General features: G+C 37.7%; 1 long non-coding RNA gene across 1 annotated transcript; it reads right to left on the bottom strand.

Annotated features, from left to right (window-relative positions):
- Nucleotides 1–35,264: 35,264 nt before the first annotated feature.
- Nucleotides 35,265–47,650, bottom strand: LOC132013401 (uncharacterized). Its single transcript, XR_009402999.1, has 3 exons — nucleotides 47,536–47,650; nucleotides 44,894–45,010; nucleotides 35,265–35,351 (listed from the first exon to the last, which is right to left on the bottom strand). It is a non-coding gene; the product is annotated as an uncharacterized LOC132013401 (long non-coding RNA).
- Nucleotides 47,651–72,089: the final 24,439 nt, after the last annotated feature.

Genomic DNA, 72,089 nt, shown 5'->3' with positions numbered 1-72,089 from the left:
GGGATCGTGACCTGAGCTGAAAGCAGAGGCTTAACCCACTGAGCCACCCAGGCACCCCAAGAAAGAGCATCTTAAACTGCCTCCAAAGAGGGCTCAATCTCACCACCCTTAGATCATGACCTGAGCTGGAATCAAGAGTCAGAAGCTTAACCAACTGAGCCACCCAGGTGCCCCTCAAATTTATTATTTAAATGGCATTATTTACCATGTGCTCTTTCCCAAAGCACTTTTTAAATGTTTTCTTTTTTAATTCAAATAAAATGAGGATTGGATGATTTGAGGTGTCAATGAAGTCTAGAATATTTTCCAATTGTGGCCAAATTTAGAAAATAAACCTACATCACAGGTACACCTCAGGGCTGGCACCCTTTCAGCTTACCCACTAGTTTGTCTGTTTAGTCACTGTTATCTGGATATGTACTAAGCCAGGGCTTTACTTTAATATGAAAGCTATTTGTCCTTTCCATTTATAAAGAATTCTGCATTCCTTCTAGCAAAATACTGAGGTTACACTAAAAATAATCCTGTTCACCAGTTTTAGATTAAGACCATCACAAGCAGCATTGTGGAGAATTACTGTAAATGTGTGTGTAATGATTGCTCCAAGTCATACCAGTAAATTACCATGGACATAATTTGAAGTATTATAGTTAAATGAAAAAACGAGTTTCTTTTGGATGCAAAAACAACAGCATCTACTTCCAAAAAAAAAAAAAAAAAAAAAAGAGAGAAAATTGAGGAAATCATCTGGGTGATTTACAACTAAATTTCCAAATAATCAAGGCTAGAGCAAATCAGATTGTTCTATCTCCTTCCCCAGTTCCCAAAGCATGTATGGAACCAAGCGAAATGGATTTTAAAGTTTATGCATTTCCTGAGTCATGGCATTTCACAAGTGATAATACAAAATGAGAATGCTTCCTGTTCCAGTGGCATAAAGTGTTCAACGGAGCTTAATCCCATCCATAAAAATCTCTATTAAAACAAAACGTATTGCTTATGAATGACATTTATTGCTGTCTGATGTTTCTTACAGGTGGCAACTTCACAGATGGAAGATGACTAATGCACAGTACCCAAAATAAATTATATCTTCTCCATACCCATTTCCCCCACACACTTGTTTTAAGTGAATGGAAAGAAAGCCAAAACAATCTGGACTGCCAAATTCCATTGTGCACATAGTAGTCATTTTCATCCTAGGGTGACATTCCAACCTCCTTCCCCTTGTCCCTTGCTAATGCCCCTGTCCTTTTAATTACAGAAAACATTCTTCTTGGACTTCTGCCCCAAAGAACTCAGTAGCACTTTTAAGTAGTCTTTTCATTACCACCATTTTCTGGCTGGGGATTATTGAAAGATAACACACACGTAAGGATGTTTCCATGTACTTGAGTACTCTCTACACATAAAGATTAAACAACTCTCATCATGTAGAGCTGAGAAGGATGTAGGAGACCATGTAGTTCACACTTGCTGTGTCAGAGTCCAGGAAAGAGGTGTAGACAAGCCAGTAATTTCTCATACCATGTGCTAGCTCTAGCTAACTCTTAATCTAATGTCATTTCCATTCTGCCAATCTACAAAGTTGTTAACATAGCACAGAACCAGAATCAGAGAAGGTGCCCAAACCCACGTAGTTCTTTAGACCTCAAGCTAAATTTTTTTGAAAATTTTATTCATTTATTTGACACAGAGAGACACAGCAAGAGAGGGAACACAAGCAGGGGAAGTGGGAGAGGAAGAAGCAGGCTTCCTGCTGAGCAGGGACACTGATGCAGAACTCAATCCCAGGACCCTGAGTTCATGTCCTGAGATGAAGGCAGACACTTAACAACTGAACTATCCATATGCCCCTCAAGTTAAATATTTTAAGCAAGAAGAACCAAGTACTGATTAAAATTGAGGTTATTTTTAAATTTATTTTTTATTTATTTTCGGCATAACAGTATTCATTATTTTTTTAAGGAATCAGGTAAACAAAAATACAGGGAAAAATAAACTTGAATTTTATTTCTTCTTATGTAATTCTTATTTCCTTTCCAGGAGATACTCATAGAAATGGGGGAATAAAGAGGTTGAAAGGACAAACAAAGACCCTAATCACTCAAAACAAAACAAAACACCAGATTGTATAAATCATAGACTGTATCAACCCCAGTGTTGCCTGCTAACATTAATAAACATGACTCTCTCAGCCACTTCATAGCACCAATTTTTTTGAAAATTGTATTAAATAATTATGAAGGATAAAATAAAATCAGACTAAGATCTCCAGTGTATTTATTTGAAGAGGACTCTTGTCAGGTGGAATAAGATTCATTTCATTAAATCAAATAGTTTATATGTTCCTCCTTGCTTTATGGGTTAGGAAGCCCAGAACCAACTTCTTTACATCTCTGTAACAGCAATATAGTTCCCATTGCATGTATTTTTTATACTAATCTTAACTCTGCCACCACCTTATTTTTCTCTTTTCACCTTCTCTTACTGGTACATTAATTCAAATCCTTTCTGGAATGAATGAGCTATATTTTAAACCAATCATATAATTATAAACCATACATATTCTCCATTTTTCTTGACTAATGGATAAAATATATGTAGGCATCGACTGAAAAGAAACATTCACAGTAAAATACATTCTGTGTAGTGGTGAGAAAGTTGCTCATAAAGCTTAACCAAGAAACAAGATTTTCCTTTATTCTCTGTCTATAAATAACTCCATTAGGACCTGATATAAGTTACAAGAAAGTATGCAAAAATAGAATGGACTACCCACAAGGGAGCAGAATTTGGCAAATCAAAATATGTTTCCTCCTCCAAGCTCAAAATTGGTTTCCAAGTGATAGCATATTAAAACGAACATCAAGCACAGCTTTTCAGGTAAGGGACATGTTTTAGGAAATGGTCACAGAATTTTTATCTGAGAAGACTGGGGCAAGAAACATGTGTGCACGCATATACACAGTCTTCTCATAGGTATTACCAAATCCTTCTCATCCAGCAGTTGGACTCCATAGAGCCAGAGGACAAAACCCTGAGGATTATAGACTTTATGTATACGATATTACTCTGGTCAAACAGTATTGCAATAAAAGTCCCTTGTTGTCTTTAAAATGGTAATAAAACAGACGTAACATAAAATTTAACATCTTGATTATTTTTGAGTATACAGCTTAGTGGCATTCAGTACATTAACATTGTTAATCAACCAAACCTACATTCCATCTCCAGAATTCTTTGCATCATGCATTTAAGATACCACTCTTCATTCTCCCTTCTTTGCCAGCTCTGGCAACCACTCTTCTACTTTCTGTCTTTAGGAATTTGACTACTCTAGACCCTTCATGTAAATCAAATCATACAGTATTTCTTTGTGGCTGGTTTATCTCACTTAGCATCTTAGCCTCAGGGCTCATCCATGGTGCATAATGTTTCAGAATTCCCTTCCTGTTCAAGGTTGCATAATATTCCAATGGAAAATATATACTACAATTTGTTCATTAGTCTGTCAATTGGCACTTGAGTTGTTTCCACTTTATGGCTACTATGAATAATGTTTCTATGAACAAAAGTGTACCAATATATCTTCAAGTCCCTGCTTTCATGTCTTTGAGAAATACATCCAAAATTGGAATTATTGGATTATACAGTAATTCTATTTTAAAATTTCCGAGGAACTGTTGTACTGTTTTCCATAACAACTGCACCATTTTGCATCCCAGCAAACAGTACACAAGGGGTCCAATCTCTCTACATCTTTTCTGACCCTTGTTATCTGTTTTTGTAAAGTAGCCATCTTAACATGTGTGAGGTAAGGTCCCAGAGTAGTTCCATTAGTTTTTGAAATAGAATTTCCAGAAAACTACTCTGTATTTCAGCCAGTACATTTAAGAAGACAACAAAGAATTCAATCAAAGGTGAGTAGATTTACTAATTGTTCATTAGAGACAAACCAGATCCTTACCAGGTAGTCTGATTTGAACTCTTTTTTTTTTTTTTTTAATGATTTATTTATTTGAGAGAGAGAGAGAGAATGAAAGAGAGAGAGCATGAGAGGGGAGAAGTCATAGGGTGAAGCAGATCCCCCACTGAGCAGAGAGCCAGATGTGGGGCTCGATTGTGGGACTCCACGATCATCACCTGAGCAGAGGGCATTTGCTTAACCAGCTGAGCCAAGCAGGAGCCCCTTGAACTCTGTTAATAACAGGAACACAAGACATATTCTTTCTCAAGCCTCAATTGACAACTATGTAATAGTGTAAATTATCAGGCCTGGCTGGTTGTGTTTGGTCATGTCTGTTGAATTTCTTCTGGAACAACAATAGGTGGCAGTAAATATTGTAAATGGGTCTATTTAAAGACAAGGCAAAGGTTCCAATTTATTCTTTTTGCTCCTTCCCCCCCACCAAACATTTGCATTTGATAAAACCCAAAACACATTTAGCCCTGAGCAGCAACTGCCCCCTCTTTAAACACATGTGTGTCTCAAGAGAATGAATCCATATGTTTCTGATTCATTTACAATTAATTCATCAAAATGTTGTTTTGATCCAAGAAGCTTTACTGAAGCTCTCTCATGAGTCTTTTTTCTTAGAAACAGGAAATTATGCCTTGCCAAGAGCCAAACTCAAAACACACCAAAGGGTTTTGAGCTAAGTTTGAAACACTGGGACTTCAACATCTAAGTGACTGCCAAAGTTGGGACAAGAACATCTCTTCATCTCTACATGCATGCCAAACCCAGATTTAATGTCAGATTAATCTCTGGCTCTTGAGATGCCCAGCATGACTTGAGCCTTTTTGTACAAGCACTACAAGATTCCAGGTGAGCAGCAAAGCAATAAGAAGATGAGAAAGAAGATCAACAGATTTTTTTTTTTTAATTTACACTAGCAAGACACAGTGAGTTTATAAAAATGCCTGCAGATAGCATATCCACTGATAACCTCCTGAATAGTCTCCTTTCATCCACTCTGCCTCGTTTCCTGTTTGTAAGGATAGCTTAATACTAGGTGATCTTAAACACCACAGAGTTCAGGCTGTTCTTTACCCACATGCTCTCCCACATACAAAACGTAAACTTTTACAAAGATAAATGCCATTCAGTCTTCAGTGCTCCAAGTATTAATTCTTTTTTTTTTTAAGATTTTATTTATTTATTTGACAGAGATCACAAGTAGGCAGAGAGGCAGGCAGAGAGGCAGGCAGAGAGAGAGGAGGAAGCAGGCTCCCTGCTGAGCAGAGAGCTCGATGTGGGACTCGATCCCAGGACTCCGAGATCATGACCCTAGCCGAAGGCAGCGGCTTAACCCACTGAGCCACCCAGGCGCCCCTCCAAGTATTAATTCTTTAACCATCTCGAGGATTCTGTTCCTTTTCCACTGGAACTCTTATAGGTTTCTATCTTATGTGAATCTTTCTCAGATGTTCCACTCTAGCCAAATAGGTCAGCTTTCTCCAGATCTTAATGCTCTCAGATCTTTAGGTTTGCTCACACAGCTCAAAATTGCTGCCTCTCTAAATGTAACCATCCTTCCTGCTTGCATCTCACTACTCTCTAAGGCCAGATATCAACCTCAGCCTAATATCATCTCACCTCCACCTGAATAGACATTCACTTTTAGCACTTATTTTCAGCGCACATGATCATTACCATACATTCCTCTGTAAAAAATCTATACTATTTTACTATAAATATCTATACTATCTATAGTATAATATAGTAAATATCTATACTATCAATCTATACTATATACTACTAATATAGTAAAATATCTATATTACCTTACTATAATTAGATATACATTAAAAGGTGAACTACTCTGAATGTTTCAAATATTTTTCAATATATTTTTCAGATATCTTGCTTCATAACTAGTAGCTACCTTTGTGCACTAGGGATGAGAATAGTGGATGAGAATTTTTGAAATGACATAAAACTGCACTTAAAGAATCCCATATGTGATAAAATATACAGAAAAATGGTTTAGTTTATGTATGACTTTAGTTTTGTAAGTATAGAAGATATAGATGATGATGACATAGGAATTTCTAGAATGAAATTTAATATTGATATAATGAATATGGAGAGGAGAGATCAACTTTAGAAATAATTCTGCTAAAATTAGATATATCAGGTTTATTGCTGAGTTGCCTTAAAGTTAACTGTAGTTATCAGAAAGAAAAGGAAACAAAAAATAAAATACTTCTTTCACTTTAGATCAGATCAATAAGAATAGCTGGTCAATGATATGAGAATGTATTATCTAGGGTTTTCCAACAGAAACACAGAACCAACGTCACATATATGAGAAGATTTATTATAGGAATTGACTCACGTGATTAAGGAGGCTAAGCAGTCCCACAGTCTGCTCCCCAAAAGAGAGGGTGAAGTACTTGAATGATGTTTATTACTCTCCTTGTATCCTGTGACTTAAATAGTAAGATGTAAAATTAACAATACTTAAATACTGATATAAAGTTAGTATACCTTATAAAAAGAAAAGAAAAAAAGATATTTACCAAGAAATTTACAGAGATAATCTTAGAAACAAGTACTTCACAGGTAACATGTCAATAAATTAATTTTCAATAATTACTTGAAAATTACTTTCAATAATTACTCTCAATGTGAATGACCTAAACATTCCCATAAAATGCCACAGGGTTGCAGATTGGATATAACAACAGGACCCATCCATATGCCATCTACAAGAGAACTATTTGGAACCTAAAGATACATCCAGACTGAAAGTGAAGGCATGAAGAAGAATCTTTCATGCCAATGAGCCTCAAAAGAAAGCTGGAGTGGCAATTCTTATATCAAATAAATTAGAATTTCAACTAAAGACTGCAGTCAGAGATAAAGAAGGACACTACATCATTCTTAAAGTGTTTATCCAACAAGAAGATCTAACAATTGTAAATATTCATGCAGAAGCAGCCAACTAAATAAGACAACTGTTAATCAAGATAAAGAGTTATATTGATATGAATACATTAATAGTAGAGGATCTTAATATGCCACTCTCATAATAGATCATTGAAACAGAAAATCAATAAAGACACAAGAGCATTGAATGACACATTGGACCATATGGACCTCATAGATATATACAGAACATTCCACCCTAAAATAACAGAATACTCATTCTTCTCAAGTGCACATGGAACTTTCTCCAGAATAGACCCACATACTTGGTCACAAATCAGAACTCAACCGATACCAAATGATTGAGATTATTCCCTGCATATTCTCAGACTGCAATGCTTTGAAACTGGAACTCAACCACAAGAAAAATTATGGAAGAATTCAAACACTTGGAAGCTAAAGACCACCCTACTTAAGAATGCTCGGATCAACCAGGAAACCAAAGAAAAATTTAAACAATTCATGGAAACCAATGAGAATGAAGACACTTTGGTCCAAAACCTATGGGATACTGGAAAAGGGGTTTTAAGGGGGAAATACATAGCCATCTAAGCCTCACTCAAAAAAAAATTTTTTTTTGAAAAATCCAGAATACACCAGCTCTCTTTACATCTTAAATAACTGGAGAATCAACAACAAATTAAGCCAACCCCACACACAAGAAAGAAAATAATCAAGATTAGAGCAGAGATCAATGAAATAGAAACTAGAGATACAGTAGAACATATTAACAAAACTAGAAGCTGATTTTTTGAAAGAATCAATAAGATTGATAAACCACTGCCAAATTAATAAATTTATGAATGAAAAGGGAGAGATCACGACCAACACCAAGGAAATTGAAACTATTATCAACAGTTATATGCCAATAAGTTAAGCAACCTAGATGAAATGGATGCATTCCTGGAAATGTATAAACTTCCAAAGCTGAACCAGGAAGAAACTGACAACCTCAATAGACCAATATCTAGTAACGAGAGTGAAGCAGTTATCAAAACCTCCCAAAAAACAAGAGCTCAGGACCTGATGGATTCCTTGGAGAATTCTATAAAGCATTCAAAGAAGAAATAATACCTATTCTCCTGAAGCTGTTTCAAAAAATAGAAACAGAAGGAAAACTTCCAGACTCTTTTTATGAAGCCAGCATTACCCTGATCCCCAAACCAGGCAAAGACCCCACCAAAAAGGAGAATTTCAGACCAATATCCCTGATGAATATGGATGCCATGATTCTCAACAAGATCATAGCTAATCGGATCCAACAGTACAGTAAGATTATCCACCATGACCAGGTGAGATTTATCCATGGGATACAAGGATGGGTCAAAATTCTCAAATCAATCAATGTGATAGAACAAATCAGTAAGAGAAGAGAGTAGAATCACATGGTCCTCTCAATTGATGCAGAAAAAGCATCTGACAAGATACAGCATCTGTTCCTGATTAAAACCCCTCAGAGTATAGGGATAGAGGGAACATTCCTCAACTTCATAAAATCTGTCTATGAAAAACCCACAAGGAATATCATCCTCAATAGGAAAAAGCTTACTGCCTTAACTTTGAGATCAGGAACATGACAAGGATGTTCATTCTCACCACTGTTGTTCAACATAGTACCAGAAGTCTTAGCAACAGTAATCAGACAACAAAAAGAAATAGCAGGTATTCAAATTGGCAAAGAAGAAGTCAAAATCTCTCTTCACAGTTGACATGACACTTTATGTGGAAAACCCAAAAGATTCACCCTCAAACTATAGAACTCATACAGTTATTCAGTAATGTGGCAGGATACAAAGTCAGTGTACAGAAATCAGTTTCTTTCTTATATACAAACAATGAAAATATAGAAAGGGAAATTAGAGAATCAATTCCATTTACTATAGCACCAAGAACCATAAGATACTGAAAATAAACCTAACCAAAGAGGTAAAAGTTCTGTACTCGAGGAAATACAGAGTACTCATGAAAGAATTGAAGACACAAAAAGATGGAAGAGCATTCCATGCTCATGGATCAGAAGAAAAAACATTGTTAAAATGTCTATACTGTCTAGAACTGTCTATACTTTCAATGCCATCTCAATCAAAATTCCACTGGTATTTTTCAAAGAGCTGGAACAAACAATCCTAAAATTTGTTTGGAACCAGAAGAGACCCTGAATTGCTAAAGAAATGTTGAAAAAGAAAAACAAAATTGGGGCATCATGTTGCCTGGTTTCAAGCTTTACTACAATGCTATGATCACCAATATAGCATGGTACTGGCACAAAAACAGACACATAGATGAGTGCAACAGAGTAGAGAGTCCAGATATGGACCCTCAGCTCTATGATCAAATAATCTTTGACAAAGTAGGAAAAAAATATACAGCGGAAAAAAGACAGTCTCTTTAATAAGTGGTGCTGCAAAATAACTATGTGTAGAAGAATGAAACTCAACCATTCTTTTACACCATACACAAAGATAAACTCAAAATGGATAAAAGACCTCAATGTGAGGCAGGAATATATCAAAATCCTAGAGGAGAACATAGGCAGTAACCTCTTAGACATCGGCCACAGCAAATTCTTTCAAGACATGTCTCCAAAGGCAAAGGAAATAAAAGTGAAAATGAACTTTGGGGACTTCATTAAGATCAAAAGCTTCTGCACAGCAAATGAAACAGTCAACAAAACAGAGGCAACCCACATAATGGGAGAAGATATTCGCAAATGACACTACAGAAAAAGGGCTGATATCCAAAATCTATAAAGAACTCCTCAAACTCAACACACACAAAACAGATAATCATGTCAAAAAATGGGCAGAAGACATGAACAGACACTTCTCCAAAGAAGGCATAAAAATGCCTAACAGACACATGAAAAAATATTCATCATCACTAGCCATCAGGGAGATTCAAATCAAAACCACATGGAGATATCACCTTACACCAGTTAGAATGGGCAAAATTAACAAGACAGGAAACAACAAGTGTTGGAGGGGATGTGGAGAAAGGGAAGCCTCTTCCACTGTTGGTGGGAATGCAAGTTGGTGCAGCCACTTTGGAAAATAGTGTGGAGATTCCTTAAGAAATTAAAAATAGAGCTATGCTATGACCCTGCAACTGCACTATTGGGTATTTACCCCAAAGATATAGATGTAGTGAAAAGAAGGGTCATCTGTACCCCAATGTTCATAGCAGCAATGGCCACAATTGCCAAACTGTGGAAAGAACCAAGATGCACTTCAACAGACAAATGGGTAAAGAAGATACCATCCATATATACAATGGAGTGTTGTGTCTCCATCAGAGAGGATGAATACCCAACTTTTGTATCAATGTGGATGGGACTGGAGGAGATTACATTGAGTGAAATAAGTCAAGCAGAGAGAGTCAATTATTATATGGTTTCACTTACTTGTGGAGCATAAGGAATAACATGGAGGACATTGGGAGATGGAGAGGAGAAGTGAGTTGGGGGAAATTGGAGGGGGAGACAAACCATGAGAGACTGTGGATTCTGGGAAACAAACTGAGGGTTTTGGAGCAGATGGGGGATGGGAGGTTGGGTGAGCCTGGTGGTGGCTATTAAGGAGGGCACATATTGCATGGAGCACTGGGGGTGGTGCACAAACAATGAATTTTGGAACACACATACACAAAATTAAATTAAGTTTTAAAAAGACATTGACACAACATATGTATGTACATACACAGTCACACCAAAATATGGAGGAAATACAACTACAGTCCTCCTTTCTATCATTGATCACATAGCTATTCTTTCTACCTACTTTTTTTAACTACCTATTCTATATTCCCTTTGCCTTTAGCAATCACCTTTGTGGTTTATTATTCTTTAGCTGGTAGGGTCACCCAAGCCTTCATTCCTGAAGGGCCTGGGGCATTATTAGTTCTGCCTAGATTGAGTTATAGTTTTTCATTGACCTTAATCACAGGGTTTTATAATACTGAGAGATTCCCTAAGGGATCTCCTGTATTCCAGTCATACTGCTCCTTACTTCCATTATATAGTAGAAATCCAATTTTCTCCTTGTGTTTAGGATTAATCACCCCAGCCAGCACCAGAACTCTTTGCTTTGCCTTTTGATTCAAAGGACGAGAAGCCCAAAATGGCCTGTTGACAATCTTAAAGTTTAATAAAATTATTGTGTCTCCTGGTAAAAACACCCCTCCCTCTGGAACTAGGACTTCTAGGTCAGCAAAGCATAAAGTCATGCAAACAGGAAACATAAGTTTTGCTTGCTGGTCATTACAGTAATAAAGAGGGGTGCCACTCCCATATCCACCTTTTGATCTCTGGACCCAAGAATCCCAGCAATGGAAGAAATGGTATCATATTTTGAATGCTGACCCAGAACATGTACAGCCTTCTCAAGAACCTTTTTCCTGCCTTGCAAAGTATTGTCACCTACCCAGCACAGTAACTAAGTTTTCCAAAGGCCATTCCATTGCTCTATCTCAAAGCCAGCTGCTTTGGGATACTGGGCAACATGGTAAGACCAGTGAATTCCATCAGCCACACTTGCTCACCTTCTTTTGCTATGAAGTTCCTTGATCAGAAACATTATTTTGTGGAGTAGTGTGACAGCAGATAAGGCATCCTGTAACTCCAAAGATGGCCATTTTGGCAGAAGCATTGTGTGTAAGGAAGGCCTCTATTATAGGAAGGACAAATTATGCCTCTTCTTTGTTGGAAGTAGTCCAGTATAATCAACTTTCCACCAGGTAGTTGTCAGTTCACCCCAGAAATGGTGCCATAAAGGAAGCTGAGTTTTGGTCTCTCCTACTTATAAATTGGGTGCTCAACCATGGCCACAGCTAGATCAACCTTGATGAGTGGAAGTCACTGTTTCTAAGTCTATGCATGACCTCTATTCTTGACACCATGACCACTATCTTCAAGAGCCCAGTGGATGAGGACAGGGATGCTGAAGAAACAGGATGACTGGAGCCCACAGAGTGGGTATCCTCTTAATTATTAAAATACTTGTCTGGGGACACCTGGGTGGCTCAGTTGAATAAGCACCTGCCTTTGGCTCTGGTCATGATCCCAGAGTCTTGGGATTAAGTCCCACATCAGGCTCTTTACTCAGTGAGGAGCCTGCTTCTCCCTCTGCGCCCCCAACCACTGCATTCACAGTCTCACTCACTCTCTCTCTCTCTCTGAAAAAATAAATAAATAAATAAATAAATAAAATCTTTAAAAAAACATCCAGGGGAGGAGAAATATGGTGGAGGAGTAAAAGACCTAATTATCATTGGGTCCCAAGAGTTCACCTAGATAGTTATCAAACCATTCTGAACACCTACAAACTCAAAAAGAGAGCAAAGAGACCAAGAGCAGCAATTCTAAGATTCTCTCAAAAAAGAGAAAAGTGACCACCTTCTGGAAGGTAGGACATGTGAAGAAGTGCATCTGAGGTAATATATGGAAAGAGAGACCACCAGGGAGGGGCCAGCTCCTGCCAAGTGGTAGAGCAGTGGAGCACGAAATCAGAAATTTTAGAATCTGCTATACTGAGGGACATCACTCCAGAGGCTAAGCAGGAAGTAGAGACCTCGCAGGGACAGTGTGGTCTCAGGATTCACAGGGGTCACAAAAAGACCAGGGGTGTCTGAGTGTGGCAGAGATCACAGGTATTGGAGCAGGGAAGCTGGCTGCAGAAATGGAGCCGAGGAGCAGATTCTAAGCTAAGGGTTATCTTAAACCCTGGTCTGAGACACAGGCAGGCCACTGCTCTTTGAGCAGGGGAACCACAACTGAAAGTTCTGGGGAGATTCTCACTTTCCCCTTCCAGGAGGCATGGCACACGAGCACACTACAGGAATCTGCTGGGCTTGGAGACTCCAAATGGGGCCATGTACCAGAGATAGAAATTGTCAGCCACGGGCTGGGTGAGCACAGAGTGTAACAGGAGACCAGGGAGATGGGCGTGATTCACTGCTTTTCCCTGAGGGTGCACTGAGGGGTAGGGCCCTCAGCTCTTGGCTCCTCAGGGACTGGAGATTGGGAGGCCACCATTTTCATTCCTGTCCCCCAAAACTCTATGGAAAGCACTCAGGGAACAAAATCCAGCAAGAGCAAACCCGAGCAGATCACTTAGCCTGGCCCCTGGCAACAGCAGTGCAATTCTGCTTCAGGCAAAGACATTTGAGAATTACTGCAACAGGCCCAGAAGATCAACAAGAACATCCAGCCAAGACCACGTTAACCAGTCAATGAGAACTGCAGAATTTCAGGGCTATGGGAATACAACACACAGACTTCATGGCTTTTTCCCCAAGATTCTTTAGTCTTTCAAAGTTAATTTAAAAGAAATTTTTTTTCTTATTCTATTTTTTTCTTATTCTATTTTTAAAATTTTTCCTCTTTCCTATTTTAACATTTTAAAACTATTTTATCAATACTTTTTAAAAATCTGTTTTAATTTTCATTGTTATAGTCATGTTCTATCCCATCATTGTATTTGCCTTATTTTTTGTATACATAGAGGTTTTTCTTTCTTTAAAATTTTGGGATACAATTTCATCTAACAGATCAAAATATACCCTAAATCTAGTGCATGGCTTTATTCTAGACAACAGCTTGATCACATTCTTTTTTCACTTTTTTTCCTTTTTTCAACCAACTTCTTATCTTATCAATTCCTTTTTTAGAATCCTTTTTAAATTTTTATCTTCACAGTCATATTCCATCCCTTCACTGTGTTTAATTTACCTTTTTTTGGGGGGGGGAGATATATATACATATATATATTTTTTTCTTCCTTTAAAATTTTGGGAGGCAGTTTCTTCTAACAGATCAAAATACACCCAAAACCAAGTATGTTGCTCTGTTCTAGTCACTATATATTTACATATATGTACATATACTTTTTTCCCCTTTCTTCTCCCCCTGGTTTCTGGTCTCTTCCAATTTGGTTAGTGTATATTTTTCTGGGGTCATTGTTACCCTTTTAGTATTTTGGCTCTCATTCATCTATTCTTATCTAGATAAAATAACAAGGTGGAAAAATTCACCTCAAAAACAACAATAACAAAAACAAAACAAACAAACAACAACAACAACAAACAAGAGACAGTACTTGTGGCTAGGGACCTAATCAATATGGACAGCAGTAAAATGTCAGAAATACAGTTCAGAATAAGGATTATCAAGGTGCTAGCTGGGCTTGAAAAAAGCATGGAAGATACTAGAGAAACCCTTCCCAGAGAAATGAAATCTTTCTGGATAAATAAAAGAATTAAAATCTAGCCAAGTTGAAATCAAAAAAGTTATTAATGAGGTGCAATTAAAAATGGAGGCTCTTACTTCTAGGATAAATGAGGCAGAAAAGAGAATTAGTGATATAGAAGACCAAATGATGGAGAATAAAGAAGCTGAGAAAAAGTGAGATAAAGAACTACTAGACCATGAGGGGAGAATTCGAGAGATAGGTGATACCATAAGATGAAACAGTATTGGAATAATTGGGATTCTGAAAGAAGAAAAAAGATGCAGAGGGGCAGTAGGTATATTGGAGCAAATTATAGCAGAGAATATCCCTAATTTGGCAAAGTGAACAAGCATAAAAATCCAGGAGGCACAGAAGAACCCCCCTCAAAATCAATAAAAATAGGTCAACTCCTCATCATCTAAGAATAAAACCTAAAAGTATTAGTGACAAAGAGAAAATCCTGAAAGCAGCTTGGGACAAGAAGTCTGTAACATACAATGGTAGAAATATTAGATTGGCAGCATGCTTATCCACAGAAATTTGGCAGGCCAGAAAGAACTGGCATATTATATTCAGAGCACTAAATGAGAAAAACATGCAGCCAAGAATACTATATCCAGCTCGGCTGTCATTGAAAATAGAAGGAGAGATAAAAAGCTTCCAGGACAAATAAAACTTAAAAGAATTTGTGAACAAACCAGCCCTACAGGAAATATTGAAAGGGGCCCTCTAAGCAAAGAAAGAGCCTAAAAGTATCAGACCAGACAGGAACAGACAATATACAGTAACAATCACTTTACAGATAATACAATAGCATGAACATCATATATGAATAGTTACCCTGAATGTAAGTGGGCTAAATGTCCCAATCAAAAGATACTGGGTATTGAAATGGAGTTAAAAAAAGAAAGACCCATCAATATGCTGTCTGCAAGAAACTCATTTTAGACACAAAGACACCTCCAGATTTAAAGTGAGGGGGATTTACCATGCTAATGGACATCAAAAGAAAGCTGGGGTGGCAATCTTAATATCAGATCAATTAGATTTTAAGCCAAAGACTATAATAAGAGATGAGGAAGGACACTATATCATACTTAAAGATTCGTCAAACAGAAAGATCTAACAATTTTAAATATCTATGCCCCTAACATGGGAGCAGCCAACTATATAAACCAATTAATAACAAAATCAAAGAAACACAATGACAGTTATACAATAGTAGGGGGTTTTAACACTGCCTTTACTGAAATGGACAGATCATCTAATCAAAAGATCAACAAGGAAATAAAGGCTTTAAATGACAAACTGGACCAGATGAACATCACAGATATATTCAGAATATTCCATAGCAAAACAACAGAGTACACACTCTTCTCTAGTGCACATGGAGCATCCTCCAGAGTAGATCACATCCTGGGTCACAAATCAGATCTCAACTTGTATCAAAAGATTGGAATCATTCCCTGCATATTTTCAGACCACAATGCTCTGAAGCTAGAACTCAACCACAAGAGGAAAGTTAGAAAGAACTCAAATACATGGAGGCTAAATAGCATCTTATTCAAGAATGAATGGGTCAACCAGGAAATTAAAGAAAAATTTTTAAAAATCATGGAAATAAATAAAAATGAAAAAACAACTGTTCAAAATCTTTGGGGCACAGCAAAGGCAGTCCGGAGAAGGAAGTCTATAGTGACACAAGCCTTTCTCAAGAAACAAGAGAGGTCTCAAGTACACAGTCTAAGCCTACACCTAAAGGAGCTGAAGAAAGAAGAACAAAGAAAGCCTAAACCCAGCAGGAGAAGAGAAATCATAAAGAGCAGAGCAGAAATCAGTGAAATAGAAACCAAAATAGCAGTAGAACAAATCAACAAAACTAGGAGCTTTTTCTTTGAAAGAATTAATAAGATTGATAAACCCTTGGCCAGACTTATCTAAAAGAAAAGAGAAAGAAATTAATAAATTAATAAAATCATGATGAAAGAAGAGAGATCACAACCACCACAAAAAAAATGCAATTATAAGAAAATATTATGAGTAACTATACATTAGCAAATTTGACAATCTGCAAGAGATGGATGCATTCCTAGAGATGATAAATGACCAAAACTGAACCAGGAGGAAATAGAAAACCTGAACAGACCCATAACCAGTAAAGAGCTTGAAACAGTCATCAAAAATCTCCCAAAAAAGAAGAGCCCAGGGCCAGACAGCTTCCCAGGAGAATTCTACCAAATATTTAAAGAAGAATTAATACCTATTCTCCTGAAACTGTTCCAAAAAAGAAATGGAAGGAAAACTTCCAAAGTCATTTTATGAGGCCAGCATTACCTTGATCTCAAAACCAGATAAAGACCCCATCAAAAAGGAGAATTATAGACCAATATCCTTGGTGAACATGGATGCAAAAATTGTCATCAAAATACTAGCCAATAAGATCCAACATTATATTAAAAGGATTATTTACAATGACTAAGTGAGATTTATTCCTGGACTTCATGGTTGTTTCAACATCCACAGATCAATCAATGTGATACAATACATTAATGAAAGAAAGAACAAGAACCATATGATACTCAATAGATGCTGAAAAAGCATTTAACAAAGTACAGTACTCTTTCTTTTTTTTTTTTTTAATTTTTTATTTTTTATAAACATATATTTTTATCCCCAGGGGTACATGTCTGTGAATCACCAGGTTTACACACTTCACAGCACTCACCATACAGTACTCTTTCTTGATCAAAACTCCACGCCAGGGGAAGGGGGTTAGGGAGAGGGTGGTTTGGTTATGGACACTGGGAAAGGTAAGTGCTATGGTGAGTGCTGAGGTGTGTAAACCTGGCAACTCACAGACCTGTACCCCTGGAGCTAATAATACATTATATGTTAATAAAAAAATTAAAAATTAAAAAAAAACTTCACAGTGTAGGTATAGAGGGTACATACTTCAATATCATCTATGAAAAACCCACAGCAAATATCATTCTCAATGGGGAAAAACTGAGAGCTTTTCTGCTAAGATCAGGAACACGGCAGGGATGTCCACTATCACCACTGCTATTAAAACATAGTACTAGAAGTCCTAGCCTCAGCAATCAGAAAACAAAAAGAAATTAAAGGCATCCAAATTGGCAAAGAACTCTCACTTTTTGCAGATGATATGATACTTTATGTGGAAAACCCAAAAGACTCCACTCCAAAACTGCTAGAACTCATCAGGAATTCAGTAAAGTGTCAGGAGTATAAAATCAATGCACAGAAATCAGTTGCATTTCTACACACCAACAGCAACACAGAAGAAAGAGAAATTAAGGAGTCAATTCCATTTACAATTTCACTGAAAACTATAAGATACCTAGGAATAAACCTAACCAAAGAGGTAAAGAATCTGTACTCAGAAAACTATAATGTATTCATGAAAGAAATTGAGGAAGGCACAAAGAAATGGGAAAAAATTCCATGCTCATGGATTGGAGGAACAAATATTGTGAAAATCTCTATGCTACCTAGAACAATCTACATGTTTAATGCAATCCGTATCAAAATACCATCAATTTTATTCTAAGAAATGGAGCAAATAATCCTAGAATTTGTAAGGAACCAGAAAAGACCCCAAATAGCCAGAGGAATGTTGAGAAAGAAAACTGAAGTTGGCAGCATTACAATTCCAGACTTTATTTATTTATTTATTTATTTTTATTTATCAGAGAGAGAGAGGTGGAGAGAGCAAGCACAGGCAGACAGAATGGCAGGCAGAGGCAGAGGGAGAAGCAGGCTCCCTGCTGAGCAAGGAGCCCGATGTGGGACTCGATCCCAGGACGCTGGGATCATGACCTGAGCCGAAGGCAGCTGCTTAACCAACTGAGCCACCCAGGCGTCCCCAATTCCAGACTTTAAACGCTATTGCAAAGCTGTCCTCATCAAGATAGTATGGTACTAGCACAAAAACAGACACATAGATCAATGGAACAGAATAGAGAGCCCAGAAATGGACCTACAAGTCTATGGTCAACTAATCTTGACAAAGCAGAAAAGAATGTCCAACAGAAAAAAGACAGTCTCTTCAACAAATGGTGTTGAGAAAATTAGATAGCCACATGCAGAAGAATGAAACTGGACCATTTTCTTAACACCACACACAAAAATAGACTCAAAATGGATGAAAGAACCCAATGTGAGACAGGAACCCATCAAAATCCTTGAGGAGAGCACAGACAGCAACCTCTCCAACCTCAGCCACAGCTAGTTCTTCTTAGAAATATTGCCAAAGGCAAGGGAAGCAAGGGCAAAAATGAACTATTGGGACTTCATCAAGATCAAAAGCTTTTGCACAGCAAAGGAAACAGTCAACAAAACCAAAAGACAACTGACAGAATGGGAGAAGATACTTGCAAATGACATATAAGATAAAGGGCTAGTATCCAAAATCTGTAAAGAACTTATCAAACTCAACATCCAAATAACAAATACTTCAATCAGGATGGGCAGAAGACATCAACAGACATTTCTGCAAAGAAGACCTCCAGACAGCCAACAGACACATGAAAAAGTACTCAACATCCCTTAGCATCAGGGAAATACAAATCAAAACCACAGTGAGATACCACCTCATACCAGTCAGAATGGCTAAAATTAACAGGTCAGGAATTGACAGATGTTGGCAAGGATGCAACCTACACTATATTCCTACCTACACTGTTGGTAGGAATGCAAACTGGTGCAGCCACTCTGGAAAACAGTATGGAGGTTTCTCAGGATGTTGAAAATAGAACTACCCTACGACCCAGAAATCACACTACTGGGTATTTACCCTAAAGATACAAATGTAGTGATCTGAAGGGGCATGTGCCCCTGAATGTTTTTAGCAGTAATGTTCACAACAGCCAAACTGTGGAAAGAACCTAGATGTCCATCAACAGATGAGTGTGGATATAGAAGAAGTGGTGTGTGTGTGTGTGTGTGTGTGTGTGTGTGTGTGTATACATATACTATGCCGCCATCAAAAAACCCAAAATCTTGGCATTTTCAATTATGTGGATGGAAGTAGAGGGTATTATGCTAAGCAAAATAAATCAATCAGAGAAAGACAATTATCATATGATCTCTCTGATATGAAGAATTTGAGAGGCAGGCAATGGCTCAGTGGGCAATGTGGGTTAGGGAGAGAAAAAAATGGAACAAGATGGGACTGGGGAGAAATACAAATCTTAAGAGACTCTTAATATCAGGAAACAAGCAGAGGGTTGCTGGGGGGTGGGGGGGATGGGTAGGGTGGCTGGGTTATGGACCCTGGGAAGGGTATGTGTTATGGTGAGTAATGTGAATTGTGTAAGACTGATGATTCACAGACCTGTACCCCTGAAGCAAATAACACACTATATGTTAATTCAAAAAACCCTTGTCTGCTGAGGTTACTCTTTGTTTTGTTTTGTTTCTTTCTAATATAAATGCATAGAAAGCACATATTAACATTTTATTTAACTTCTAGTTAAGAACCCACTAGTAGGGGCACCTGGGTGGTTCAGTGGGTTAAAGCCTCTGCCTTCAGTTCAGGTCATGATCCCAGGGTCCTGGGATTGAGCCCCACATCGGGCTCTCTGCTCAGCAGGGGGCTTGCTTCCTCCTTTCTCTCTGCCTGCCTCTCTGCCTACTTGTGATCTCTCTCTGTCAAATAAATAAATAAAATCTTAAAAAAAAAAAAAAAGAACCCACTAGTATGACAAAGTTGGTTTGAAAGAGAATATGAAAGTTGAAAATTGTAGTCAATGGATAGAGAGTAATTCTGAAATAAAATTGTTAATTTTGGTACAAAACTGGCTAATTGCCTACAAGGTAAAAATATTTTTGAGATTTTCTTCTTTCAGGCAGATGAAATAATCACCTCCATTGTCAGTTTTAGAGAGTTGTAAAATGTCAGGGCTTTAATCACCTGCAAAGTTACATTCCCCAGAAAGAGTTTTTGCTAAAATTAACAATGCTAAAATACTCTTTTATATTCATTTTTTTGTGAGCATACCTTAAATGTTATTTCCTAGAAGTGAAATTTCTGACTGTATTAATTCACTATATTAATTTTTACTTTTGAGAGAGGTTACTAAATTGCCCCTTATAGAAATTGCACTAATTAATCTTAGTGTGAATAACATGTGAATGGCTATTTCTTCATATATGATCTTTTTTTCCCCCCAAAAATCCAAAGAGGGCCTTTAAATGTACACTTATCTTGGTTGTAAGAGGGGTCAGATGCAATGACTTGTCCTTCACCTTAGAAGGGGGATGTCTTTACATGTTCCACACCACTGGACTCTAGAAATTTCACTGACATATTAAAACCCCTAAATTTTAGTCCAATTCATTTCCCACTCTCTGACAAGCAAACATCTTATCAACAAGTCTTAAGTAGTTGCCACTTCTCACTCACTGAGTTCAATCAACATAATGTTATCTATGCAGTGGACCCATATAACATCTTATAAAAGAGAAAGGTGACCGAGATCCCTGCAAACTAAATTCTGACATAGGTCAGAGTTGGTATATTCCTGAGGTAGGACAGTGAAGGTGCATTTGTGGCCTTTCCAGCAAACTGCTTCTGTTGGATGTCATGGACAGATGCAGAAAAAAAGACACTTGTCAGATCAATAGCTACACATCAGGTACCGGAGGACATACTGATTTACTAAAGAAAGAAGAACACATCTGGTACAGAGACTGCAATTGTAGACACCACCTGATGTAGCTTACAATAATCCACTCTCATTCTCCAACACCCATCTGTCTTCTTCACAGGCCAAATAATATGGTCAAATGGGGATGTACTGGGAATCAGGACAGCTTGCATCTTTCAAGTCCTTCATGGTGGCACTAATTTGTGTAATCGCTCCATGACATATTGTTTTTTATTAAGTATTTCCCTAGGTAAAGGCATTTCTAGTGGCTTCTACTTGGCTTTTCCCACCATGATATTCACCACTTCACAGACTAGGAAACCAATGTGGAGATTCTTCCACGTATCTTATGCATTCTGGAACTGGGGAAATAACCACAGAATAGGTTCAGGGACCCCACTTATGAACCCTTACTTTGACCAGAGGACCATGGTGACAATTTGACTCTCCTAGAATCAGTGTCAGTTCAGAACAAGTCTCCAGTTGGTCTGATTATTTCCTCTTCCCCAATGTACAGTGTAACTTGATAAAGGATCATGGGCCCTTTGGGGAAAGCTGAGAGAATGATTAACAGTATAAATTTTTGCATTATACCAGTGTTTTTTCTCAAGGGGACCTGACCTGCCCTTCATTCAAGGAGTTCTGGGAATTGACTAAAGAGCAATGACTGTTTTTATAATTCAGGTTAGACTTTTGCTCACTGATCTATAACTTTTCTGCTTACACAGAAAAGTAAGAATTTAGTAGACTTCCCATCTATTTCATTTCTAGGAAAGCTGTGATTAACTAATCAGAGTCATAGGTCTGTGCATATCTGACTATTCCAATTGTTCTTTGACTCTGCTGTCCATTACTATAACTATACCCACCTTGCCTTTAGTGGTTGAGTGCCCCAACTTCACCTCTGCCAACATAAACCTGGATTCATCTACTCCTATTGCATTTAGGTTTTCTAATCGAATGGCTGTTGTTACCACTGGAAGATCTGGCATGCAGAGAAGAGTGATCATAAAACTTATCAAGGATGCTGCTATTCCCCTCACAAATTTATTTCTCAAAGTATTAGTGAAACACATGTCTTCTGAACCATCTCAGGGGTAGTATGTCTTAAATGATAAATACACTCCAACATTCCAATCCCTTTAAGCTTCTGAATCCCTTACTATGCATTAAACCAGGGGAGGCTAGGCATTTCCAACTTCCTCAAAGGGTCTGTTGGTTCAACCAATAAATGAAAGTGTTAGAATCCTTTCTAATTCCCTGAGCTGTAATATTAAATGCAGAAACTTGGTTCTGAGTCCATATCAGTAAATTATGCGTGATCCAACTTCTTATCCCTTTCCACCATTACACATGCCTTAGGCTCCAAGCAAAAATGAGACTCACTTTCCTTTCCTTTCTGAATCTGCTGGATGCTCTGTCTGTATCTACACTCTCTCTATGTCTTTAGTAAACTCCCCTATCACTTCCTCTTAGCTCGTATTTGATTTCTTTCTTTCACAAAGCCAAATACCCTCTTAAGTGGACCTGTAGGAACCCCTTTAAAGCTCTCAGACCCAGCCTTCCTGCAACACTGTGATCTAACATCAGCAAGCTGGAGAATCAGGCAAAACAGTGGAGTAATTCAGTCAAAATCAAAGGCCTGAGGGTCACAGAGGATCTATGGTGAAAATCCCAGTCAGTATCTGGAGGCCTGAAAACCAGGACTGGTGGTCTGAGGGCAGGAAAGATGGATGTTCAAGGCTCAGGAAAAGAGACAATTCTCCCTTGCTTGGCCTTTTTGTTCTATTCAGGCTCTCAGCCAATTAAATGGTGCCCACCTACATTGGTGAGGAGATTTCTTTATGCATTCTATTGATTTAAGTGCTAATCTCTTCTAAAAACACCTTCACAGATACATCAAGAAATAATGTTTTACCAGTTTTCTAGACATCCTTTAGTGCAGTCAAACTGACACATAAAATTAACCTCACAGAGGGTAAACAAATAATTTATGCTTAATTCCATAAACAATTCATTTCAATTTGAGTTGGGTGAGGACAACATATCTGAGAAAATCTCTGACAACAATTGTTTGAAAGAGTGGCACATAGTCAGTTTCCATCCCTTAATTGTGAGTAGAATTATAAATTTGTGACCCTAAAAAATGGGTATTTGGTATTTAGATGCATTATAGAGAGAATGTGACTGATTGGTCTTAAGATTCCAAATTTATACTACATAACTTAAAAACTGATATTTTAAGTTTTAAAATCTTATAAAGTTAATATGCAGTTATAAGTTGAGATCTTTAGAGAAAATTAATTTATTAAATTAGAAATTTTTCTCAAGAATTTGGGAATTGTCCTAAAATTAAGGTACTTAAAACATATTAAAATCATCAAAGTAGTTTAGAATATTTTTTAAAACTTTAAACAAGTTTATATATGGTACCAAATATTAATCAAATGTTTCTTAAAAAGTGATTCCTAAAATTTGCTAAACTTGTAAAAAGCAAAAGAAGAGGTGATATTACCTACTGGAATGGAAGCCCCAGATCCTCCTTCCCCCAAGAAGACACCAACTGAACAACAATACCTGGACCAGTTCCCTTTTTGAGAAATGCAAAAACAAGTTAAGAGGCAGGTGAGTGTGAAACCAGTCACATAAAAACTGGAAGGAAAATCCATGGCATTTGCTCATCACAGTCCCTCCCACCAGCACATTGCAAAGAGGTTGAGAGGAAACTCCCAGCTCCTGGCTTCTGCTGAGGAGGAAAAAAGAATGCTTGTCTGTATATCCAAAGTTCACATATTTTGAAGGGCTGCCTCAGAGACTGACTTCGATCTTCCTGAATCTCAGTGCTGAAAGGAGAGGGTTCCAGGTTGGGAGCCACTGAAAACAAATGTGGCTTTCTGGACTAGTACATACTCACTCTCACCATAGTACCTCCTCCTAATTCAATTCAGAATATGCAAGAGAAAACCCCTAACTCCCAACTTCTTTCTGGAGTGGGAAAAAGTTGAAGCATATGTCCAACACTCTGGCTTTTCAAAGGGATCCCTGAGGAATTAGTTTCTGCCCCACAAATTTGGAACAATGACAGAAACACAAATTACTGAAGCCTTGGGGCTGCTAAGAGAAAAAGAGCAGGGAGGTTTTCGGCAGCTCCACAGAACCTGCGGTACCACAGACAGATATGAGAAGGAGGAAAAGATTACAAGTTCCTGAAACAAGGACCCAGCAAATTCTTTAAACTGGCAATTTACACAGACACACATACACACAAATCCAAAGGTGCAGCCACAGAAAAGTTTCAAGAGGTCCCATAATCTCTAGCCAAGCTGTTTGGTGAAGGTCTTTCCCTATATGAAGCCAGTCCACAGGTTGAGAGGTGGTATTTTTTTCAAATATGCTGATCCCAACACAGTTACAAGACACATGAGAAAACAGGAAAACGTGGTGCATATATATAATATGTATATGTATATTATATATATATATAATATTCAAAATTTAATTCTAAAAAACTGAAGTATATGAATAATCTGACAGATAATTCAAAATAACTTTCGTAAAGATGCTCAATAAGCTCAGGAAAAAGCTGCATAAACAAAATAAGAATATAAGCAAAGAGGTAATATAATAAAGATCAAACAAAAAGCAACTCGTCATACAAAGGACTTATCATAAGATATCAGCAGATTTCTCAGCAAAAATCTTGCAGGCCAGAAGGGAGTAAGAGGATGTATTTAAAATGTTGAGAGAAAAAAAAGCTGCCAACCAAGATTACAATACCTGACAAAACCATCATTCAGAGATGAAGGAGAAATAAAATCTTTCATGGATAAAATAAAACTAAGGAAATACAATACTACTGGACCTGCTTTTTAAAAATGGTGCTGGGGAAACTGGATATTCACATTCAAAAAATGAAACTGGACCCTTAACTTACACAAACAGGCAAATCAACACAAAACTGATTTAAAACTTAAATGCAAAAACTGAATTCATAAAACTCCTATAGTAAGACATAGATGAAAAGGTATTTCTTTTTTTAATTTATTTATTTGAGAGAAAGAGAGAGACAGAGAAAACACAGAAAGAGGGAAGAATAGGGGGGAAAACAGACTCCCTGTGGAGCAGGGAGCCCAATGAGGGACTCAATTCCAGGACCCTGGGCTCTGATTAATCACCCTGTGATCATGACCCAAATCAAAGGCAGATGCTTAACTGAGTGAGCCAACCGAGAACCCAGATTAGTCTGCCAAGACAGGCCTCAACAAGGTAAACAATGGCCTCAGTGTCACTGAATCTAAAGGACATTGCTCAGTACTCATCTTCCTGGACACCTCAGCATTATTTACCATGGTTAACCACACCCTCCTTTTTGGAAGAACTCATGTTTCTTCACTGGCTTCTTCTTCCTTCCTTTTTACGATCATCTTTCTTTATAGGGCCACTGAATGTTGTGGTCTCTGAGCCTCCATTCTAGACTTCCTTGTATCTTATTCTCTCCTTAGAGATCCTACTAGAACCAGTGGCTTCATTTACCTCTTTGCCTATTTATCTCACAAATTCTATCTCCAATTAACTGTATTTCCTGCAGCCCAGGCATATACATCCAAAGTCCTCTTGATACCTCTGCTTAGAGGTTTCAAGCACACTTAAGATTCAGCATAATAATCTCAGTATTTTGATATCGGTTGAGTCCTGATTTGTGACCCAGTATGTGGTCTATTCTGGAGAAAGTTCCATGTGCACTTGAGAAGAATGAGTATTCTGTTGTTTTAGGGTGGAATGTTCTGTATATATCTATGAGGTCCATCTGGTCCAATGTGTCATTCAATGCTCTTGTTTCTTTATTGATTTTCTGCTTCGATGATCTGTCTATTTCTGAGAGAGGCGTGTTCCGAGACCAAAAGACTGAGATTATTCCCTGCACATTCTCAGATCACAATGCTTTGAAACTGGAGCTCAATCACAAGGAAAAGTTCCAAAGGAACTCAAACACCTGGAAGCTAAAGACCACCTTGCTTAAGAATGCTTGGATCAACTAGGAGATCAAGGAAGAACTGAAACAATAAATGGAAACCAATGACAATGAAGACACTTCGATCAAAAACCTATGGGATACAGCAAAGGCAGTCCTAAGGGGGAAATACATAGCCATCCAAGCCTCCCTCAAAAAAATTGAAAAATCCAGAACACACCAGCTGTCTCTACACCTTAAAGAACTGGAGAATCAACAACAAATCAAACCAACTCCACACATAACAAGGGAAATCATCAAGATTAGAGCTGAGATCAATGAGGTAGAAACCAGAGATACAGTAGAACGTATCAATGAAACTAAAAGCTGTTTTTTTAAAAGAATCAATAAGATCGATAAACCATTGGCCACACTAGTCCAAAAGAAAAGAGACTCAAGTACATAAAACTATGAATGAAAAGGGAGAGATCACAATGAACACCAAGGAAGTAGAAACAATCATCAGACATTATTATCAACAGTTATATGCCAATAAACTAAGCAACCTACATGAAATGGATGCATTCCTGGAAAACTATAAACTCCCAAAATTGAACCAGGAGGAAATTGACAACCTGAATAGACCAATATCTAGTAACGAGATTGAAGCAGTGATCAAAAGCCTCCCAAAAAACAAGAGCCCAGGACCTGATGGATTCCCCAGAGAATTCTACCAAACTTTCAAAGAAGAAATAATTCCTATTCTTCTGAAGCTGTTTCAACAAATTGAAGCAGAAGGAAAACTTCCAGACTCTTTCTATGAAGCCAGCATTACCCTGATCCCCAAACCAAGCAAAGAACCTACCAAAAAGGAGAACTTTAGACCAATATCACTGATGAATATGGATGCTAAGATTCTCAACAAGATCCTAGCCAACAGGATCCAACAGCACATTAAAAAGATTATCCACCATGACCAGGTGGGATTCATCCCTGGGCTACAAGGATGGATCAACATTCACAAATCAATCAATGTGATACAACAAATTAATAAGAGAAGAGAGAAGAACCACATGGTCCTCTCAATTGATGCAGAAAAAGCATTTGACAAAATCCAGCATCCGTTCCTGATTAAAACACTTCAAAGTATAGGGGTAGAGGAAACATTCCTGAACTTCATCAAATCTATCTATGAAAGACCCACAGCAAATATCATCCTCAATGGGAAAAAGCTTGCAGCCTTCCCGTTTTGAGATCAGGAACAAGACAAGGATGCCCACTCTCACCACTCTTGTTCAACATAGTATTAGAAGTCCTAGCAACAGCAATCAGACAACAAAGGGAAATAAAAGGTATCCAAATTGGTAATGAAGAAGTCAAACTCTCTCTCTTTGCAGATGACATGATTCTTTATATGGAAAACCCAAAAGACTCCACCCCCAAACTACTAGAACTCATACAGCAATTCAGCAATGTGGCAGGATACAAAGTCAATGTGCAGAAATCAGTGGCTTTCTTATACACTAACAATGAAAATACAGAAAGGGAAATTAGAGAATCGATTCCATTTACTATAGCACCAAGAACCATAAGATACCTGGGAATAAACCTAACCAAAGAGGTAAAGGATCTGTACTCGAGGAACTACAGAACACTCATGAAAGAAATAGAAGAAGACACAAAAAGATGGAAGACCATTCCATGCTCTTGGATGGGAAGAAAAAACATTGTTAAAATGTCTATACTGCCTAGAGCAATATATACTTTTAATGCCATTCTGATCAAAATTCCACCGGTATTCTTCAATGAGCTGGAGCAAATAATCCTAAAATTTGTATGGAATCAGAAGAGACCACAAATCGCTAAGGAAATGTTGAAAAGCAAAAATAAAGCTGGGGGCATCACATTACCTGATTTCAAGCTTTACTAGAAAGTTGTGATCACCAAGACAGCATGGTAGTGGTATAAAAACAGACACATGGACCAGTAGAACAGAGTAGAGAGCCCAGATATGGACCCTCAACTCTATGGTCAATAAATCTTCGACTAAACAGGAAAAATATACAGTGGAAAAAAGACAGTCTCTTCAATAAATGGTGCTGGGAAAGAAAACTGGACAGCTATATGTAGAAGAATGAAACTCGACCATTCTCTTACACCGTACACAAAGATATACTCAAAATGGATAAAAGACCTTAACATTAGGCAGGAATCCATCAGAATCCTAGAGGAGAACATAGGCAGTAATCTCTTCGATATCAGCCACAGCAACTTCTTTCAAAATATGTCTCCAAAGGCAAATGAAACAAAAGTGAAAATAAACTTTTGGGACTTCATCAAAATCAAAAGCTTCTGCACAGCAAAAGAAACAGTCAAGAAAACAAAGAGGCAACACACGGAATGGGAGAAGAAATTTGCAAATGACAGTACAGAGAAAAGGTTGATATCCAGGATCTATAATGAACTCCTCAAACTCAACACACACAAAACAGAAAAACATATCAAAAAATGGGCAGAAGATATGGACACTTCTCCAATAAAGACATACAAATGGCTATCAGACACATGAAAAAATGTTCATCATCACTAGCCATCAGGGAGATTCAAATTAAAACCCAATTGAGAGGGGCGCCTGGGTGGCTCAGTGGGTTAAGCCGCTGCCTTCAGCTCAGGTCATGATCTCAGGGTCCTGGGATCGAGTCCCGCATCGGGCTCTCTCTGCTCAGCAGGTAGCCTGCTTCCTCCTCTCTCTCTCTCTCTGCCTGCCTCTCTGCTACTTGTGATCTCTCTCTGTCAAATAAATAAATGAAATCTTAAAAAAAAAAAAAAAACTACATTGAGATATCACCTTATACCAGTTAGAATGGCCAAAATTAGCAAGACAGGAAACAACATGTGTTGGAGAGGATGTGGAGAAAGGGGAACCCTCTTACACTATTGGTGGGAATGCAAGTTGGTGCAGCCTCTTTGGAGAACAGTGTGGAGATTCCTCAAGAAATTAAAAATAGATCTTCCCTATGACCCTGCAATTGCACTCCTGGGTATTTACCCCAAGGATACAGATGTTGTGAAAAGAAGGGCCATCTGTACCGCAATGTTTATAGCCACAATGGCCATGGTCACCAAACTATGGAAAGAACCAAGATGCCCTTCAACGTATGAATGGATAAGGAAGATATGGTCCATATACACTATGGAGTATTATGCCTCCATCAGAAAGGATGAATACCCAACTTTTGTAGCAACATGGATGGGACTGGAAGAGATTATGCTGAGTGAAATCAGTCCAGCAGAGAGAGTCAATTATCATATCATTTCACTTATTTGAGTTCCTTCTAAACTTTTCCTTGTGATTGAGTTCCAGTTTCAAATCATTGTGATCTGAGAATATGCAGGGAATAATCTCAGTCTTTTGGTATCAGTTGAGTCCTGATTTTTGACCCAGTATGTGGTCTATTCTGGAGAAGGTTCCGCGTGCACTTGAGAAGAATGAGTATTCTGTTGTTTTAGGGTGGAATGTTCTGTATATCTATGAGGTCCATCTGGTCCAATGTGTCATTCAATGCTCTTGTTTCTTTATTGATTTTCTGCTTCTATGATCTGTCTAATTCTGAGAGAACCATGTTAAGATCTCCTACGATTAGTGTATTCATATCAATATGACTCTTTATCTTGATTAACAGTTTTCTTAAGTAATTGGCTGCCCCCATATTGGGAGCATAGATATTTACAATTGTTAGGTCATCTTGGTGGATAGTCCCTTTAAAGATTATGTAGTGTCCTTCTGTATCTCTGACTACAGTCTTTAGTTTGAAGTCTAATTTATCTGATATGAGAATCGCTACCCCAGCCTTCTTTTAAGGCCCATTGGCATGAAAGATGCTTCTCCATCCCTTCACTTTCAGTCTGCATGTATCTTTAGGTTCAAAATGGGTCTCTTGTAGACAACATATGGATGGGTCCTGTCGTTTTATCCAATCTGCAACCCTGTGCCGTTTTATGGGTGCATTTGGGCCATTCACATTGAGAGTGATTATTGATACATACGTTTTTATTGACATCGAGTTACCTTTGAAGTCTTTCTTTCTGTAGACTGTCTCTATATTTCTGTTCAATGCTATCCTGGGATTTTTCCTCTTTTATAGAACTCCCCTTAATATTTCCTGCAGTGTCGGCTTGGTGGTTGCATAGTCTTTTAAGCCTGGCCGGTCTTGGAAACTCTTTATCTCTCCATCCATTTTGAATGTCAGTCTTGCTGGGTAAAGTATTCTTGGCTGCATTTTCTTCTCATTAAGTGCCCTGAATATATCTTGCCAGCCTCTTCTGGCTTGCCAGGTCTCTGTGGACAGGTCTGACATTATTCTGATGGGCTTCCCTCTGTAAGTCAGGAGCCTCTTTACCCTGGCGGCTTTCAAGAGATTATACCTACAATTATAATTCCTCAATTTGACTATCAGGTGTCGTGATGTTTTTTTGGAATGTATAATCTTGGGTGGAGAGCATTCAGCCTCTAGTACCTGAACACTGGTTCCATTCGCGAGATTGGGAAAATTTTCATGAAGGACTTGTTCCACTATATCTTCTAGACTTCTTTCTTTCTCCTCCCCTTCAGGGATTCCAATAATTCTGACATTGGAACTCTTCATGGCATCATTTATTTCCCTGATTCTGTTTTTGTGGTTTCTAAGCTGTTTGGTCCAGGCTTCCTCCTGATCCTTTCTCTCTGTTTGTCTTCCAGATCACTAATTCTTTCTTCTGTCTCAGTTACCCTAGCTTTGAGAGAGTTTAGATTAGATTGGAACTCATTGAGAGCACTGTGAACCTCCTCCCTGGTAGCTTTAAGCTCCTCCCTAACATTGTGAACATCCTGTCTGGTCGCTTTCAGTTCGGCCCTAATCAATTCTGTTTGGTCATCCATGGCCTTCTCCAACCTAGCCATTGCCTGGATAATTGTTAGCCTGAATTCTCTTTCCGACATATTGTCTACGTTGATAGCCGTTGGCTCTGTTGCAGAAGGTCCATCCTCTGTATTTTTCTTCTGTTGGGCATTCCTCCTCCTAGTCATTTTGGTGGGAGATGACTGAACAGATGTAGCTGGATGTATCAACTCTGGTGCGGTCAAGGTGCACTCTGGAACATTTCTGAGCAATCAGGATTCCCCACCCAAACAAGAGACAAAAGAAAAGAAAAAGAAAAAGAAAAAAAAGAAAAGAAGAAAAAAAAAGAGAGAGAGACAGGAAAGATAGGGAAGATGAAAAAGAAGGTTCAGCCCAGATGGGACCCAAGGTAAGATTTATGAAGTAGACAAACAAAAAGAGATAAAAAGACTGATACAAGTATATGACAAGAGAAAAAAAAAAATATATATATATGCAAATAAAGAAAGAACCGCGTCAAAAAGAACCACAAGTGTAAAATTTATATGCTATCAGGACAAACACAAAAAACACAGAAACACTGGTGGAAGAAGATGGGAGAGTTCTTATAAATTCTCAGTGTGTGCGAGGAAGGTTGTTTTGATTCTTCCTGGATGTATCTTGATATCTTTGTTAAAGGACTCAACTTTCCTAAGATAAAGGGGATTAAAAATTGGTTTACCTATAGGGGTAGTATTGATTGGGGAAAGGGGATTACTTTGAAGTTTAACTCTATATGAATATTAGAGGATAAAAATAACAAGGAATAAAGTAGACTAAACTAAACTAAAATTTTAAAAAAGGAATTCAAAAAATAAAAATGCAAAAGAAAAACATAGGTGTATGTATCAAAAAGTTCAGGTTAGAAAGGTATTATGGAATTTGATGTACTGTACAACTCCCTGTGATGGTAAATAGGTTAAAAAAATTACCTATGTGTAAAAAAAAAAAAAAAAAAAAAAAAGAACCGGAATAGTGGGAAAGAGTGAACGATACAAGTTTTCCTATGAAGTAGTGGTTGTTCTCTTTTAGTCCTTCTTTTTTTCCTCTTTTTTTTTTTCTTTCTTGGTTTGTTTTCTGGGGGAGGGGCCTGCCACGTGGGTTGTCAGTCAATGATGTTTCCTGAGTTAAGTCTTCCCGCCCCCCTCAAGGGGGTGGGCTCTGAGGAAACTGGTTATTTTCAGGCTTTTGTTCTCTGGCGGTTTTTATGCTTGTTCACTTTTTTTTTCTCTCACCTTGACCGCCTTTGATGATTTTTGAAGTTTTAGAGGAAAACAAACCGCACCCTGATTCCCACTCAGAGAGAAGCCTCAGACTGGGTGCAGAGCCTAAGTAAGTTCCCCCTTGGCCACTGGCAGAGCAGGTTCCAAGTTGCAGACCCTGGGGGCGCAGGATCTTTTGCTTGTACCCAAAGCCAAGGCAGTGGCAGCTGTCTGGGAGCTCCTGACCGCCAGAGAGGTTTCAAGCAGCAATCGCACACTGAGATTTTGCCGCTGGCCCCGGCTGGGAGTGCCCGGCTTGCGCGCACCTCTTTCAGAGGTGGCTATGGGTCGGGCGCACATCTGGGGCACTGAGAACGGGGCGCTGGTCCGTAAGCACCAGGCTGGGCTTTTGTGCACCTCTGTCAGGGGAGAGTTTGGGGCGCGCGTGGCTTAGGCTTTGAAACAATGGCATGGGTCAAAGAGCGCCGGCCGGGCCTTTGTAACTCAGGGGAGCATGAGGGACGTGTGCGCGTATCTCAATCTTTGTGGTAGGGCTCGCGCGTTCTGCCGACCGGCGTGCTCCCATCCCCTCACAGGAGCCGGACCCCACGCGTTCTCAGGCGCGCTGGCGGCTTAGGGACCAAGAGCTGGTTTCTCCGCCGCACTCTCTCTGCCTCAGCGCCGGGGAGGCTGTCCTGGGACGGGGGACTTAAGCCCCTATCCCTAGCCACCCTGATTCCCACAATCCCCCCCTCCCCCCCGCCGTGATCCTTTGCTCTTTTGGAGTGCTTTCAACCAGTCTCCAAGTTAATGTTGGTCCCCAGACGCAGGGCACTCTCGCTCGTATTGGGGTATTACTTTCCAACCGATCTCCTCTGGTGGCTCCCTCCCCCTTTTGTTTATCTTCTGATATCAGTCTGCCATTCCCACTCCACTTTCCCTGCCCACTGGCTCTTCTGCTCCTGTAGAGATCCAGACGTGTATAATTCTGATCTCAGGCTGATTTCATGGGTGATCGGAGTTCTTTGGTAGGTAATCAGCTCACTTTGGGGTACCGGCTGAAAAGGCGCCTCCTCCTACTCCCCCGCCATCTTGTCCCCTCCCCCAACTTCTTTTACCACAAATCTAACAGTCATCATTTTGGCTTCAGATCTTCTATAAACTTCCTGAAATTTCATAAACTATATTTAAATATGTATGCTTTCTCACTTTCCAATTTATTATGTTGTATTTCTAACATATAACAATGCATAAAATGTACAATATTTTGGCAAAGGGTTTAGAGACATTATCAGATTCTAAAATGGGTCAGTGATCTCAAATAGGGTAAGAACCACTCACCCAGAGCCATCCTATCTCCAAACTTCATTTTCACATAACCTTCAATGAAAAAGAATTAGAGTATATGCTCCAATATGTCTATTTATTCATAAAGTATGCATACACTACATTTCATTATATATCCAATATTACAAAAGCTTGATTTATTATTTTAAAAATAAAACATTAATAAAAGGGTCAGTTTTGATATTTTCTTTTCTCACACCAGCAGACCAGGGTTGAATATACTGAAGTATAGACTGTAACCTAGATAAAACATTTAAATCCAATTATCCCACTCAGAGTTCTCTTTTTGCTACCTTCAGTGTTTGCTTGAACCATTGTCTACTCACAGTCTATGAGATAAATTAATACTCCTTATCGTGGCATATAAAACTGCCCAAACTCTCTCTAAACCAGCTTCCTACATTGACCCCCCTCCCATTTTCCCTTTGTCTTTTTTTCTTTTACCCATCCATTCACTAAATATACCAGGAACTTTGACCCAGATTTTGCTTGTGCTGCTCTCTGCTTAAAAATGTTCTTCTTGCCTTCCCAAAGGGGCTAGTGTATTAAGGTGTTCAAGGACAAAGCAGACCACAGAAACTCCAACCTAGCTTTACAAATTACTAGCTAGTGACCTTGGGGAAGTTTTTAACCTCTTGTTGCCTCTTCTATAAAATGGAGATAGAAGCATCACTTTATTAGTAGAATTAATTAGAACAGTGGTTGGAATAGAGTCATTAGCATATTAAAATATTATGATATTAGAATTTGTACATTAGCATATTAAAATATTAGGATATTAGATTTTGTACATTATACTTTGTAGTTAGCAGTTCTCTTTAAGGTGCAGTTAAACGTGCTTTCTTCTGAGAAGTTTCTGACTGCTCTAGCTGAGTTAGCATCCCTTAAGCCCTCTAATCTTTCATAGGACTTGTTTTCACTTATGCCTTCTATTAGACTACACTCTACTTAGTTGTTATTTAATTAATTTCCTTCAGTAATCTGTAAGGTTTTTGAGGGCAACAACCATGTCTTGCTTATTAGGTTTGTGTTTTGGGAACCATCAGAGTGGACAGCAAAGAATTTATTACTTGCTTGTCATCACGAGCTGAGACTGCCATCCTGAGAGACACAAGAGGCACATGGCTTCCCCAACTCCACAGCTCTGCCTTTGGTTATGTGTACTTCTCTGGGGTGTGATTAAGACTTAACTCAAGGGGACGTGTCAGACTTCTCTTGAGTGAAAGTGGTGTTACCTAAAGACAACCCTGAGGTCATTTCAGTTTATCAAAAGATGGTTATGCTTCATGAACCATAAAAGAAGGGAAGGAGGGAGGGAAGAAGGGAGGGAAAGAGGGCCAAGGAAGTAACAAAGGAGGCAGGAAGGAAGAAAGAAAGGATTGAAGGAAGGAAGGAAGGAAAAAAGGAAGAAAGGAAGGAAAACGCTATTTGCATGAGAAGAAACTGAGATTCAGAGAAGTGATATACCCAGGTTTATAGAGAGCTAGAAAGAAATAATCAGGATTCAAACCAACACCTGACCACTAAACTAATGTTCATTTGATTACAGCACTCTGCCTCAGAAGTAAAGGATCTCTGTTGATGAATCTTGGTGATGGTTGGCTTTCAGTAAGTTCTTACCTAAAGAAGAAAAAAGATCATGTTTCATGCTTCAATCTATTTATATACATATTTTGAATCCTACAACGATGCTGTATATTAGATATTACTATATAATTTAATAAATGAAATTTAATAAATGAAAAAGCTGTAGCCTGCAGAAGTCAAGTTACTGCTCTAAAGTTAGACAACTGGAGGGTACAGGGCTGGGTTGGGGGTCCTCTGACCCTAGTCCACACTCCCCCACACTCCTGCTGCCACTAACCCTGCCTATTTAGTTGTTGGCCTATTTGACATGGTTACCCGCTCTCTTAGTCTACTTGGACTGTTATAACAAAATACTACAGATAGGTGGCTTAAACAAAAGACATTTATTTCTCATAGTTCTGGAGTCTGGGAGGCCCAAGATCAAGGTGTTGACAGATTCCCACTAGTGGTGAGGGCAGGCTTCCTGGCTTGTAGACAACCACATGTTCATGACAGTCCTCCATGGCTTTTCCTCCTCCTGCAAGTGAAGAGAGGGAGCTCTCGTCTTTTTTCACCTTCTTACGAGGCCAGGAATCCTATCATGAAGGTCTCACTCTCATGATCTCATCTAAATCTATCTACTTCTCAAAGACCCCACCCCCAAATGCCATCACATCAGGGAACAGGGCTTTATAAATGAGTTAGGAGGGGCATGCACAATCATTCCATATCATCTGGTCTCTATCAACTTGTCAAACCTTGGCCAGCTTATGCTAACCATCTCCATGTTTCCAGCATCATCCCAAACCCAGGGAGCAGAAGTGGTGTCAGTTATCAGCCCACAGGCACTTTTCAGTGATTGTCCATCTTCCTCCCCTTTGCCTACACCTAATGTACTAATGATGATTGTATGCCTCTCTTAATTTGTATGTGGTTATGTATTTTACTGATACACATATCCAACAGATATGTGTCAAAGCTGGAAGTGCACTTAAAGAACAGGTAAATCAACACTTTCATTTCTACAGAGGAGGAGGCTGAAGCTCAGGGAGATAAAAGAATCTGCTTGACAGCTGAGTTGATTTATTCCACATCATGCCTCACCAAATGAAATCATTTCATTTTTGGATGTTTTTATTACTTATTAATCTCATAAAATAAGCTTCATGAAGACAAAACTTTTTCTCTCTTGTCTTCTCTGCTGAGAAGATTAAATTCATGACAACAAGCACTTTGGTCATTGTTATATCTCAGAGTTTACATCAAATATTAATTTTTTTAAACATACCCTCAATTTAAAGGACAACTTTTTTGGAAAGTAGAAACACTATGTTAAATATAGACATATATTTGAGCCCAGCAATAACAAACACAAGTTTATATACGTAAATAGGACTATTTTCTTTACATGTTCAAAAGCTTGTGTCTAAACCTTCTTCACATTCAGAGATTAAAGTCTCTTAATACTTTTTGCCTTTCAGTGAGTATGTGGATCATCAGACCTATAATCATGACCTTGATGTCTTAATTACTTTTGATCAACAATGTAATTCCATAATATACAAAGAATTCTAGAATTTCTTCTCTATATTTTTTTATATTTATATATTTCTTTTCTAGCTCCCCAAGTTCATTCAGAAACACCTAACAGAAAGATTGTTAATATTTTAAATCTCGTGTTATCCCCCTCTAGTTTTGTTTGTTTGCGTTTTTTTGGTGTTGTTTTTTGTTGTTGTTTTTGTTTTTTGGCCTGTCCCACTGGTCATGCAAGACTAAGAGACTTGACAGTTTCTCCATGACTCTTACTGCCGCAGAGGTCTATCGTTTCATTAAACATTTTTGAATGTGTGGATAGAGGCAAAAAGAATCAAGCTGTAACTCCTAATTCCACTTCTCTCTCCATCATATCAGGTTGAAAAGTACATCTATTTGCATAAGCTCATATAACACGGATGGGTCTTATTAAATTGCATTATGCTCTCTGCTTTACATACCAAAATACCTCAGGTAAGACTATAATAAAGATTTTATTGATACCTATAAGGAAACCTGAAAGGTAAGCTAATTGCTAAAGCCCTGAAGAATCCAAATGCCAATTAATGAAAAGTCATACATCCCCACCAAGTATACTTATCTTCATTGTTTCACTCTGAATAAGTGTACTAAAATAATGGCATATCTTAGATTCTTATAGCATCAATACTCCCCCACCATAAACACTCATGAAATGTAGAACCAATACCTGTTTAAAGAAGGAGAGAAGAAAAGAAAAGAAGTGAAGTCAGGAGTGAAATTTGTTTAAGCTCTCATGTTTATTTTATTGAAAATTATCATTGCCCATAATTGATTACTTCTAAGGTTTTTGGTGTTTGTACGTTTCCAAATCATAAGACTTACAGAAAGACCACACATTTCAGTATGATCTGAATAAAGAATATAAGAACAGTGGGAGGCAGAGTGAGAAATGTGAACAGGCAAAAGACCAGGAAAATGTGATGGTGGACTCATGGGGCATAGCAGTACCCATGCCATCTTTCAAAAAGTTTGGCTTAAATCAAGTTGTTTTGGAAATGCATTCCTTAGAGTTATTTGTCTTCAGTTATTAACTGCCCCACGTGAGCACTGTCAGGCCATCAGTGACTTCTAAAGCTTTAATTTCAGATGAGCAAGCAAAGAGAAATTATTTCAGTGTCACCCAATTTCGAAATGGAAGGTGGTTTCCCAGATCTTGCATACAAGCACAAGAGTACCTTCTGTGAACCGGAATCAGACTAGGGGTAACAAAAGATGCAAAATGCTGCACAACATAGATCGTATAAACAGAGATTGTGATGGTTTTTAAGTGCACATTATTAAAATCGTATTCCCCTCTGGAGAAGATTTAAAGTACAGAGGCATATTTCCTCTCTTTACATCATTTTGGGGCAGAAATCATCTCTAAGTAACCAGCCAATCTGCCAGGATAAAAGTAAAAAATACCTAACATCCAAAAATAAAAATATAGCGAATATTATAAATTAAGTGGAAGGAAGCTATTAGGAAGGAACTCGGAAGGCTGTAGCCACGCTGTGGCAGTAAGAAGACAAATACACCAGCCTCTGTCATTTTGACATCAATTGACTAATTTGCTCCAGGTTTTCTTGAGGTTTCTTTTAGTGTATTTATAACCACAAAAGCATTTATTTTGGTCCCAAGATAAAAAGCCTTTTACGCAATGGTGCATATTTCTAAGGTAACAATGTTTCCATTGTCAAAACTCCCATCAAAGCGGGTAGGGAGGGAATACTACCTACCCCATTTATTTTTTGGGCATCAGCTTTACCAAAGTACTAGTTTGGAACTTAACTTAATTTCTATTGCACAGTTGCTAGTTGAAAGAAGGAAAAAATGCTTCTCAAATGATTTCATCTTTCCTGATATCATGAAGAAGGAAAATATTTTAGACACCAATGTCCTAGGACATTCTATTCTCTAACCTGGTACCCAGAACTCGTGCATGCTGGATTAGACACAAGGGAAGAGGCAGATGTCCAAAAGATAAATTAATCCAGATGTTTTTCCTGCTTTTTATTAATGCTTCACTCCAGCTGTTCCATCTTCATACTGGTAAAGTCCCAATCAACACACAGGATGAAAAAGCAGAAGGTAGAGAGGTGTTCCAGAATACTAAAAGGTCAAAATAATATTCTTTACAAAATTGAAGATAACACCCAAAAACTGGGGCCAGGATTTTCTACATATTGACAGTTGTCAGGAGGAAGCAGTTGCTGAGACTTATCCTCCTATTGGAAAACAAGACAACAGTCTCATGACTCGACAGGCCAATGGGCATATCTCCAATTGTCCTCAATTAAAACTGTCCCCAAGAAAATACCAAAAGAGAGATAGAGTGCAAATATGTGGGGTTTTGTTTAAGCCTTTCTCACACACAAATGAAATAGACCACAAGAATGAACACAGTTTAACAATAGCAAAACAAATTAAAAGTAGTACCAGCCTTCACTTTGCTAGAAGCTACACGCGGCTCAATGATGACAAGTAAGATGTTCATTCTTAGTCTAAAAAATGTTTCCCTAGGACAGCTGTAGGGCATGGCTCAGTGGTCTGAACATCTGGTTTGATGTACCTAGACTCCTTGGAGCCATGGGCTGGAATCCTTGTGTGATTCAGTTAACTCTTTATCTTTAGCAGAACTAAACAGAATTCCCAACTCTTTACTGTGTGGTTCTTGGGAAGTTTGGGGAAAGATGTATCCACCCTGGCTCTGCTTAGAGATAAAAGAATTTAAAGAATTAAACTTGACACTTTAGCCCCAAGTTACCCGCTTTCTATTGTTTACTGACACTGGAATACCATCTTTGTTGTTTATGTAGGGTCTTTCATTTAAGAATTTCAAAGTACTCTCTGACATGGTCTGATGGCAGAAATGAGCAATGTTCATGTTTTAAGGACAAGAAAAATGAGACACAAGAATCCCACAATATGTCAAAGAAAAGGCAATAATGAAATCTTGTCCTCTCACTGGAGTGTATAGTTATTTTATATAAGAGTTTTCCGGGGGGAGGATGAAGGTTAGATGAGTGTGCATCTTGAACCATAAATAAAGAATTTAGTCCGAATGATACCTGTAAAATGACTGACCAATCTGAAACAAAAGAAATTTAATAACTTCTTTGAACCTTAGTTGTTTAATCTTCAAACAATGGAATTAATGCCCACCTGAGCCCATGCAAAGAGAATGTGCATAAATATATAATGAGCAATGCAGAAATGCCACTCTTTCTTTCCCTCCGACTCACAAGGATAGCACTATAAAGTAGCCTTTAAGAACTTTCTATTCCCACAACAAGAGGTATAGAAGAGAATATTTAAGAGTTTAAGAGTCTGGTGTCTGATCCAAATAATTTGGAAATGGCAAGCCAGCAGAACTTCCTTCACTTGTGTTACTCTCTTTAACACAGCACACCCTCTACCCACTTACCCATTCCTACACAATTCAATACACATTGAAGGACTTCTTATGTGGTAAGCGCTAGGGATACCAAAAGCAAGAAGTCAGACCTTCACAAGTGGTTTAAGAGTCTAGTGGAAAGAGACAGGCATGTATACAGATAGTTACAATGCAAAAGGATGAATGACACAATAAATCATTTCAAGAACTATCTAAACACAGCCAGAGTGTGATGTAATTCCTTTCATTTTCCAGAGTATTGTGCCCATATCAATTGTTTAGGAAGAGTTTTCTTCTCTGTAATCAGGTGTTAATAAATGATAACCATTAGCATAATCTTTCCTACCTGCTACACAGTCATCCTCAACCACAGAAGGTTGCTAGAAAGATTAAGTACGTTATGTTTTATAAAACACGTAGCAGTTGCTTGCACATACAAAGCACTCATTAGTGCCGTTGTATTATAATTACCATGATATCATAACCATACCATCATGTCATTATTAAGTATAGGACAGGTTTATGTCTCAATAATCCTAAAAATGGAGCAAGGATACTGGAGATGAGGATGGGAGCCAGGTGTAGTGCCATATATAAAATCAGAGTCCTTAGCCCATAGAGGCTTGATTTACTCAATTTCCACCCTAGGCCAAAGAGCACAAGATTATGAAGTAGAGCTCTTCTAACAGGTAAATTCAACAGTGACCTTAAAAGCATTCAAAGGAGTTCTAACAAGTGCCTTCCTACTCTGTCTATTACAGATTCTTGAAATTCCTTTAGCAGGAATCACCTTGAATGTCCTTGGAGAAACCAAACATTTCTCTGAATCAGTGGTCTTTAGGGAGGAAGGTATTTTGCTTCCTCTCCCCAGGAGACCTTTGTAATGTCTGGAGATATTCTGAAATGTCACAACAGGGTAAGAAGGCATGGGGAGCATGGAAGTGCTGCTGGTGTCTGGTAAATAAAGGCCAGCGATGGAGCTAAATATCCTACTATGCACAGGACAGACTCCGTAACATATTTTTCAGGTCCAAAATGTCAGTTGTGCCAAAGCTGAGAAATTTTGCCGTAAAGAAATACCTACTTATTTAGATCTACTTAGGTAGACATTCCCATTCATTATCCTTTTTACTTAATTTCAAACTATGATGTGAATAAGTGAGCTGTATCTTCTTTAAGCAAGGTTAAACTAGGCAAAGAGAGCTAGAGAAAGGGTAATAAGCCAAGGGCATTTACTCTGTAAAGAAGCAAAAGAAAGTAATCTAAGAGATGGGAAATTTTTTTATTCCATATTTTTTAACCCAAGGACCATCTTGATGCCTTTCCTGGCTACATTTTTTTTTTTTTTTTACTATAGTGTGGAATGCACACATATAATGTGCTCCATAAATTCCCACTGTATGAATAATTTCAATTGTAAATCTAGATTGCATTTTGTCATGTCCTTGAAGAAAATCAAACTAGATTTCTGAAGATTCAAGAATTTAGGGAATGAGTTAACAGAATTTTTTTGAAAACCTATTCCATGTCAGTCAAGGTTCTAGATGTTTGAGATACATCAATGAACAAAGCATCCTTGGGGGGCTCATATTCAATGAAATTCTGAGTGAAGTTCGATCAATCTTGAACTGGAATGCCTCTACATTATGGCATTATAGTTTTCCAACCTACTTATCTCTATCAATTCAAAAAGAGAAATTAGTTTTAAGAGAAATTTTACCTACATGAGAAATTAATCCACTTCCAAGGCAACAAAGCAAAATAGATTGCAGTGGAATTCCAACTTTTTGTAGATCCTCGTTTAAGCAATTAAGGATTGGAGTGTGTAAGAAACCAGTTGAAGAAGACAACCAAGTCTGAGTTCATTTCTCTTGTCCAGGTAAAAATGGAGATGAAGGACTGAAAGATCTATTTATTTTATGAATCACTGTGTTTTAAGAAGGAGCTTTCCACAACAAAACAACTGATAGCTTTCTAAACAGCCTGATTGATTGTGTGAATAGTAAAATTAGCTTAGCTTGGGTCTGCATTACACTTGAAAGCACAGGACTATTTACCCTGAATTCTCCCTGATTAGTTTCAGTGATAGCATTTAATCACTCTCCCAATGGTCCCAGTATGAGAAGACTAAAAACAGCTTGGATTTGTCCTAACCCTGCACTCTACAAGCCTAGAAATTGTACTGGCTGATAAATGTTACCTATTTAACAGCTCTGCTGAAGATGTGTCTCCCTACAGGTAGCAAATCTCTGGGAAGTTTCCTGGGTCCTCCTTTCCCTATATTTTTTCTTATAGGTTTTGGCTTATTCAAGTACTACTTTGAATAGTGAAGTTATTTTTATGACTCCTAGACTCTACATCACTTACAGAAAGACACTGTATTCAAAACATCTTTTCTAGGCAGCTCTAGGATAATATCTAGTATCCAAAAGTATTAGGTGAATAAAATTAATAATGGATTTATAAGTACTTGGATGGATTGAAGGGATGGCAGCTCAGGAAATCTTTAGAACTCCAGGAAAATAGAGAAAGGTATTAGTGAGCTTTTTCAGACATTTACTTTAGGAAGAAACCTAAGGAAAGCAACTCTTGACTCATACCTCACCTTTTCCTATTAAACATTAATTAGAATTAAGACCATTTTCTTTCTTCTGCTTCTAAAAGCTAAATCCTTAATATATTTATAAATTCATATTTATTTGTTGAACTCATAAGATGCATGCAATTCCATGAAAAGAAGCAAAAAGGATTTATACTCGAGCCTGATAAGACCCTTACAGCTGAGGTATATGGCATCTCTGCTTCTTTTTGCTGGCTTTCCAAAGAGCTGTCACTAATGAGTAGCTCCATTGACCCCTGAAGCCACCACCGCTAGCAAGCCTTTAAATTTCTTTGGTTCCAGAACTTGTTCTGAGACACAAGCTGAGCAAAGAATATCACATATTTATAATAATATTATACAAGATAATTTCTGTCTTGCAGTTCACCTCTGTACTTAATTATTATATTTATTTGCAAACTAAATAAACAGAATAGTGAGGCCAGTGCTGAAGACTGCTTATGAAGCAAGTTACTAGCTTCTGTTCCATCTTCAGGCCTGTCCACCAATGCAGAGCATTTATCAAGTCTTTTCCAGTTTAAATTCCATGACATCCTCAAGCAAGAAATCAGAGCGTACTATGTGGTTTAAGACCTGAGATGAGTAATCCACAAAATTAAAACAAATAAATTGCCTGTATTTTTTTCAAAGATTTTATTTATGTATTTATTTGAGGAGGGGAGGGGCAGAGGGAGAGAGAATCTTAAGCAGACTCTGCATTGAGCATGGAGTCTCAGTGCAGGCCCCAGCTCACGGCTCAATCCCTTGACCCTGAGCTCATGACTTGACCTGAAACCAAGAGTTGGATCTTTACCTAACTGAGTCACCCAGGTGCTCTGCCTGTACAGAATAGTGTATATTAAGATTTAATATATGGCTCTGAGAGGTCAAGCCCAAATCTTTCTTTGGGGAAGTCCAAGACTTAAATTTTACCAAGTATACCTATGATGGTCAGAGGTCTCAAATAAGCAGAGTAGTCTGAAGGAAAAAGTAGATTGAGCAGTTAGATATTGAAATGAGAATTATCAAGAGGTTAAAAAAAGTTGGAGGAGTAATTTAAAATATTGGATGAGCATAGGGGTTGAATTTTTTTTTTCCAGTTTTGCGATTTAAGGAGTGATTTTTTGGATGGCAAGGCATCACATAAGTGATCGTGAAATTGACCAACCAGCATTTTCTAATGGAATAACTTTGAAAAATAGTATGCATAGCCTGTAGTTATTATGTTAATATTAATATTTCATATTACAATATGAAATGTGTTTCTATGAAACATCTGAAGCCCATTGGTCTATAGGAATGTTTACTCTGTGCTTTATAAAGTGGGAGAGGCTTAAAACTTATCTTGAATGATTTTTGAACAAGTGAACATTATCATCACCTGGTCTAAATGAGTTCGGCACTTCCTCCTTCCAAAGGAGTCAACCAGTTAGATGACCAGGTTCACTATTCTGCAGGACGGGGTTGTTGCTATAGGCAAAGAGTGCTGCCACGTGGCCTTAGAAAGAACTGTATCTTAAATTTCTTGAGCCTCAGTTTCTTCATCTATAAAACTGGGAATATAATCACCTACTTTATAGAACATCAGACAAGTAATGACAAATAAAAGCATTTAATATAGTTCCTGATAGTAGAGATAAATAAGCATTTCCTTTCCTTCCAGCTTTTGTTCAGGAAAAAGGACACCTTCTTTTATTCCCTGTTCTCCTGTAAAGAGACAGGGTCACCTTTCACATACTGCCCAGAGTTGGGACGTTGTGACATTGTCAAGTGCTTTTCTGCTGTCAAGTTAATGAAGGATTACACCCGCCCTCTCTCCCTGGTCAGCACGGACTGCTTACAGAAAAATCAAAAAATATCCAAGAGCACTAGCAGGAATCATCTCTGTATAAAAGCAATTTTCTCCAGCTTTATGAGTGAGGGCAGCTGTAAATCACTCAGCTCATTTGCATTTATACTGCTTTAAAAGCGGGGTGGGGATGGGTTGGTGGGAGGGATATCTACCCACTGAGAAATGTTACCCTAGGACAGAAGAGAAAATGTTTCCAAGATCATCTCCCTGTTTGGCCAGTGACAGGCTATTTGTGCCAGGAGAATAGGAGGTGAGGGGTAAGAAGAAGTTACATCAAACTCTGTCTCATGGAGTAAACCTCAAAACTGGAATACCTATTCTTGGAATTACAAACTCCATTTGGTTTTTCTTTGCAAATGGAGAAAAAAAAGTTTACTTAAGATAGCTTAATCGTTTTGTAATGCCTGATACATAACACGAAATAGAACACTCACAGTGTTACTGATGGACCTCTTGGCTTGTACCATCTCAATGACATTTACTCTATCCCTGAGCAATTTTAGATAAGCTAAGCCAGCAGCTGGGGAGACCCCAGCTGTAACTAAGCCTGATGTCCTTGCTTCATCTAAGAGAAAGCCCATGGGGCTGAATCCAAGCATCCAAATAGAGAGAAAATATTTTCCACTACCAAGGACAGATAATCTGAGCTATTCAACCCAGCCTCTGTGGAATTCTTACTTGAAATTTCTCACTTGGAGGTAAACCGAGGTCTCTTGAAGAATGTCACAGGAAATTTATTGAGAAGAGTCTTCCATTTTCAGTGATTATTTTACTCAAGAAATAAATGCATGTGACCTGTAGAAAGAGCAAAGGAGGCCTGTGTGAGTGGTCAGTCTTATGTTACCACTGTACCTGGTGCTCCAGTCAGGAATATTTCCCAAATAGTAGAATTTATATGTGGAAAACACAGAAAATCACCAGATAAATACAAAATAAAATCATATTTTAAGTTTAGATCAAGAGAAGGAACAATGGATTGGGAAAGTAGGTAAAGAACAATGTTAGACCTCTTCATACTCCCAGACTCAACTTCTGCATATAGGGGAAAAGGACCATCATAGCCATGTCACCATTTCTGTGTGAAGGTTAATAGTAAATTGCTAGTTTACTAGAGACCTCTCTTCCCTTTAAATCAATTTCCTCAAATAAACATTCTATAGCTGTCATGTTCACTATCTTCTTTGAACCACCAATTAATTCTTGAAAGCCAAATTCAATTCTTATCTAGCCTCTATCATCTATCCATCTATTTTTCTTTATAGGTTTAAATCTTTCTCATTCTTTTTTTGATCTCTTGAACTCCTTTTTGTGCTTCTCTTTGATCCTGGCTTCTTATTTATATAATTTTGGTTATTATTATTATTTTAAAGGTTTTATTTATTTATTTGTCAGAGAGAAAGAGAGAGCGCACACAAGCAGGGGGAGGGGCAGGTGGAGGGGAAGCAGGTTTCTTGCTGAGCAAGGAGCCCAATGCCAGACACTGTCTCAGAACCTTGGGATCATGACCTGCGCTGAAGGCAGATGCTTAACTGACTGAGCCATCCAGGCATCCTATTGGCTTGTTATTATAAGATCTTACTGATTCTACCAATTTCCTCAAGTGTAAAATGATATCATAAAATATTACATTTATGGTTTTTCTTCCACTTCCTGAACCACTCCATTTGTTTTCTTCCTTAGCTACATCCTTATTTTCAATATATTTCTCTTCTTCATGCTTCATATCCAAAGACAAAACTAATGAAAATTAGTGGCCTAAAATTTCTCCAAATGCCATTTCCTCCATCTGGAATGTCCCCTTCTTTCTCCATTGACTTGGAGACTGGAATTCAAACTTGTTCCTCACCACTCAGTGCAAAGATTGTGACATTTAAAAGCTATAAACAGGAAAATTTGATTCTTTCACCATGTGAGGGAAAAATAAAGATATTTTTAGATATATAAAAACTCAAAAGAACATTATCTAAATACATTTCTGGGAAAAATCCTTGAAGAAGTGTACCAAACAAGCAAAACTGAATCTGAGAAATACTCCAAGAAGAGACAAAACATGCCATAGCAGAAAGAGGGATGTTACAAACAGGCAAAACTTATAGTCAGTCTAAACAAATGTTGATGATATCTGCAAAGTTAACTGCTCTTATTAGAAAACAATATAACAATATAACAAATTTATATGCCCCACTTCTGTGGGGCATATAAAACACAGTTAATAATAATAATAATAATAAATAGCAATCTAAAGCTTAAATTTCAGATTATTTCAGCAAAACCCATATTGTTTTAAAAGAGTGGGCAATAAGCAAAAAAAGGAAGTTAATACAAGCTAAGATCATATCTTGTTCAAAAGAGAAAGGCTATGAATACTAAAATTCTTAATTTTGATAGATAATTTAAATTAAATTTAAATATAACTAGTACTAGAATATAATATATGAGATATATAGCTCCTAAACCACTAAGGAACAAAGAAGAGACAGAAAATGTATTTAACTTAGTAATAATAAAATGGCAGTGGGAGAGGACATTAAATTCAAAAATTTCAATATACAGAAGTAATATAATATGCCTTGAAAAGGGCCAAACAGATCAGAAGTTAAAATAAATATGATTAAGTTCAATTTATCTATTAAAAATAAGGAATATTATATTAAGTTAACTAGTTCATTATTTCCCAAGGAAATACATAAAACAGGATGATACAGAAAAGTTAAAAATAAAATGGGGGGAAAATATATCATTGAAATGAAATAAAATGTATTTTGAAAGGCATTATCAACATTAGTTTAATATTCAGGTCAAAGAAGAGGCAATACTTCTTTATACAGATGACCAGCAAATTTGAAAATATTCTCAGCCTCTCATGTTTAAGAAATTCTAAATAAAGAGACAGAGATGCAGTTTTCCATATATCAGACTGGGAAGATGTGATTGAGGCTCTTCAGTGTTTGATAATAGGGAAACAGGTCTACTCAAACAATGTTCTGGTGACTATAAACTGAAACAAAATTTGCAATTTGAAAGTAGCTTCAAATATTTTTATGCACACTTCGATCTAACAGATTTAATTCTACAAATTCATCCTGCAGATAAAATTATGCAATGGCACAAAGATACATATGCAAGGATTTTCTTTGCTGCATTTTTTATAAGAGCAAAAATCTATAAAAAAAATTCATGTTAATTAATAGTAGGCAAAAAAATACATTTTCACATATCCCTACAATAAGATCTTAGAAAACACTTCGAATAAACACTTCGAATAAAACACTTCGAATAGGTTAGGGGTGCCTGGTTGGCTCAGTTGGTTAAGCATTTACCTTTGGCTCAGGTCATGATCCCAGAGTGCTGGGATGGAGTCCCATGCTGGGTTTCCTGCTCAGCGGAGAGTCTGCTTTTCCATCTGCCCCTTCCCCCACACCCCACTTGTCGTCTCTCTCTCACAAAAATAAATAAAATCTTAAAGAAAAAAAAAAAGACTAGATTGGGGGTGCCTGGGTGGCTCAGTCAGTTAAGCACCTAATTCTTGGTTTTGGCTCAGGTCATGATCTCAGGGTTCTGAGATGGAGCCCAGAGTGGGACTCTGCCCTCAGTGCAGAATCTTCTTGCCCCTCTGCTCTTCTCTCTCTCTCTCTGGAATAAAGAAATAAAATCTTTAAACAAAAAATAGATTATATCTGTGTGTACTGATATAGAAAAAGTCTAACATATATAGAGTGAAAAACAATTAAATTTTATAACAATACATGTATACTATAATTCCACTTGCAACTTTAAGAAGAAAATACAGATTTCATCTGTTGCACCATTGTAAATATCTTCATTAATTAGGAAACATATAGTCATGTCTGATTTATTTCTCTTATCATCATACATTAATGTTCTTCAAGTAAAAAATCCAGTATGTTCCTAGAAACCATCTCACCTTCCTAACTTTAAATTCTGTAACAAACTCTGGGATTGGGGGAAAGGTTGGTCTTCCTCAAGCCCACTTCCAAATAAGAGGCACAGTAAGAACACTGGAAAGGCTGATCAATTCACCAGGACCATCACTTTTGTCCCTGTCCTGGGACATTGCTTTTGGACATCAACCCCTTCAGTCTGGTAATCACTGTTCCATTGCTGTATTTGTACCCTCACTGATTCAGATGTCTCGAAGGCTGCAATGCAGCTGCCTTGTTTCTAAGCTTGCCAATCTGTTAGTACCCACACACATGCTCACCTCTCACCCCCAAATCACAGTACTTTATCAGAGTAGTACGTCTTGAAGAGGGCTTCAGGCCAAGACACAATTGATTTGAGAAAGAGCTCCCCACCCCTTTGCCATTCCAGGCTATGCTATGGAGATCTAGTAGCCAATCCAGAGCACTACCTTACCCACCCTTCCACCTGCACCCACCCCACCCAGCCAAAAATCCACCTCCTTACTGGTGAGCATCCTCTAAGGTTCTTGGTGTCTCTTGATTCTAGTAGATTGGAGTGACACAATCTCAAGTTATCAGAGAGTTATCTATCTATTAGTTGTCTATCTATCTAGTTATCTATTTCCTAGCTCCATTCAGTTCGTTTGTTGATTTATTACTGTGACAATTCCATATTGTTTTCATTATTATAGTATTATAATATGCTTCCATATTCATTCATATTTGGATGCTGTGTTCAAATATACTTACCTGTTTTATCCATCTTGCTTTTTTATGGAACCTGATGTTCCATTGACTTTTCAAAACAATTTTGTAATAATTGATATCTGTACAATATTAAGTTATTCTATCCAAGAACATGGATAGACTCTTTGTCTTCATTTTGTCTTTTAGTACAGTGTTACTGTTGCCTTCATGTAGATCCTGTACTTTTCCCATTAAGTAAGTGCTTTAGGATTTTGCTACTATTGTGAATGGGACTGTTTACTCCATTATATCTTCCTATAGATTGTGAATGTTGATTAGGAAAGTTATGGATCATTATATGTTGATATTGTAACCAGCCACTTTATTATTCTCTTTGATTCTAATAGTTTTTAATTTGACTTACTTGATTTTCCTAGGTAGATACGTTGCCTGTTAATGATAAAAAATTGTCTTATTGCCATTGTCTATAGTTTTTATTTAATTACTCTCATCCCCTACATTGGCCGAAAGCTCCAATACACAACTAAATAATGCTTGTTATAGGGGGCCTTCTTATCTTATTTTTAGCTGCTTCATCAAGAAATTTGGTCAGCCATGAATAATTCAACTAACATTTCTCTCTCCCTCAATAGTAAAGAATTCACAGGTTGCTGATATGGTACAACTACTCAAGAAAAGTGCCAACACTGGGGTGCCTGGGTGGCTCAGTGGGTTGAGCCTCTGCCTTCAGCTCAGGTCATGATCTCATGGTCCTGGGATGGAGCCCTGCATTGGGCTCTCTGCCCAGTGGGGAGCCTGCTTTCCTCTCTCTCTCTCTCTCTGCCTGCCTCTCTGCCTATTTGTGATCTCTCTCTCTTTGTTAAATAAATGGATAAAATCTTAAAAAAAAAAAAAAGAAACAAACAAACAGAAGTTCCAACACTGAATCGGGATCTTTATATTTATCTCTGCATCTTCCTTAGTATATTAGGTCTTAGTTAGGTTGCAAAATGGCTCCTTCCCACAATTAAAAAAAAAAAAAATATATATATATGCAATTAGGGACTATTTGGTGCCTATCAAGTTTGGTGCCTCATTGTATCAAGAAAGCAAAAGAAGTTTTGTGGCATATACAGGAATCTCTAGGTACAAATGAGTGAACAACACTCAATCCTTTGACAATCTCCAACAGCTAAAGCAGCTTAGAAAATAAGTATATAACTGGATATCTTGGTCCCCAGAAAGAATATCGATGTTTTGTTAACAAAGAAGGAAGGAAGAATGGATAATGAGTAGACAACCAACCGTGTCTGCCACACTGACTTTTTAAGGGATGCATCTAATGTTTCAGAAATTATTAGGTTGTGTACTGCAATTTTTTATAGAGCATTTTATGGGCCCGAGGAAGCTGTTTTCTATTCTTAGCTTAATGAGGCCTTTTAAAATCAGGAAAGACTGTTGAATGTTATCAAAACTCTTTGTGGCATCTATTGAGAAGATAATATAATGTGTTTGTTTTTCCAATTAATATGTTAATTTAGAGTAATAGATTCCAACCCTTGACTCATTCTTGCAATCTTGGGATAAACAATGCTTGGAATGTGGTTATTCTGTTATTCCATTGTTGTATTTATTTTGAAAATACCATACTCTACTCATATTTTTTGCATTAATGCTCATAAGTGAAATTGATATATAGTTTTCTTTATGCTGTCCCTGTCCAGTTACTTCCATGAGGATTTTGTAGCCACATAAAATGAACTTCTTATCTTTTTATATTTGAAGAGTTCAAATAGAAATTACCTATCACTTCAAAATTAGGTAGGATTCTTTATAAGAATGGAGGCCTATTGGTTTTTACCCCCTTTTATTCCCTTCTTTTATTTAAATTCAATTTAATTAACATATACCATTTTATTAGCTTCAGAGGTAGAATGTAGTGATTCATCACTTGCTTACAACACCCAGTGTTCATTACTTCAAGTGCCCTCCTTAATGCCCACCCAGTTACCCATCCCCTCATCCACTTCTCCGGAAATCCTAAATTTGTTTCCTATAGTTAAGTCTATCCTGATTTGCATCCCTCTCTGTTTTTGTTTTATTTTACTTTTGCTTCCCTTCCCCTATGTTCATCTGTTGTTTCTCAAATTCCACATATGAGTTAAATTATATGGTATTTGCTTTTCTCTGACTGACTTATTTGACTTAGCATAATACCGTCCAATTCCATCCTTGTTGTTGCAAATGGCAAGATTCCATTCATTTTGATGGCTGAGTAATACTCCTTTATTTATTAAGGGTTATGTTTTCTGTTTCACTTTGATTATAATAACTTCAGGTTTTCGTCCTTAATGAAACAATGGTTATTTTGCTACTATATTGAATGAAATGTTTTATCTTCAATATTTTCCTAATTGTTAAAAACTTGAGTCTATTACTTTGGCAATTTTGATGTTTTGTTCACATTTTTATTCCTTCCCAAATAGATTATCAATTCTACATTGATTTCTTCTTTTTTTTCATTTAGGATTTTATTAAATTATTGGAGTGGGGGGAGTAGCGATGCGGGGAGAGGCAGAGGAAGAGGAAGAGGCAGGCTTCCCCCTGAGCAGGGAGCCAAACAAGGGCCTTGATCCCAGGACCCCCAGATTATGACCTGAGTGAAGACAGACACTGAACTAACTGTGTTACCCAGGAGCCCCTGATTTCTTTTTTAGCTTGAGTTATTTTAAAGAATTTTGGGGAAAATTTTAATGTGAATACTAGGAAGTATTTCTTTTTATTTTTCTTTGTTATTGTTATCCACAACAGTGGATGCCTATTGTTTTGTGCTACCTGGCATTCAGCAACCCCTCTAATTTGGCAGTAAGCCTTCACTGGGTGAGAGTCTCAAAAGAGACTTCATGGATAAGTATAGCAGCAAGAATTCAGTGGCAGCAAAAAATCAGTTCACAAGATGGCACCTAAACTAGACCTTCAGCATGATTTCTGGGGTCTGTCCTGTCCTTCCTTGTTTCTTGCCTATTCTCCTACTTGCAGGCAATTCTATAGGTTCCCTATTATCCTTCTAATAGATTTCTTTGCTGCTTAAAGGAATCATAGTAAGTCCTGTTGGTTCCAACCAAGAACTGCTTTTATTGGTAATTTATGATTTTCCTACTTGAGAACTAGACAAGATCCATAAAATTTCTGTGTTATGGAAATTTGTGGAGTTTTTATCCCCCTCAGGGCCTAATAGAGAGTTACATTTTATTAATAGTCTATTTTTGCTACTTCCCATTTTGTTAAGTACCTTTCACGTATCAAAGTTGTTTCTTACATAATTGAAGTATCTCTCTTTGTTCCCTATTTGGTTCATAAGCTTCTGAGATAAGTGGGTTTAAGTCTTACATTGTTGTTATAAACCTGGTCAGGTCACGGTCATTTCATTGGTGGACTCCCAAATGTTAGTTTCTGTAGGCGTTTCTCGTGGGACAGTTTCTCCACAGAAGAATCTTCCAGTCCTTTGACAAGAGAGATATAAGGCTAGCTGCCAGTGTGCTAGCTAAAGAGTATCAGAAGAGATCCAAGAATATCCCCCATAAGACATCTATTTTCTCTTGAAATACACTCTACTCAACTGTTTTTTATACAATGCTTAACCTCTGATTTAAGACATGGTATTCCAACTTCCCCATGAAAATAACCTCCTGTCCTCTGAAGTGTTGGGGAAGGTGGGCAATTAGTTGTTTAGAATAGTGGGGGCTGCTAGGGCTTAACTAATCCTCATACAGACATCCAACATCCTGATTTTTGGTACGTCTCTGGTTCTTTCCTGTCCAGGTAACTTATTGCTTTTCTAAGATTCTCTGATCCAAATAACCTTGCTTCTCATTTGCATTTCTTCTACAAGCCTTTAGGTTTCAGCTGTTTCCAATATGCTAAACAGATCACACCCATCCAGCTGCTTTCCTTTGTTGTAAATCTGCTGACATCTCTGGCCCACAGTCTCTTCCTCAGCTTTTTTTCTTTATGGAGATTTTATATATAAATATATTTTATATGCATATGTGTATGTTCATAATATATTTAAATTCATATCCATGTATATATAATAGGTTTCTTAAAGTAGATTTTCATTTCAGAATGGAGAGGTTTCTTTGATTTCTTTCTCTCTCCTTTCTTACCTTACTTTTAGTGATAGAAATAATATTTTCCCTCTCCATTTCTTAAAATCTTTTTTAAATTTATAAAAGCATTTTTGCTGAAGTTCGGGTAGGTCAAGGAATGGAATGAAAAAGAGAGGAGCCTGGGGTGCCTCAGTTGCTCAGTTGGTTAAGTACCTGCCTTAGGCTCAGGTCATGATTCTGGAGTCCTGGGATTGAGCCCCACATCAAGTCCAGCATCAAGTCGCTCACAGGGCTCCCTGCTCCACAGGGAGTCTACTTATCCCTCTGCTTCTCTCCCTATTCATCCTCTCTCTCACTCACTCTCTCTCAAATAAATAAATAAATAAAATGTTTAAGAGAGAGAGAGGTGCTTGGGATAAAAAAAAAAATGTAAGGAGTCACTTGTTCCCATGTCCTAACCCTGCATTTGCATGACCCTGAGAGTGAAAGCCTCCTCTAATATTGTTCCCAAGATGCTTCTCTTGACTTACTCTAGTCCTTAACCTAGTGCTGAAGGCATTCCTTGTCTGCACTGCACTCAAAGAATAGAGCTGAAACAGAACATCATTATCTGACTTCATTGGCCTTAGGAGTCAGCAGACAGAATTTGGAGCTGCCAGAGTGACTGGAAATCAATGGAGGAAATCCCAGAAAGAAAGGAATCACTTTGTGTATACACTTCTCTCAAATTTTTTGCTGATTCTTGAACAATACATGCATGAGACTCCAAGGAGCCTAGCACAAGACTCAACATCCCTAAGAATGATGACAGAATTTAAATTCTCTACAGTGTTTTACAGAATCTAATATCATTTACTAGCTTTAAGATAAAGTATTTTCAGTTTTGCAAAAAAACTTAAAAATATGACCTATAATGAATAAAAAATAGTTAATAGGGAAAAAAACCCTACAAATATCCAAATACCTCAGAATGAATAAACAAACAAGAACTTGAAAGTAGCAATGATAAATATGTTATAGAATTTATATGAAAAAATGCATTTAATGGCAAAACAGTGGAGAATTGCACATTTTGACACTGTATTTCACATATTGAAACTATGAATGAGAATCAGTGAAAATCCTAACACTAAAAAATACAATAACTAAAATGAAATATTTACTGGACCATAGTAATAGCAAATTAGACACAACAGAAGAGATTACCAGTGACCTTGAAAACAAGTCAATAGAGAATAAAAATTACAGTAATTCTTTTTTAAAGAACCAAGAGCATAGTGTATACATTAATGACAAGTTGGTAGAGTTCTCTAATACATATGTAACTGTAATCTCAGGAGAGGGGATAGGTAATGGGGAGTAAAAAAAATACTTGAAGATACATGGCTGAAATTTCTCCTAAACTGATCAAAAACAGTATCACACAGATATAAAAAATTCAAGCAGAATAAACACACACACATACACACACATAAGAATTCACACTAAGGTACATCACAGTCAAACAGCTAAAAAAACAAAGATGAAGGGAAAATCTTAAAGATTTCCTGAAGGAACAAAACACATTACTTTCAGTGAAACAGTGACAGCATCGAGCTGACTTCTTCTCAGAATCTATGGAAACTGTTAAACAGTGGAACAATATGTTTAAAGTGCTAGAACAAGAGGTCGGTCAACCCAGAATCCTATATCTAGCTGACAAGTATCTCAAAAATCAAGACAAAATAGTTATTTTCAGATAAACAAATGTTAGAAATTTTATCTTCTACAATTCTTACTCTATAAAAATGTTAAAGGGAGTTTTCTAGAAAAAGGTGAAACAATATCAGATGGAAATTTAAATCTGTAAGAAGGAATAAAAAGGAGTAGAAGTGGTAGGTATGTGAATAAACATAAAAGACTAGTTTTCTTTTTTTCTTAAAATTTTAAAAGGAAATTGACTTTTTGAAGCAAAAAGTAATAACAATATATCATGGGGCTTATAACACATAGTAGTAAAATACATATTAATAATAGCACAAAAGATGGGAGGGTTATAAGTGAAAAAATATCGCTATAAAACTCACACATTGTAAGTGAAGGAATGTTATTAATTCAAAATAGTAATAAGTTAAGATGTATATACAATCTCTAGTACAAACTCTAAAAATTAAATCTGTGGACGTTATCCACAGATAACCTGGGGTTATCATAAAATCACCCCGGAACCCAGTATGTCAGCCAGTAAGCAATGGTTTCCTCCAAAACTCCTCATCTGGGATCCTATTATCAAAGTTGTAGGCTATAGAGTGCCTTTCTCCCCATGTTAACAAGTCTGCAGAAAGAAGTGTAAAGATGTAAAGAAACATGTAAATAACTTTCTTATTTCAATCATTCTATGAATGATATCTAGCTCATGTTTTGATTGCCCCCTGTGATCCACATAATTGCAGTGAGCATGTAAATTCTGGAAGCAACTAGAAGAATCAAAGTAGTTTTGGACACTGGTGCAGTGGTGTGTATAGACCTGTCAAGTCCACCCTGAATCAGTTTGCTTATTGGGACCACCAGCATGCATATCTCTTGGCCCTCAACCCACTATATACAACCATAAGCATGGGAGCAGTATGTAAACACATTCTGCACATATGCTTTGTGCCCCAGTACAGAGAAGTAAGTAAGGTATTATGATAAACTTCTAAGATGCTTCAGTCAACCAGTTTAAAATAAAGAGGACCAGGGAAGCAAGCAAACACAATTTTTAGTTTAGGGATTCTAATACATGTAAAGCAAGTTTACAATAGAAAGAAGACAAGCTATGATCCAGGGGAAAAAATGTTCCTTGTTGTAGAATGGAGTGGCACTAAAAGTAATTATAGGTACCTCAGGCTAACCTTAGGAAGCATTCCAGATGCACAATCTATCAGAGACCCATAACTTAAGGGATACTATTAAGGAATTTTAACAATTGCAAGTTCATGATTATATGTGTGAATTTAATATGTATGGATTAAAACATGAAAATATGGGTCAATGAAGGAAAAGACATTTCATCAATTTCAAATTGTTTCCTTGGTGATTAAAACCAGAAAAGGAAAGTGAATTTCTCCTCTCTCCCTCTGACCTACAAAGCATTGTTTGGCCCCAGCTCAGGGCAGAGCACTCCTGCTTGCCCATGATGGATTAGAGTAGATACTGGGACGTTGGTCACTTGTAGCTGCCATTCATAGTTATCATCCCTAAAATAACAAACTACTTACAAATTGTATTCCTTACCTGGAAGTTCTGATTTAGGCCTTTTCAGGAAGAGTTCAAGTTTGTCTGTAAACCAGAACCGTAACTTGAATTTGTATGTCATCTTACTTGAGAAAAATTTTATAGAACCTCCTTTTATATGTGACATTAGGCTCAGTAGTGTATCTTAGAAAGGGCATCAGAGTGAGAGACTGAAAATGTGGATTATAGCTGTGCCCCACCTCTCTGCCTCTACCTGTATGACTTTGGGCAATTCCCTCCACTTCCCTGAACATCAGTTTTCTTATGAGTAAAATGATAATTTCCATTTAAAAGTGACCCTTAGATAGAGAAGCATCTTTCATGCCAATGGGCCTCAAAAAAAGGCTGGGGTAGCGATTTTCATATCAGACAAATTAGATTTTAAACTAAAGACTGTAGTCAGAGATCCAGAAGGACACTACATCATTCTTAAAGGGACTATCCACCAAGATGATCTAACAATTGTAATATCTTTTTTTTAAAGATTTTATTTATTTATTTGACAGAGAGAGATCACAAGTAGCAGAGAGGCAGGCAGAGAGAGAGAGAGAGAGGAGGAAACAGGCTACCTGCTGAGCAGAGAGAGCCCAATGCGGGACTCGATCCCAGGACCCTGAGATCATGACCTGAGCTGAAGGCAGCGGCTTAACCCACTGAGCCACCCAGGTGCCCCACAATTGTAAATATCTATGCCCCCAATATGGGAGCAGCGAATTACATAAGAAAACTGAATCAAGATAAAGAGTCATATTGATATGAATACACTAATCGTTGGAGATCTTAACACGCCTCTCTCAGAAATAGACAGATCATCAAAGCAGAAAATCAATAAAGAAACAAGAGCATTGAATGACACATTGGACCAGATGGACCTCATAGATATACAGAACATTCCACCCTAAAACAACAGAATACTCATTTTTCTCAAGTGCACATGGAACTTTCTCCAGAACAGACCAGATACTGGGTCACAAACCAGGACTCAACAGATAACAAAAGACTGACATTATTCCTTGAACATTCTCAGATCACAATGCTTTGAAACTGGAGCTCAATCACAAGGAAAAGTTCCGAAGGAACTCAAACATCTGGAAGTTAAAGACCACCTTGCTTAAGAATGCTTGGATCAACCAGGAGATCAAGGAAGAACTGAAACAATTCATGGAAACCAATGACAATGAAGACACTTTGGTCCAAAACCTATGGGATACAGCAAAGGCAGTCCTAAGGGGGAAATACATAGCCATCCAAGCCTCCCTCAAAAAAATTGAAAAATCCAGAACACACCAGCTGTCTCTACACCTTAAAGAACTGGAGAATCAACAACAAATCAAACCAACTCCACACATAACAAGGGAAATCATCAAGATTAGAGCTGAGATCAATGAGGAAGAAACCAGAGATACAGTAGAACGTATCAATGAAACTAAAAGCTGGTTTTTTGAAAGAATCAATAAGATTGATAAACCATTGGCCACAATAATCCAAAAGAAAAGAGAGAAAGTTCAAATACATAAAATTATGAATGAAAAGGGAGAGATCACAATGAACACCAAGGAAGTAGAAGCAATCATCAGACGTTATTATCAACGGTTATATGCCAATAAACTAAGCAACCTAGATGAAATGGATGCATTCCAGGAAAACTATAAACTCCCAAATTGAACCAGGAAGAAATTGACAACCTGAATAGTGATCAAATGCCTCCCAAAAAACAAGAGCCCAGGACCTGATGGATTCCCCAGAAAATTCTACCAAACTTTCAAAGAAGAAATAACACTTATTCTCCTGAAGCTGTTTCAAAAAATTGAAGCAGAAGGAAAACTTCCTGACTCTTTCATGAAGCCAGCATTATCCTGATCCCCAAACCAGGAAAAGACCTTACCAAAAAGGAGAATTTTAGACCAACATCACTGATGAATATGGATGCTAAGATTCTCAACAAGATCTTAGCCAACAGGATCCAACAGCACATTAAAAAGATTATCCACCATGACCAGGTGGGATTCATCCCTGGGCTACAAGGATGGATCAACATTCACAAATCAATCAATGTGATACAACAAATTAATAAGAGAAGAGAGAAGAACCACATGGTCCTCTCAATTGATGCAGAAAAAGCATTTGACAAAATCCAGCATCCGTTCCTGATTAAAACACTTCAAAGTATAGGGGTAGAGGGAACATTCCTGAACTTCATCAAATCTATCTATGAAAGACCCACAGCAAATATCATCCTCAATGGGAAAAAGCTTGCAGCCTTCCCGTTGAGATCAGGAACACACCAAGGATGCCCACTCTCACCACTCTTGTTCAACATAGTATTAGAAGTCCTAGCAACAGCAATCAGACAACAAAGGGAAATAAAAGGTATCCAAATTGGTAATGAAGAAGTCAAACTCTCTCTCTTTGCAGATGACATGATTCTTTATATGGAAAACCCAAAAGACTCCACCCCCAAACTACTAGAACTCATACAGCAATTCAGCAATGTGGCAGGATACAAAGTCAATGTGCAGAAATCAGTGGCTTTCTTATACACTAACAATGAAAATACAGAAAGGGAAATTAGAGAATCGATTCCATTTACTATAGCACCAAGAACCATAAGATACCTGGGAATAAACCTAACCAAAGAGGTAAAGGATCTGTACTCGAGGAACTACAGAACACTCATGAAAGAAATAGAAGAAGACACAAAAAGATGGAAGACCATTCCATGCTCTTGGATGGGAAGAAAAAACATTGTTAAAATGTCTATACTGCCTAGAGCAATATATACTTTTAATGCCATTCTGATCAAAATTCCACCGGTATTCTTCAATGAGCTGGAGCAAATAATCCTAAGATTTGTATGGAATCAGAAGAGACCCCGAATCGCTAAGGAAATGTTCAAAAACAAAAATAAAGCTGGGGGCATCACATTACCTGATTTCAAGCTTTACTACAAAGCTGTGCTCACCAAGACAGCATGGTACTGGCATAAAAACAGACACATAGACCAATAGAACAGAGTAGAGAGCTCAGATATGGACCCTCAACACTATGGGCAAATAATCTTTGACTAAACAGGAAAAAATATACAGTGGAAAAAAGTCTCTTCAATAAATGGTGCTGGGAAAACTGGACAGCTATATGTAGAAGAATGAAACTCGACCATTCTCTTAAACTGTTCACAAAGATAAACTCAAAATGGGTAAAAGACCTCAATGTGAGACAGGAATCCATCAGAATCCTAGAGGAGAACATAGGCAGTAATCTCTTCGATATCAGCCACAGCAGCTTCTTTCAAGATATGTCTCCAAAGGCAAAGGAAACAAAAGCGAAGATGAACTTTTGGGACTTCATCAAAATCAAAAGCTTCTGCACAGCAACGGAAACAGTCAAGAAAACAAAGAGGCAACCCACGGAATGGGAGAAGGTATTTGCAAATGACAGTACAGAGAAAAGGTTGATATCCAGGATCCATAATAAACTCCTCAAACTCAACACACACAAAACAGAAAATCATATCAAAACATGGGCAGAAGATATGGACAGACACTTCTTCAATAAAGACATACAAATGGCTATCAGACACATGAAAAAATGTTCATCATCACTAGCCATCAGGGAGATCCAAATTAAAACTACATTGAGATATCAACTTACACCAGTTAGAATGGCCAAAATTAGCAAGACAGGAAACAACATGTGTTGGAGGGGATGTGGAGAAAGGGGAATCCTCTTACACTGTTGATGGGAATGCAAGTTGGTGCAGCCTCTTTGGAGAACAGTGTGGAGATTCCTCAAGAAATTAAAATAGATCTTCCCTATGACCCTGCCATTGCACTCCTGGGTATTTACCCCAAAGATACAGATGTAGTGAAAAGAAGGGCCATCTGTACCCCAGTGTTTATAGCAGCAATGGCCACGGTCGCCAAACTGTGGAAAGAACCAAGATGCCCTTCAACAGATGAATGGATAAGGAAGATGTGGTCCATATACCATATGGAGTATTATGCCTCCATCAGAAAGGACAAATACCCAACTTTTGTAGCAACATGGACGGGACTGGAAGAGATTATGCTGAGTGAAATAAGTCAAGCAGAGAGAGTGAATTATCATATGGTTTCACTTATTTGTGGAGCATAACAAAAAGCATGGAGGACACGGGGAGTTAGAGAGAAGGGGGTTGGGGTAAATTGGAAGGGGAGGTGAATCATGAGAGACTATGGACTCTGAAAAATAATCTGAAGTGTTTCAAGTGCCGGGGGGGTGTGGGAGGTCGGGGTACAAGGTGGTGGGTATTATAGAGGGTACGGATTGCATGGAGCACTGGGTGTAGTGAAAAAATAATGATACTGTTATGCCGAAAATAAATAAATGAAAAAAATGGAATATTTTAAAAATATGATCTATTGCTGACATGAAAAGATAATATACTTTTATTTACTGTATTGTATAAATACAAAATAAAAATGATTTATTACTATATGGAAAAATATTCACAACATATTTATGAATGAAAATTACAGATGGAAAACAATATTAAAAATAAATAAAGTGACCCTTAAATCCTTTTGTTATATATTTTTTGATAATTATAGTAACGTGATAGATAAACCTCCTCAACAGAATAATGCACAGAGTTAGACAAATGTTTGTCTCCCATTTTCTGTTTTCCATTTGGCACCTTCCAAGACCAAGCTAACAATAAATATAGATAGATTACAGACAGATATAGATATAGATAGTTATGACAGATATAAACCTATAGATACGGGTATATAATTTAGTCTTTGTCTGCTAAGGAAACTTAGTACCCGATGTTTTCAGATATTTTACCATAGGCCAGGCCTCCTGATATCTTCCCTCTCACACTCTTCTTGACACAGTACCTATATTTTCCCCCTGTCCTCTTCAGCATGTGAAATGCCAAAACACATGGAGGCAAGAACTTTGCAGAAAGAACAGTGGTTAAAGGACTGTGTGAAAGGGGAAATGGAAAACAAGTAAGGAGATCATAATTGGCAGAGATGTGTCGATATGGGCTTCCCCACATATCACAAAGAAAGGCTTTTTCTTTCCAGATAAGAAACAGATTGACAAATTTCTCCTCACTCTTTGGACGTTGTATGGATTAGACTACAAGGCTTGAACATGAATGAAAGCCTTATTCTTTAAGTTTGTGTGTGCGTGCATGCGCTCGCACGTGTGTGTGTGTATTATGTGTGAAAGAGAGACTTGAATCTGCCCTTCTGCTCTCCAAGAGACCCTGAATTCCTATGTATAAGATGGATATTCAAAGAGAGCTACCCATAAGAAAAAGCTTTTTATGGCTTTTTTACTACCTTCCCCAACATGACACACATTATAAAATTTCAGTTTTAATTTCAGGGATTCACAAATCCCTAATGTCCATCCATGGCATCCAAGATGGGAAGCTTTCAATCATATAACTAAGTTCCTTTTTTTTTTTTTAATTTGACACAAAAAGGGGGGGCCAAGGGGGGATGGGGGGGGGGGGAGCAGGCTCCCTTCTGAGCAGAGAGCTCTGTGTAGGGCTCAATCCCAGGACCCTGGGATCATGACCTGAGCCAAAGGCAGTGGCTTTAACCCACTGAGCCACCCAGGCACCCCTGGAGAGCCATTCTATTTTTTTTTAATTTATTTTTTTCAGCGTAACAGTATTCATTGTTTTTGCACCACACCCAGTGCTCCATGCAATCCCACCACCTGGTTCCCCCAACCTCCCACCCCCCACCCCTTCAAAACCCTCAGATTGTTTTTCAGAGTCCATGGTCTCTCACAGTTAACCTCCCCTTCCAATTTCCCTCAACTCCCTTCTCCTCTCCATCTCCCCTTGTCCTCCATGCTATTTGTTATGCTCCACAAAGAAGGGCCATCTGTACCCCAATGTTTATAGCAGCAATGGCCACAGTCACGAAACTATGGAAAGAACCAAGATGCCCTTCAATGGACGAATGGATAAGGAAGATGTGGTCCATATATACTATGGAGTATTATGCCTCCATCAGAAAGGATGAATACCCAACTTCTGTAGCAACGTGGACAGGACTGGAGAACCATTCTTAATGGTCGGGTCTCCCTCAGGCTTATTAGAGAATCACATTCACCTTCACCACTTGAAACAATCCTGCCAGTCCTATAAGAAAATGAAGAAAATAAATGGGCATTCGTGCTGGAGATAATTTACCTAATCAGAGTTCAACCAAAGAGAGTAATGAATTAATTATTCAGCAAAAGTCCCAGATGACAGTCTAGGATTTTTTCCAAGTAGATCAACAACTGTCATCACTAGAGCCCTTGCTAGAGTGCCCAGCCTTTCTCCCTACATGACCCTGCACATTTATTTGGTGCCCATGTGTTCCAAGGTCAATATTCTCCTCATGCATTAACTAAATTTCATTCTGAAGGATTTCAAATGCAACAGAAGTTGATCCACTACACAGATGAAAGAGCTGCTTAACAGCTGTGATAAAGGAAATTAAAACAATTGGACACTCTTTCTATTGGGAATTAAACTATTTTCACTAAGACTCACACATACCAGAGTGCTGGAAGAGCTGACAACAAACAAATTGAAATGAAGGATGACACAGCAAATTTACTCTTACATTTGGAACTTGTGAAAAAGGCAAAATACTTTCAAAAAGGAGCTAATTTTTATCTTTACAAGTCTTCTTTCTTCTAGGAAATCTATCCCTCTAAAAATGCCAATAAAACCCCTCAGTAAATTTTTTTTTGGTAGAGAAACACAATAATTTTATAATGTCAATGATATCAATTCATACAAGTTTATAGAAAATTTTTTCATAAAATATAATCAAAAGTCAAAATAAGAGTTATGGGTTAATGGATTAGTCATCATAGCTCACTGGATTAAGTATCATTCCAGGTCCTGGCTCACCAAAAGTGGTAACTGAAGAGAGTTTAATAAAGGGGTAATTTACAACATACTGCATACCCTAGTCAGGGTTCTCCAAAGGAACAGAACCAGTAGGATGTATATGTACAGAAGCCAGGGGGGTGGGAGGGAAGAAATTTATTCAAAGGGTTTGATTCATGCAGTTATGGAGGCTGAGAACTCTCAAGATCTGTAGTCAGCAATATGGGGACTCTGGAGAGTCAAGGTGTACTTCCAGGTCTAATAAAAAAATCTCAAAATCTGGGAGGCTCGATGATATTAATTCCTGTCTAAAGGACAAAAGGAATGCAAGAAGAGCTGCTGTTTCATTATGAGTCTGAAGGCCACAAAGGACTGATGTCCCAGATCAAATAGTCATGCAGGAGAAGTCCCCTCTTACTCAGCCTTTTTTGTTCTATGCAGGCCTTCAACTGATCAGATGAGGCCCACCCACATTAGAGTGAGCAATCTGCTTTACTCAATCTACTGATTCAAATGTTAATCTCATCCAGAAACATCCTCACAGAATACACAGACAGACACACAGAATACATCCTCATAGACACACCCAGTATAATGTTTTGACTAAACATATGCGCACTCCTTTAGCCCACTCAGGTTGACACAGATGATTAACCATCACACAAGGGATTGACTGAGTTTGAGAAAACCAAATGCCTGAGGCTAAAACAGTATTCCTATTCTGGCTATCAGCAGCCAAAAGCTACAACCTCTAGGTCTGGAAGAGGAAGTCCTTAGTACATCCCACAGAGTATAAAAGTTGCTCAAGGACTGAAAGTTTTGACAGGGAGGGAGCGATGCAATAAATATCCTAAAGATCAGCTTCTTCCATCATAGTTCAGTATAGAAAAGAATAGATATCAAAAATGGATGAGTAAAAGGAAAGTATCCTTTAAATTCAGGGGAAATGACAAAAGTTTTAAAATTGTGGCTGAAAGCAATAGCTATGCATGCATGATGGAATCCACTTGGTAGTTTCTATGGTCTGTGAATTTTATCAACATAGTATCTATATAACAAAATACAGATACTGATGCACCATCCACACCTATCAAAAAGAACCTCAGAGTTCTGAGGTCAGGCATGAATACACTTTTATGTTTCTACATATGATTCTTTCCCATATTGTAGGGCACTATCCGTAAGGATGGTTGTTTTCGGGGCACCTGGGTGGCTCAGTGGGTTAAGCCTCTGCCCTCAGCTCTGGTCATGATCTCAGGGTCCTAGGATCGAGTCCCACATCGGGCTCTCTGCTCAGCCAGGAGCCTGCTTCCCCCTCTCTCTCTGCCTGCCTCTCTGCCTATCTGTGATGTCTCTCTGTCAAATAAATAAATAAAATCTTTTTTAAAAAAAGGATGATTGTTTTCATCTGTCATCTAGTTATTTTGGGATCATATCTCTGTTTCAAAAATAAGCTATAATAATTGTTTTTTTCAAAGGTAAAATGTTTATATGATGCCAAAAACTCATCTTTTATTTTCATCGAGGTGATTTCATTGATTACTTATGAGTTATCTATCCCATACATCCACGCAGGCCTCATTATATCAGCCTGAAACACATGGTGAGAAACACAGCCCATCTGTACCCTTTCTCTATTACAACAACGCTCCCAGAACAACAGAGAAGAACTTCCTTCTATAAAGGAGAAAAACAGGGTCACAAGTCAATGGTCAGATTCAAGGAAAATTTCTCAATCCCCTTATTACCTTTTAGCCTGGAATAACACCTGTTAGCACTTTCCTTTGTCCTGTTTTTTTTTTTGGTTGTTGTTGTTGTTGACTCCATTTGAAGGCTGCAGCTTTATCATAGACCTTCTGAGAAGTGAAACATGTTGAGAACATGCTCTACACACATATGTGACAAAGACAGTCATAATGGAAAGATACAGGGAAAAGTACTTTTACTATATGGACACAGACCTGTGTGCTTTATATATATAGTATCCCACTAAAATCTTGCAACTGTTCTATATCATTATTAGCATCATTATGCTAGGTTTAAGATGAGATGTTTATATGTCAAAGAAATTAAATAATATGCTAAGGTCACATAGTTATTAAGTGACCAAAATCATGATCCAAAGACCACAATCTTCTGGATATTTTTTACACCTCTGATGTCAAGTTAGAAAGCTAGAGAGAAGGTTAAATCAAGCAGTGAGACAAACATTAGGCTCTGCGAACTATTTTTCAGGATATGCACAAGTAGATTTGCTTAAAAATATGTGTAAAGGATGACAGGAAATGTCTGTGTTTGGGGCACAAGTGATTTCAAAATGGGTTTCATTAATTACTCACAAAGGGGAACATAGTATCATGGCACAGAAAACTCTATCGTGATGATGCTTCAGTGCATCCCTCCAGCTGAAAAGGTCACAAAGATCTCAACTGCCAGAATGAATAGCAGATCCTTGCAACATGGCAGGGACAATAGGTGAGGCAAAACTGTGAAGGGAGAATTAGCAAAAAGCACATCATTTCAGATGTACATACCTACATGATACCAGTAATCCTTTTAAATGCACAGTCATTTGTCATTTTTATCATTAAGAAGTAAGCAACAATTTTGAAGAATACATTGTTCATTGCCTCCTTGAAACCCTGCAGATCATGCAGTTACAATACAAATATAGGTCTGTAGTATTTATCTTGAGGAATAGTAATTGAGATGAGAAAGATAAGGAATCTAAAGACAGATAAATTTGGTCTCAGTCTTGGAGCTCCCATTTATTTGCTGTATGACCTTGAAAAAATTACTGGATATACATATGTATTTATGTATTACATGCTGGAAGCTCTTTTAGAACCTTTCTGTGGATTAATTCATATAATTCCATAATAATTTCATAAAGTTGATCCCATTATTATTCTTTTAAGTAGCAGAGCTAGGGTTAAAATATAACCAATCTCCTCTAAAGCCCAGCTCCTAACTACTCTATTTCACTATCTACATGCCTATACTATTTGGTTTGTGTAATTATTAAGATAATATGTTTTATTGAAGATATTTTTTGGAGAGGATGTGGCAAAAAGGGAACCCTCTTACACTGTTGGTGGGAATGCAAGTTGGTGCAGCTACTTTGGAAAACAGTCTGGAGATTCCTCAAAAAATTAAAAATAGAGCTACCCTATGACCCTGCAATTGCACCACTGGGTATTTACCTCAAAGATACAGATGTAGTGAAAAGAAGGGCCATATGTACCCCAGTGTTCTTAGCAGCAATGGCCATAGTTGTCAAACTGTGGAAAGAGCCAAGATGCCCTTCAACAGACAAATGGATAAAGAAGATGTGGTCCATATATACAATGAAATATTATGCAACAATCAGAAAGGATGAATACCCAACTTTTGTATCATCATGGATGGGACTAGAGGCGATTATGTTGAGTGAAATAAGTCAAGAAGAGAAAGTCAATTATCATTCAGTTTCACTTACTTGTAAGCATAAGGAATAACATGAAGGACATTAGGAGAAGGAAAGGAAAAGTGAGTTGGGGGAAGTTGGAGAGGAAGACAAACCACGAGAGACTGTGGACTCAGAAACAAACTGAGGGTTTTGGAAGGGAGGGGGGTGGGGGATGGGTGAGCCTGGTGGTGGATATTAAGGAGGGCACACATTGCATGGAGCACTGGGTATGGTATATAAAAAATGAATCTAGGAACACTGAAAAAATAGAAAAAATAAATAAAAAGATAGTTTGTTTTAAATGCCTAACAATGATTAATAAAGATGAGTTCTTTTTGGTAAACAAAACTCATTGTTGTCTTTCTTGCCCCACCTCCACCTTACCCCATACTTAAAGGGGTATCATTGCTGTGAATTGATTAGTTTTAAGGATAATCACTGGCTTTCATTTTATAAAAAAAGGATCATAGTAAAGGATGTATAAGTAAGTCTATTTTAGGAGAAAAATCACACTTTTTCTTGCTGGATGATACATTCTGAGTAGTCTCTCTCTCTCTCTTTTTTTTTCATTGTGTTATGTTAGTCACCATACAATACATCATTAGTTTTTGATATAGTGTTCCAAGATTCATTGGTTCATCTCCTCCACTTTGATTCCCCCCTCACTTTTCCTTTCCTTCTCCTAATGTCCTCCATGTTATTCCTTATGATTCACAAGTAAGTTGAAACCATATGATAATTGACTTTCTCTGCTTGACCTATTTCACTCAGCATAATCTCCTCCAGTCCCATCCATGTTGATCCAAAGGCTGGGTATCATCCTTTTTGATGGCTGAGTAACATTCCATTGTATATATGGACCACATCTTTATCCTTTCATCTGTTGAAGGGCACCTCAGCTCTTTCCATAGTTTGGCTATTGTGGAGTAGTCTCTTTTTTATGATTAAACAAGTTGAATGAAGAGAACATCTTTGCATCTGCATATCATGATATCCTATGCCTCATAACACATCAAACAACTAAAAACAAAACCAAAATAATATGCAGATTTCAAATTTAAAAATGGCATCTCTTTAGTAAGCTCTGGTAAGATTTCTGACTCTTCATACCAAAAGCCAGAAAGATACAAACAGATGAAAAGTCACAGAAATAACAACACAGAAGAGCAATAATCCTCATAAGAAGCAGTAAAAAGAAGATTTCATGCTGTAGAAAAACTGAACCAATGGTGTGGAGCCGAATTTTCAAAACTCTCAAAGAGACCAAAAGGTTAAAAAAAAAAAAGAAGAAGAAGAAGAAAGAAAGAAAATTGGTAAAAAGAGGGATGAAAGAAAATGGTAGAGATAATTTATTCAGTGGTCCAAATATCAATGTCTCTGAAAGATGTACAGTTAATTCTCATTATATGTAGTAATTATTTTCTGTAAAATTGTTCCAAACACTGAACTAGTGAGTCCTGAACCACTGTTGATAGGAGAAAAATAAGGTCAAGTTTCTGCAAGACTCTGGTCACATTTCATCAAGTAATTAATACATAACTTCTTAAATGTGTATCTGTATCTAAATATAATTTATCTCATATATATATATGTGTGTGAGTGTGTATGTGTATTTTTAATTATATATTTATTTAATTAGATATTTATTATATAAAAATAATTATATATATAACTATTTTAATGTTTAACTAACATTGAGCTCAAAGCCAACAGCACTGTGACTCATACCTAAAGGGAGCTTATCTACTACACATTTTCTTTATAAGGCACATCACAGCCTTTCTGCACTTAGAACACTAGACAGCACTGTAGCACTACACTTGGGAGACAATTTAAACAGAAAAACCACCAACAAAAAGAATGAAATGTGAAAAAACATGGCACTAAATACAACATATATATGTGGGTGTACACACACACACACACACACAGACACACACGTGTGCGTGTATAGATCTACATATATATGTGTAATCAAATAGACCTATGCATGTAAACATCATTTCATATAGTGAACATATACCAGAAATACATGTATCAAAATAAGTGATTGCTTCTAAAATTTGTGCCAAAATGACTTTTATTTTCTTCTTGATGTTTCACTGTATTCTCCAAATGTTCCAAAGTAAATATGTTTTACCTTTTGAAAAAAGATTTATTCTCTTATTTGAGAGAGAGAGAGCATGAACAGGGTTTAGGGGGAAAGGCAGTGGGAGAGGAAGAGAGAATCCTCAAGTGGACTCCACAATGAGTATGGGGCTCAACTTGGGACTCAATCTCACAACCCTGAGACCACTACCTGAGCTGAAACCAAGAGTCAGACACTTAACCTATTGAGACACCCAGGTGCCCTTGTGTTTTGCTTTTGAAATCAAGATTAGATTTTAAAAAGAGGGTCAGTCATAAATATAAATAATTCAGACTTTTTAAAAAAGATTTATCTAAAAGAGAGAGTGTAAGTGAATCAAGGGAGGGATATAGGGAGAGGATCTCTCCCTCAGCTTGGAGCCCTACATGAGATCATGACCTGAGCAGAAACCAAGAGGCAGAAGCTCAACTGACTGAACCACCCAGGTGCCCCTAAATAATTCAGATTTTTAAGAAAAAAATTGGACTGAGAGGACACTCCTCAAACTTTGGCTTCCTATGTAAGATTGCCAGTTTGTTTTTATTTTTTCCCTCAGCCTTCTGTTGTGCTCTTAAAAGCATGAAGCCCAACTCTCCCAAGGCAAAGGCCAAGTACTGAACCATTATTAAATGGCTCAGATTTGCCTAGGTTCCATAGAAATAGTCCTCCTAGAGCTACTCATGCATTTAGATCTGTTTTTTTTTTCTACATTACTGGTTTATTATAAAACTACATAATTCAGGAACAGCCAGATGGAAGAGATGTATAGGAAAAGATATATGGGAAAGGGTGTCGAGGTGCTATACTCTCTCCAGGTGTGTCTCTCTCCCCAAATTTCCATGTCCTCATCGACCCAGAAATTCCTCTCCTACCATTTTTAATTGATTTTAGACTCAAAAATAAGTTGTTCGTTGTGATATTACAATTGGTGTGTAATAAACCATAGCCCTTAGCATCTACAAACCTAGTCAAATCCAAATTGTGCAGCTTCTGGCCAGGCCTGTGTGGAGCCAGGGGAAGGAAGTATTTCCTTGGAGGTAAGTAGGAAGAAGGTGCATTGGGAAAAAGAGAAGGGTGTGCAAAGTCAAGAAAATAGATGCTTTGAGTAACAAGTCATTATCACTTCTAAGAATTGCTTAGAAAATTAAAAGAAAAATTGAACTTGAACCCTGATTTGCAACCATAAGCAACAATGAGTTAGATGTGCATGTGTGCTGTGTATTACATCTTAATTTTCCTATCATGGAGCAATACAGACTAAAAGAGTGTGGCTGGGCACTTGTCCCTAGGAAGTCACAAAGAGGTGAAAAGCAGCTCTGTTTCTGCTGGAAGAGTAAAGAAGGAAGGGGCTAATAGCCAGGGAAATAGGCCAGATTGTGGATATTAAACCCAAAAAAAGCACAAACACATGTTGCCCTGAAAATAGTATTGGCTGGACAAACGGAGGACTGGAAGAAGCTCTTGAGAAAAAAGTGCTGAGAGCATTTTAATTCTCTTCAACCATTTGACTTTTGCCATGATTGCAAAACCCACAACAAAGGGAGAAAGGCTTACTCGTTGTGGAGGGAAGCTGTGCAAAGGTCATCCCCAAGGAAAGTTATGCTACTGAACATACAGTGGCCTTAATCTATTATTCTTCCATAGTTCTAATGAGGAACGCCTGCCACCTAATTCTATAGTTCAGATTTTTATAAAGACCTCTTGGGTTGTTCAGTTGTGAGCATAAACAGATTCCCCGGTTTACCGTTCTGTGGGCCATATCACTATTTTCCCTAATCCAGTGACGTGGAAACTAAACCATCTGTCAGTTCTGGTTTAGGGGGTCATGGGGTCTTGTCAAAGGATCCTGTGACTGATTCCATTCTTAACAGTTCTCTGTGCCCATTTTATTCAGCATGGTGCTCTCATTCTTCTTTTAAACTGCTTTACTGCAGGCGAATGACTTGTGACACGGAAACCTTGAAAAGCCTGGGAAAGCTGGGAAAGAGGACAGACGAGCCCCATAGAGAGACGCCTTTGATCTGATGGTTCCTGATAAGTGTTTATTGGTAATCTCTAATAGTGAAGAAAGACATGAATATTTTACATCACTACCTTTATATTAAGGTGCAAAGTGTTTATCAAGAGGATGTAGAGCTTTTAATTCAAAGTAGATGAAAATTTATCTCTAAGACAACAAAGAGAGATTAATAAAATGCAAAATCCTTGATCACTATAAGCTTTTAACTTGTTTTTTTTTTTTTTCATTCAGATATTTTTAAAGCAACTTTCCCAGCAAATCAAATTTTCACATGGGGAGAAAATAGAGTAGATAGGGAAGTACTCTTATTTAGAGGGGGGACATCATTTCAAGCAATCATATAGCATTACAAAGATAAATGGTGCATTTATCAGCAAGAGATAAGTATATCACAGGGAACAAAGTAGAAGGAGCCATTTACCTGGGATTAAGAGCATCAGTTATGCCTATGTGACCCAGAGTATGGGCTGCCACTTGAATGCATTTTGAAATCAGTCAGGATGGTTTCATCTCTTCTTCAATTCACTCTCCTATTATGCCAGTAAGTTGCAATTTAGCCTTCCATAACTTTTTTTTTGTACATTTACAGGCATTATGTTCTCACAAAAGATTTTGGATTAGACAGTTCATGTTTAAATACAAAAAAGCATCTTTGCATTTTTCATGGACACGACACACACATGGAGGAGGAGGAGGAAAAGAAGGAGGAGGAGGGTTAACGTTCTCAACTCTACTTCCAACTGCTGATGATTTTCCAATGGCATGACTGCTATACGGCCCCAGATTTTTAGAAATCATCATATATTAAGCAGTTTTTAGAATATTGATCTTTCTAATCAACTTTGGGGAAAATGTATGTCTTCAAATTCTTGCCTTACCTATACCCACATATACCCTTAATTCAAATAGTTATCACTGCCATGATGAATTCACAGCAACAGATCTCTCTCTGGTTTCAGACATTCTTTTTCCTAACCAGCATTATCATGACTGCCTTCCAGAAGGGCACTGTGACAAAAACATGGGCACGTGGATGTGTATGTTGGAGAAGGCAATGGTAAATCCGTCCATAGGTTTACATGGCTGATTCATGGATAATCATGATTTACTGGTTAACATACTTCCTCCAAATTATAATTTCAAAATATGAAAGGAAATAAGGATTGGGAAGGGGGTACTGGAAAATGAAGACAGACTATATCCTTACTCTTTCTTATACAATAATTGTGCTCACTTGTAATTTCTCCAAAAGAACTTTATTCATGTGGATTTCTAAACAACAACCTATAGTATATCTAATGTTAGTTTCAATCCTTACTAAATTCCACCACTTCTTAATTTGTTTTACGAAGATAACTATAATATACTGGGGAAAATCACTTTTTAGGCATCATTCACAGTCTGATCTTCCC

This window comes from Mustela nigripes, chromosome 1 (genome assembly GCF_022355385.1).
Source record: "Mustela nigripes isolate SB6536 chromosome 1, MUSNIG.SB6536, whole genome shotgun sequence".
NCBI lineage: Eukaryota > Metazoa > Chordata > Mammalia > Carnivora > Mustelidae > Mustela > Mustela nigripes.
This window is presented reverse-complemented; position numbering and strand designations above follow the sequence as displayed.